The sequence below is a fragment of the Nyctibius grandis genome, chromosome 16, assembly GCF_013368605.1.
Source record: "Nyctibius grandis isolate bNycGra1 chromosome 16, bNycGra1.pri, whole genome shotgun sequence".
Lineage (NCBI taxonomy): Eukaryota > Metazoa > Chordata > Aves > Nyctibiiformes > Nyctibiidae > Nyctibius > Nyctibius grandis.
The window spans coordinates 11,886,893-11,958,279 of NC_090673.1; the positions used below are offsets into that span (position 1 = coordinate 11,886,893).

General features: G+C 48.9%; 1 protein-coding gene and 1 long non-coding RNA gene across 2 annotated transcripts in view; both read left to right on the top strand.

Annotated features, from left to right (window-relative positions):
• The first annotated feature begins 1,606 nt into the window (after window positions 1-1,606).
• LOC137670972 (uncharacterized) lies at window positions 1,607-7,022 on the top strand. The gene is made up of 5 exons (XR_011049375.1): window positions 1,607-1,670; window positions 2,895-2,959; window positions 3,514-3,597; window positions 3,908-4,002; window positions 6,573-7,022. It is a non-coding gene; the product is annotated as an uncharacterized lncRNA (long non-coding RNA).
• Window positions 7,023-66,678: 59,656 nt separating this feature from the next.
• Window positions 66,679-71,387, top strand: part of LOC137671018 (uncharacterized protein C16orf96 homolog) — a 12,595-nt gene continuing 7,886 nt past the window's right edge. Inside the window, exon 1 of the mRNA XM_068414237.1 lies at window positions 66,679-66,883. Within this exon, the coding sequence (XP_068270338.1) occupies window positions 66,679-66,883 (205 nt within the window). The remainder of the gene's footprint in view (window positions 66,884-71,387) is intronic.

Sequence of the window (71,387 nt, forward strand, 5' to 3'; positions counted from 1 at the left end):
ACCCGCGTGTGCATCCCATCAGGGCCCATGGATTTATGGACGTCCAGATTGCTTAATTGGTCCCTGACCCAGCCCTCATCTACCAAGACAGATTCCTCCTTTATCCTGACTTCTTCTGGGGCCTCAGGGGTCCGGGGCTCCTCAGGACAGCCTCCAGCAGTATAGACAGAGGCAAAGAAGGCATTCAGCAACTCTGCCTTCTTTTTATCCTCTGTCTCCAGGGCCCCCACCTCATTCATCAGTGGGCCTACATTGCCTCTAGTGTTGGCTTTACCTGCAATGTATTTGAAGAAGCCCTTTCTGTTGTCCTTGACCTCTCTTGCAAGGTTTAATTCCAAGGAGGCCTTAGCTTTCCTAGTTGCCTCCCTACATCCTCTGACAACAGACTTATATTCCTCCCAATCAACAGGGGGAGGTGCGTTTAAATCGCCCGCGGTGCCTCTGGCTACGCCCTCTCCTCTCCTGATTCGTTGCCGGGAACCTCCGGGTCCGGGGTGGGGGGAAGCAGCTCGGGGCTGCTGCTCCAGGGGCTGCTGCTCCAGGGGGGTCAAGAGTACGAAAACCAGCCGGTTACAGCGCGATGCCGCCCTCGCCCCCACACTAACCTCAAGTCGCTGTCGCTGCTGCCGCCGCTGTCAGTGTTACTAAATCCTGGAGGAAGCTCTGTCTTTAATAGCCATGGAATGTCTCGGTGTTGTACGTGTGAATGTCTGCCAGCAAGAACCTTGAATTGTTGATAACGCGAGTTCAGTTCAGGGTGACGCTGGGAACCTGTTACTTCCCATTCCACAAGGACAAAGTGTTTGTCGGGGCTGGAGTTAGAGGGTGCGTCTTCCCGCACAGCTGGTACCGTGGAGCTATGGATGGTCCTCACGGCGTGGGCTTGTCTGAGCTTGGCCTTTTGCCTCTTTCAGGTGTCCCTCCTGCAGACGCAGCTGGCACAAGAAGGAAAATACAAGCAGGACTATGTTGAGTGCTGTGCAGAGACCAGCCAGGAGCTGTCGGATTGTCGCCAAGAGCTGTCTTAGTCCTTAGCAGCTGTGGTCTGGGAGCCCAGAGCTGCTGTTCTGGAATTTCCCTTATTATTTATTATTTCCCTTATTATTTTATTGCTGCTTCCTTTCTTTCTCTTTCGCTGCTTTAAACTAAAGTAAAAGTAAGCTTATCTTTTAAACCCGGTGTCTGTGTGCTTTGTGCTGAGCCCGTCCGCTGGCAGAACAGAGGGACAGCTCGGGTGTTCTCCAAAGGGCGTCAGCCCCAAACCGCAGAGCGGCCAAAGCCGGAGGCACCGGCTGGGCTGGGGGGGATGTGAAAGCGAGAGCCAGGGGCTCCGTGCAGCAGCTTCGCCCTTCGCAGCTCCCCGGCCTCGGCACGGGCAGCGTCTCTCCGGTGTCCTTCAGGGGCGCGGGGGCCGTTGGCAGAGGGCGAGGCGGCAGCGAGGACCGTCCCGTCCCGCCCCGGGGGAGAGCGGAAGCCCCAGCCCCGCCCCGCCAGCCGCCTCGGCCGGCTCCGGGCCGCGCTGCCCGGCGGGGCGGTGCCGGGGCGGTGCCGGGGCGGTACGTTCCCCGCAGCCCCCCAGGGCGGGTTTGGTTCCCGGCGGCTGAGGCGGGCCGGTGCCTTCCCCGAGGCCCTGGAAGACTTTCGGGTCAAGGCGTGCGGGGCCGCGCTGGGTGAGCGGGCGGGGGCCGGCGGGCGGCCGGGGAGACCTTGCGGGCCGGCGCTGGGCGGCGGCGGCTCGGGGCGGCGGCGGGCGGGCTGAGGCGGGGCTGAGGCGGGCGGGCGGCCGCGGCCGGCGGGGCTGACGGCGGGTCTCGTCTCCCCGGCAGTGACGGTCTCAGCGCGCTCGGCCGGGGCAGCTTTTCTTCCCGGAGCTGCAGCACCGCCTCGGCGGCCAGGGAGGGACGGGTCCTGCTCAGCGCTGCCCTTGGGTGGGACAATGAGCCCCGGCCTCTGGCTGCTCTCGGGGGATTGTGTGACTGCGGATAAACCTGGGAGGAGCGATACTGAAACCGAGCTATAGGTTATATTTTCGTGCTGAGACTGATGCGTCTGGCATTTCATGAAGTTGCCAACCAAAAGATACCCGTTGCCCCCCTTTGCCCGTATCTACGCTATCGCGATCGCGATGTTGTAGTTTTTCTGTGGGGTAACAAACCCTCTGAGAGGGGCCCCGAGCTGGCTGGTAAAATTCTCTCTGTAGGCTGAAGGTTTCCGTCCTGGGCCTCGGAGAACCGGCTGGCAAATTCTTGAGGAATTAGGACTGAAGATGTGCTCCAGAAAAGAAGTGGGAGAAGTAGACTGCAGGTCAGGTTTATGTTTATTGCAGACCAGCTAAAGATATTCTAGATGAGAATAACTTCTTCTGTGGAAATGGATGAATAATCTTCTCCTCCAGGGAATTTCATAGAAAATAGGTTTTCAAAGCGACTCCTGCCTTCCGTTATCCTTAAGAGATGGTCTGAGGCAGCAGCAGGAGTTCTCCTCCTATTTTTTCCTTCACTGATCCAGATCTTCCTTTTCATCTCCTGATAGGGTCGAAACCATGCTTCTACAGCAATGAACCGTAGCGGTACTTGAAATTGATATAGGATACTCATTTAGAGCTGAGTATGTTTTCTTAGGGCTATGCTGTTAAATGGAAAGGTTTTCCTGTGCTAGAATAAGAATTTTGAAGAAGTAGTTTGGTTTTGGTTGCAACAGGAGTGAGATTCACTTTGGCAAAAGGAAAACTCAGGTCAGACATGAACTTCACTGTCCCCCAAAACCTCCAGTAGCTGTTGTGCAGGAAGATGTTCCTTGACAAGTTGAAAAAAAGCAATCTGTGTCTGCCTAACCTGTCAGTTGAGCTTTCCAGCTCTTTGCCAGTTATTAATAGTGTCTGTCTTTGCTTGTAGCTTCCATGGTGTTTCAGTATTTTGCCAAAGTGGTCCCCACGGCGTAGATGAAGGTAGATGGTGAAGTAAGTACCTTTTGTCCCTATTGCTTTGGCAAGTGAAAGCCTTCAGACTTTCTCCTCGTATTCTGACGCTGACCATATCTGACCTCTGGTGTAATGTAAATCACGGGCAGATTATTAGTTATGTCAGAGGCTGCGTAGGAGCCACAAAGCTGAGGAGCCACAGGGCCACAGTAGATACAATGCAGACATTCAAGCGAAGCTGTCCTCGAGCAGTGTGGGCAGAGCAATCTGGCAGAATCCATTGGGAAGTGTGGGAATATAAGGGAAGACTGGGGGGGAGGATTGTAAACACGCTCAAGTGACTTGCACCTGGGGTGTCGAAAAACACATCTATCACACTACTAACTGTTGTTTAGGCTTGTGTGCTGGACAAGTAGAACATCTGCGTTCAGATAACATAGGTCTGTGGTAAGACTCAGGGGCACCCAATTGTTCATGGCTGAGATTCCAGCCCTGCTGTGAGGAGATCAAAGCACAGTGGAAAACTGCCGCCTGCAAGAAACCCCCAATATCCAGGCGAAGGCAGCAGGCCCGAGATCTCGCGCTCTCTCTAGCAGGAACCGAGCTCCGCGGTGCCTGTGTCCCCGCTTGCGTGCCTTTGCCCCGGGTGCTGCTTCGGAGATCCCCCGGTTTGCGAGGTAACGGGGATAAATTTGCTCTTTGCATTTTATCCGTGGTTTTGTGGCTGTTCCTGCGTCCTGCCTGTGTCAGCTTTCATAGTGTATATCAATTTTACAATATATATTTTTAATATATGTACACGTATAATAGAATAAATATTTTGTAAGGTGAAGGAATCGGTCTTAAAATCACTTGGGAGGTAATAATACGTTTCTGGAATTGAGTTCACTGTGCGATTATTGAAATGTTTAGTCAAAGTAAGCGATAGAACTCTGCACCCCAAACACAACTCCTGCAAGTCTGATCACTGTGTTTGAATTCTTGCAGCTGCACTGCAGCGTCCACCACCTGCCCACACAGGTCCTCTGACTGGCTGTGCTGGTCCTACAGCTTCGACACACACCCACTGCAGCTTTTTCCAGGTGAGTGTAGCATACTGAAACCAGGTGAAAGCGGAGGAGGCTCCATGAATGAACTGTAGGTTTATGGACTTGTGGAGTGAAGGATATACATTTGCAAAGTGATCTGCTTGAGAAAGTGAAAGTGATGTGGTTTACAAATACCTATTTCAAAGACCCACTGAACATTAAACGGGTACTTTTGTAATTCAAGTTAGGTTTCAGGGCAGCAGCACAGTGGCTGTCCTCATCCGTGGAGTGGTTTTTTCTGTATAAGTTTTTTGCTTGACTTCACCAGAATTCATTTTAGTTAACAAGGCTGCATTTATCTTTGAAGACTGTCCTTGCCTGGGCAAAAAGAGGTTCTTTAATATTACGAAAATACTGGGAAATAGCTCCACTGTGTTGTTCCAGACAGCTTTCTGCAGTCCTGAGTTTCATTTGGTAAATGAGAAAAACTAAGGTGGCTTTTGGAATTGGCCCCACCTCAGAGGTGTCTTATTAAAGATAACTACAGTACTTACTGTAAATGCTTTATATACTTCCAGTGGAAACTGCACCTCATTTGGAGGGTCTGGCTTATCAAATGTCGAAAGATCTGAAGTAAAAATGCAAGGGCTTCCTTTTCTGTTACAGCGTAAAGCATAACTTGTTTTTTTTTTTCCTCCCAGAGGACAAGCAAAGCCAGTTATGCTCATGTATGTTGAAAAAGGGTTGACCTACCCAAGCTTGTTTCCTGTCTTACAAATATCAGCCTTTGTCTTTTATATGATTTTTTTTTTTAATATAAGCTTATCCAAGGTGGCCAGGTTATGGCCAGGATAACACGTTGGTGTAAGGATATAAATATCCAACGGCCAGTCATGCCATTGATATTCTAGTAGTTATTTTTCACACGGTGCATCTTTGTCCTCTCACTTTCATCATGAGCTGCTTTTTCATCCAGGACAGGAGGGTCAGTCTAACTATTGGGAAGTCACAACGAAATAACTTATCTCAGAAGGCTGAGATCAATGTTTGGCATAGCAAATCATTCCAAAGGAGTCGTCAAGGGTGGTGGTGTGGGTAGACTGAAATAGAAATACGCTGTCCAAAGGGTCTAGTAAAAGTCAGTTGTTTGGAGAAGCAAGTCCATGGGCAGTGTGTGGAGTCAAGAGCGATTTATGCCACTTACTAGTGGCTGCTTCGATAACGCAGCACTAACCAGGGAGCTCCCAGTCAAAAGCTGCTGGTGCGCCTGGGCAGAGATTGCTGGAAGGCAATCGTCTGTGGGAGCAGCCCAGAGGCAAGCAGTGGCGTCAGTCAGTTCTACCAAGGTCAGGAACTGGCTGTCTCTGAGCAGGATAACACAAATACCATCCAGAGTGGATCAACAGGACTTCTTGAGATTTCTGAGTCTTAGTGTAGCATGGATCATTTCTCCTGCAACATGATGACAAGGACTGTGCAGATGGTGCAGAAGACAACGGTTGCCTGTGGTTCTCACTGAGCTGTGGAGAATAATGCTAGAGAAAAAGCTACAGAGAATTACCGCATGGAATGGCATGAGCATGTCCGTGGTTATACCCAGCCATAGTGGCTGATTAGGGTATATCTCTGGTCAGGTTTCTGAAATCAAGGTTTCAGAGATTTGTATTACACTCTCGGCACAACTGGTTACAGAACTGGGAGCTCAGGTACAGCTTCCTCCTCTTTTTCATTCGGGTTCTCTGGAAGTGGGATGTGGATCAGTGTGATGAACTGGTGTCCTTGGATAGGAATGAGTCTTGTGAGAGAAAACTCCTGCTATCATCTGCAAGAGCAGTTCTGGCAACTCACAGCCATTAGTCCAGCATTTCCCTGCTGCTTTATCACAGGTGTAAACCAAGGCTACATGTTGGATTTTAGTGTTTTTTTTTTCTTTTTTCCTTTTTTTTTTCCCAACTAGCAGCCCTGCTGTTTGATTGTTGCTGTTAACATTGTTATTAAGCTGTCAGTACTTCCTTGTGGAACTGAAGCAAGAGGTAACTGCAAATGGAAGAAATAAATGTGGGAGAAGAAAGGAGAAGAGAAACTTTCCTGACTTGAAAAGCAGTTCTAAGTGGTTTGCTTTTATTTGTAATAAGAGTGATTAGCCGTATTATTTCAGAATGAAATTGAACCTCAACGACTTCTCAATGATTGCCCAAGCACTCAAGCCAGACTGTTTTGGTCCCAGCAGCCCCTGAAAAGATGTGGTTGTGTTTTACTACCTGTGTACGCTGTGCTGATCTTGTAAGTGAAATGCTCATCTTCCCTTTCGCTGCTTTTGCTAAATTCGGCCATTTTTCCTCTTGAGCTCAAATGACCAGCAAACTGTTAGTCTTTTGAGTCCTGACTTCTCCATCTTTCATCACTTTTCATTGTTTCATTGCTGCCTCCTTCCCATCCTTGTCTGTCTTATCTTCTCTAGAATTGCATCTTTGTGTGGGCACTTTCTCCTATTGGAAATGCGTACGAGATCCCGTAGCGCATCCAAGAAGGGGATATGTGTTACAACAGCTTCAAGCTGAGGTCCCCTAGGAAGAGGCAGAAGAAGTTGCAGTGTGGGTTTGTTTGTATGTTGTTTTTGACAGGGATGATCTCTTCCCTGGACAGTTGACTTGGTAACCCAGATCTTACTGAAAATCCTGGCTACTTAAGGCAACAACTGACAAGTGAAGCAACCGGGTGTGATACACCGAGCGGCACGTGTGCATCCCTGAAGTTCACCAAAAGGACACAGGAGTGATGGCCACCAGAGGGGCCTGACGACCCCCAAAGACCACCAGGGTACAAGACTACCCATGGCCAGTGGGTGTTAACTTACGTAAATAGTTCCAAGAAATGATTTAAATATGTATGAGATTCCCGGGAAATACGATGCAGATGCATGATGATATGACAACATAAGGAGCGCCGGCTGGAACTGAGGTTGAGCACGATCGGTGGAAATACCCCCGTGCTCCTGGCGCTGCAATAAAGAATGCCTGCTTTCTAAAACTTAAAAATAAGTCTTAGAGAGTTTATTTTCCGACTTTTTCGGTATCACAGTCTTGTTAAAGTTCAGCTGCTTTTTTAGCTCCCTTTCCATTTTGCCTTAATGAACCCCGTTAGCACTCTGAAAAAGAACTACGCTATTTAACATTAAAAACAAAAGCATTTAAATTCTAGGAGTTTTCTTTGGCTGATACACGTGTAAAGATGGAAACTGGTTAAGTTTAAGTTGTTCTGCCATATGGTTGACCCGTATGGTATTTTCTTTCCAGGGCAGTATTTATGCACTGTAATCAGATCATTTCTAAATGTACTTTTTCAAATGAGCTGTTAAGATCTCTCTCGTCTGGTAAAGGATTTTCTCCAACTCTCAAATAGTTTTTGTAGTCCCTCTGTCTTCCCAATGCCTTTAGAGAACTTTGATCCCAGAAGTGTGTCACCGAAATTGGGAATAAAACCTCTTAACACCAATGTAGCATTAAGAAGCAGGCACACCTTTATTGCAGCGCTGGGCAGCATGGGGGGGTAGCCCCTCCAAAGCCGTGTGCCCCTCCCTTGAGAAATCATTCTGTATTTACGTAGTAAAATGTTACATATTCATTATAATTCTAAGAATTCCTATACATACGCATAACTTTTCCCTGAAAAGGTGGTCTTTATTATAATGAGTTCCAAGAAATCATTTCCATAGTCTCCACCTTTAACTCCTCCTAGTTGCGCATGCGTATTTTCTTCTGGTGGTCGTGGGCCGGGGTCTCCGCGATGAAGGCCGTATGTCTTCCTCGCTGTGCACTTTTCACCTCTCCTTCTTGCGCAGGCGTATTAGCACCTTGGCTCTTGGTCAAACCTCAAAACCAGTTCTAGCTGGTTCCAAAGCAAGAAGTCCAGGTAACCCTATTGTATTCAACTAGTGTCCATGACGGTCTCTTAACAGCACAAAAGGTCCAGTAACTCACCTAATGGGGTTTCCACGGTAACCTGTTAAAATTTAACAACCTCTGGCTAACTCTACAGACTCTATAGCAAACACAGTACCCCTTTTCCCAGTATACCTATCTTATTAAACTTATCATTTTACGATTGAATTTTATTTGATTTTTGAGTATTGGTAACAAGTAGACACATCATTCCAGCACTGATCTCTATCAATATCTCTATCGTTTTTTCTCACAAAAAAATTAAACACCTATTCAAGTTCTACAATCAAAACACAGCAATAGTTAACCTCGACTGTAGTCTGAAAGTCTGCACTATATCGTCGGAGTGTCACTGAAAGAGGCACAGCCTCAAGCTGCGCCAGGGGAGGTTCAGGTTAGACATAGGGAAAAATTTCTTCACAGAAAGGGTTATTGGGCATTGGAATGGGCTACCCAGGGAGGTGGTGGAGTCACCATCCCTGGAGGTGTTTAAGAAAAGACGAGATGTGGCACTTAGTGCCATGGTCTACTTGACACAGTGGTGTTAGGTCAAAGGTGGGACTCGATGATCCCAGAGGTCTCCTCCAACCTAGTTGACTCAGTGATTTCCAACCCAGTGTCATTTGTGTTTGTTCCAAACAAAGCCCAACCCTATGGCAGCTTAGGAGCGCCTGTGTGGTTAATGAGAAGAAACTAAGCCAACCAAACCCGCCTGAGATCAACTTATTGCTCCAGAATAGCTCAGGGAAGGACCCTTGTCAAATGCTCCCAACTGCTTTGAAGTCAAATGGGTAAGGAAGCTGTCAGTTTTCAGCTAAAAAGGATTTTTAAAAAGTTTCCGTTTATTTGAGAAGGAAGCATCACTACAGGAAACTTATTTTCAGTGTAGTTTGTAAATCAAACAGTTCATGTCTCATCATTTCTAAATGCACACGGTTGTGCTTTTGTGAACACAGTAGTTGCCTGTCCAAATAAAGCACAGGCACATCAGCCCTGAAACACCAACTCTGCCCCTCCTGTCAGTAACTTTAAAAATGCCAAACTCCCCATACCCCACAAAACCCAAATCAAAACACCAATCCAAAGCACCAGCCATAAAAGGAACCCACCACTTTGTCTAGAAAAAATAAACTGCTCAAATTAGTGAAATAAAGGTGTTTCTCATGACAGAGTAGCCTATAAAAATGGAGAAAACCCATTTCTTGTATTTTATTAGACCACAGGCCATACTATGCAAAGTAGTGTGAGAAGGGTGAGAATTTAATACTATTCTCCTTGCTGTCAGTCCAAAACCAATTTCTAATGATGATGAAAACATGGCTGCAGAGCACAATGCTGTGACTTTTTTTCTCCATTGCAGCCACACTCCTCCCTCCCAGCTCCCCCTGGAAGAGCTGCAGGAATGAAGTCCTCAGGCCACCGGTCAGTGATGGGCTGCAGTGGTCAGTGAGAGCTGAAGGGCAGGTTTTCCACACATGAAAACAGTAACTCTCATCTTCTCCCTTTTCCAGTATATTGAATTATATTGTGCCACCAGCAGCAGATAAGCCGACACTAGTAAAACATGATCAGAAAGAACCTCCAATCACTGCTTCTTGTGTCTTGGGTTGCTCAAAAATGTAAATAAAATTTCACAATGTAAACTGAACAGCTCTCCTCAAGAGGTCACTACATTGATCAGAAAAGAGATTAAAACCCTGCCTTGGGAAAAGCTCTTGTCCTTTATTACCTAATGGAGTGGAAGAATTCGAGGGAGCAGCTTTACCAGACTCTGGAGAAAAAAAAATCTACATGCCCAAGAGGATTCCTCACTCCATTTACTCATTCCTTCTCTCTGTGTTTAGGAAAGCACATACAACATCACTGTATTGCTAACGGAAAAGTTCTTGAAAATGTGCCTTTGGAGAGGAACACCCAGATCTGGAAAAAGAGACCTTCCTTCCCTTGCAAGTCTTACCAGAAGATTCAACTTCCCTTCTTTTCAGAATGTTTTCTACCGAGCTCTGTTAAAAAGGAAGCCTGATGGAGTATTCTGAAGCTTCGTGCCCCATGCGCCGCTCTTTTTCACACGTGGGAAAACAGGCCTGTGCTCTCTCATGGCAGGCACAGCCACGATCATTCTGTGGTTTTTCAGAAGCAAACAAGAAATTAGGAAAGCTCTCTACTGGAGTCTGGCATTGAACAGTCCAATATGACCAGTAACTGAAACATAACAGTACATAAACTATTAACTAGTTCTCCTATTGTGTTAGGAAGCAGTTATTCTAGGGCCTGTGGGCCATGTAAAGAAGGTGACAGCACTCCTTTCTACTGAACACTTATCAAAAGCAGCAAATAGGTAATTAACGTACTATTTAGTACCTTTGCCCAAGGGCCATCTTCCAATGACCCTACGTTCTTGTGTTTTTCCTTTAAATTTCTACTGAACTATTTCCTGCCAGTCCCTCCAATCAGTCAAGTAGAAACAACATCTCCGTGGAACTTAGGTACAGCCCTAAGACAATACTGCAGGAGAATGGGGCTGGGGGGGGTGGGGGGGTAAAAAAAACCAAACCAAAACAAAAAACTAAACCCAAACCCCAGAATCGACAGTCAATGTATTAACTCCCATTTCAAACAGAAGACTAAACAGAAACTAACACAAAGCAGGTGGGAAAGGGGACAGAGAATAGGGGGAAAAGGCTCATCTCACTGCTGGAGTGCTACATTGAAATTACAGTGGATTCCCAAAAGCCGGGAGCTTGGCTAAACTAAAAATTCAGCCAGGAAGGATCACAGTTGTGCTTGACGGCGCAAAAGCAATGGCCATGGCTCTGTATTTCTGCAGCCTCTATGGACAAATACCAACCACTGATCCTTGCAGTTACCGAAATACTAATAATAACCCAGAAAGGATCCACCTCCTTGCTTGGGCTGCAGTAGCAGCAGGACAGCAGCACAGGTTTGCACGTGTAGAACGACACCTAACATAAGAGCAAGAGCATGAAGAAATATTCCAAGTATAAGCTTTTGTGCATCCTCTCACAAAAAATCTTAGCTCATTTTAATTTTGCTGCTTTCCTGTTCAGCAATAACTGGCAAGCTTTCCAGGGATTTATTTATGATCCATCATAAATGGATCATAAATTATTTATGTCTTTCATTGCTTTTTTAAGTTCTTTATGTTCAGTCTTGAGTTCCGTTTCCATCTCTTCCGTTCTCACTTTCAAAGCTCGGTTTTCACCAACCGTATTGTCTAAACTCACATGCCGCTCTTGTGTGCTTTTAAGGAGCATCTCCTTCTGGGAGTGCAGACCCTGACTTGTCTGCCACTAACCGTCTGCTTCGTTTTTAAGGCTCTATGTGTATTTGTGAGATCCCAGTGTTTGCCTAGGGCTGAATCTCTCTCTGCAGCTGGAGCTGACCCTTCTTGCAGTAGCTCTCTCTGATCTCTGGCCAGGCCCTCACAAGAACTTCCGACAGAGCCAAGCCCCGTTCGCTCTCCTCTTGCCGTGTCCCGCAGGAGCAAGGGGCGTGGGAGGACAGGGGCTGCTGGGGCCACCCTCCGCACTCTTTCCTCCAAGGGCTTGCGGACAGCCCTGCCTCCTTCCCGGGCATCCTGCCCACAGCTCTTGCAGTACCTGCACACGGAAGGTCTGAGCGATCTCCTTGTGCACCTCGTAGGGGAATGTCCCCAGGAGAGTTTCTGCCGTTGCCTCACCCCCTCCCTCAAGGACAAGAGACACAGGGAGTGGGTCAGGCTCGAGCAGGGCGCCAGGAAAAGGGTGCGCTGAGGCTGACCCCGGGAACCCTTCCCCACCTCCCCGAGATCCTTGGAAAGGCCAGCAGTTGCCAGGGGCAGGACGGGGCTGAAGCCAGAAAGCCATGACCATCAGTGGCAGGGCAGCCAAAGAGCCAACAGAGCTGCCTGTCTGGCCAGCAGCAGAGCCCTCGCCGTGCCTGTGGGCTGCGATCCTGCTCGGGAACGAACGTGAGCCCACGGGCAGCAGGGCGAGGTGCAAGTGTTTGTACAAACCCTCTGGGCTCCACCGCCTTTCCCAAACCGACAAATAAACACCGAACTCGTTCGTTTTGATGAGAACGCCTTTAAAAGATTACACTTGAGGCACAAGATCAGCTGGGGACCTAAACCAACTTCTCTGGGGAACTTTTAAGCTTGCTTTGTGCCAGGAGAGCCCCAGGCTGCAAGCGTGGCATCCCAGTGTGCGCTGGCAGGGAGGGGGAGTCCTCCCCACCTCCCGGGCTCTAAATGATCCCTGAGTCAGTTTTTGTTCTGGGAACACATCACTTAACGCTGACATTTCCCTCTCTCCCCCTTAATCCCTTTTAAAACCCGATTCTAGTTAACCAGATGCTTCTCCCACTAACAGATGCCCACCAAAGGCAGCAAGAAAAAAGCCATCAAGAACTTAAGGTAACTTATCTACTGTCACATGGGGGATCTCCACCCTGCGAGTGGGGGAAGGTCAAGGCGTACCCGTGCACTAAACACGTCAGAAAACAGTTGCGTATCAGCTCATCCCATCCCCAGCACGGTCAGCAATACCGCACCGCAGGCGCGCGCCCCACAGACCGCAGCACCGGGCGTGTTCACGTCGATGCCCCTTCTTGTTGGCTCCACAGGAAGGCTGAAAAGTTTCCTATTTCCAACAGGATAATCACACACCCCCCCCGCCCCGGGTTTGTGTCTCGATTGGAGAGAGGATTTAGCTTTGTGTGCTCGCTCTCCTGAGATCCTCCGCAGAGGGAGGGCTTAAAATGGGGGGATTTGGTTAAATCCCCCTGTTGATCCCCGTTCTGAGTGATCCCAGCATGATCCCAGCTTTCTGGTCTCCATTTTGGCCCCCGGACGGTGCCTTTCACGCAGGTTTAGCCAGACTCCACAGCACAAACCCAAGAGCAGCGGATCACAGATCCGCTCTCCCAGGAGATCAGGGCCATCTTTCCCCATCGGGGCCACCACGGCAGCAAACCCACCCCGAAGGGCGAGGACCTGCAACGCCAACGCACGCGAGCACGAGCAGTGCCGATCATGAACACCACAGTGGGGAAAACCTTCTGTGATGGGAGTTTGCTGTGGACGAGGTGGGAAGGGGATGCTTAATCCTGCGGTTCTAAAAGTCAGGTGGGGACAACAGCGGGTTCGGGCATCGGCGTGGTGCCCCTCGGTCTGTGCCGTGGCATTTGAGCCGGTTTCTGGCGCAGGGGGCGAGCGGGTGAGCCCCTGGGCACGCCTGAGCGGGGAGGCAGGCGGGCTGCTGCTCCCCATCCTTTCCTTACTGGGCCCGGGCGGCTTTTCGTTCCCGCTGGCAGCAGGAGATAAAAGGTTCGAGGGAAGGAGAGCCCCGGGACGGACACCTCTGCCAGCCTCGGAGGGCAGCCGGGAGGTGCCGTCCCTCCCCGTGAGCAGCTTTGGCGGCTCTCAGGAAATTCAGGAAGGGGTTTTCTTCTCGAGTACAGCCCCCTGAGCCATTTTCTCATCATTTCCCTCCCCCCAGAGCTCCCTTCCCCAGAAGGGCGGTTCATTACTGCGGGCCGAGCCCTGCGCGCACGCCAGTACCTGCATTTGGGGGGTGTTTGCCCCCGCCCCGCGGCTTCCCAGCGAAGATCGCGAAGATCGCGGCTTTCGGTTCTCATCCCCCCGCTTTGCTGCCGCGGGTGCCTTTGTGTCTGTCTCAGTGACGGGGAATAAATAAACTGCATTCAAAAGCCCCCCAGGGCGTTTCCAGCCTTCTCCGCCGATTTACTTTCACGGCCCCTGGGTCCCCTGTGCTGGGGGAGGGGTCTGGGGGGGTCCCCGCCCTATACATGGGGTCAGTGGGGGGGGCCCGTGCCCACACGTCCGGGTCCCCTGTGGTGGGTGGGCTTGGGGGGGTCCCTCCTCCATAACTGGGTTGGTGGCGGGGTGCAGCACCCGGACACTTGGGTTCCCTGTGGGGGGGCTGGAGGGTCCCTGCCCGACATCCAGTGTCAGTGGGGGATGCAGGACCCAGGCGCCTGGGTCCCCTGCCCCCCCTTACTCCCCTTCCCCCATGCCCCCCCGGCCCTGGCCGCCCTCCCCCGGCCGCCCTACGGGGGGCAGCCCCCCCTTCCCCTCCCGCCTCCTCACCGCCCCCCCGCCGCCCGCCCCGCCGTCTGCCGCTGAGCCGGGGGCTGGCGGCCGTTCCCGAGGGTCTCCCCCCGTCCCCCGGCGCTACCACCCTCTTCCCCCGACGTGGCCGGACCGGCGCCGCCGGGACCCGGCGCGCTCGGGGCGTTGATCGGCCTGAGCAGTTCGGTGCCGCCGCGCACCGCCCCGGAGCAGCCGCCGCCGGACCCGCCCCCGCGGGAGAGCAGCGCCGGGGGCACCGGGACGGCGACTCGGCCTCGGTCGCCGGCACCGAGGAAGACGCCTTCGCCGGGACCCGCCGCCCGCGGCCGCTGTCCCTGTGCCGCAGCCGCCCCGGCCCGTCCCGCCGGGCTCGGCGCTGGGGGGCCGCTGCCGGGCGGCACCGGGGAGGCCCTGAGGGTCCGGCGGCCCCGGCCCCGCCCGGCGCATCCTTACGGCTGAGCTGGGTACGGCGGGGGAGGGGGGCGGGGGCGGGGGCGGAGACGCCGGTGCGGGGAGCGCGTGCTGACGGCGGTACCGCCGCGCTCCGCTCCCCGCGTCTGTCTGTCCGCCCGCGGCCCCCCCGGCGCCGCCACGCCCCGCCCTGCGCCCGGGCTCGGCCGGCGGCGGGACCCCCTCCGTGTCACCGGGACCCTCGCCAAGGGACGCCCCCCGGTGTCACCGGGACCTCCCGCCAAGGGACGCCCCCCCGGCGCTACCCCCGGCAGCGGCGGCCGTTGCGATCTTGGGCGTCCTCGATGGTGGTGGAGGAGGAAGGGGGGGGCTCCACACTCACTCCCCAAAAGTGGTGGGGCGGGGGCTGCCCCTGAGACCCCTGCGGCCCCCCGAGGAGTGCGCCATCCGCACCGTCTTCCCCCTCCCCCCTCCCGCTGTCCCCCCTCGGCACTCGGGGGTACCGGGGGGGCGCGGGTGCTCCACGGCGGCGGTGGGGGAGCGGGGTCCTGAGGAGGGGGGGGACCTCTTTCTGCGACCCCCCCACGTTGGGGACCCCCCCGGGGATATGCGGGGAAGGCCCCCCGTTTTGAGGACACTTGGGGGGATCCCCCTGGGGTTTGGGAGAGGAGGGGTTCCCCCCGCTCCTCCCCCACCTCCCTTTTTGGGGCATTTTGGCTTTTTTTAAGGTGTTTTTTCGGTGCCGCTGCTTTTCGGGGGGAGAAAAGGCGGATTTGGGGCAGGAACAGTTTGGGGGGAGAGGCTCCTGGCGGCCAGGACCCCCACGACCCCCACGAGGACCCCGGCGGACGGGCCTGGACAAGAGACCGTGGGGGGTGGGAGAGGGGGGGGGAGGGGTGCGGGGGGTCCCAGCTGTCCGCCCGCCCCCGCGGCGCGGCTTCGGGACAGGGCTGCGCGTATCCAAGTGCCCCTCCCCCCACCCCCGAGCTGCCTTCACCCCTCCCCCAGCCCCCACCCGCTGGAATCGGGGGAAAAGGACCAAAATCAGGAAAAATCGACCCAAAAGGGCTGAGGGGCGGCCCCCCCCTCCTCATATACCCAGCGGCTCCTTGTCCCACCGGCGCCTCTTTCCCGGGCGCCCGGGCCCCCCCAGCGGCGAGCGGGGGCGTGTGGGCACACGCGTGTGCAATGGGGGGGGCTGTCGCGCGGGGCCCCTCACCCGAACCCCCGCGGGACGGGGTGGGGGTGGGGTCACGGGGGGGCACAACGTCCTCGCACGAGAAAGAGGATAGAGACTATGAGAGAGAGGAAAAGAGAGATCACCGCCCTTGGATCCAGCCATGTGAGTTGTCTGTAGAGTTGGTAAATCGCTTGCAGGGCTGCTCCTCCGGTAAATCGGGGGGCAGGAGTGTGCACCAGCACCCCAAGGGAGAAGGTCTAAATACTTGAGGTCATTTGCATGCGAGATAGGAGAGGGTGGTAACATCCCTCTTGTCTCCCCCCTCCACTTGCTTCTCACTGGGAATGCCTGCACTTTGTAGTCCTAGATTGTTCTCAAAATGAGTCGGTAGTCCCCCAAGGGGTGTCTGGTGGTCGTGATCCCTCCTAGTTGTGGTGTCCGCTGTATGACCCCGCTCTGTACAAGCGTGGTTCACGCCTTGCAAAGTTGTTGCACATGTAGGCTGGCCCCAAGGAAAAGGTACCATCTGGCCTCCGCAGGACTTCTCTCTTCCTCCAGCCAAAGCAGTAAATCACACCAATTAAGGCACAGCAAAGGTATTGTTCTCTTCCCAAGGCCCTTACCTCTTGCCAGACTTGCAGGCCTCTGTAGCACCCATCCCCTCCTCCAGCCAGAGTTGTCAAACAAGTTGTTTAAGGTGTACAAAGACCCAGTGACTTAAACACTTGTTTGTATGTCCCCTAAGTCACCTGGGCTGGTTGGTAGTTCCAGGTCCTCGTCAATAGTGGTGATTTTTACAGAGCGGATAGAGGGAGAGGAAAGAGAAGAGATAGAAGACAGTAATCGAGTGATCATGCATGGCACAATAGCCATGCCTAGCATCATCAATACAATCTCAATCAACAAAGTGATTCCAATGTCTGTCTCCATTTTCCCCACCCTATGAGTCCCAGAGATTTTAATCTGGATGTGATCCTGGACCCAGGAGCCAGTCCATCAAACCAGTCTTTTGGTTGCATTGATTGGAATAATTCAGCCATTTGGTCCGCAGTCTCCTTCATCTTTGCACGAGCTTCATCTATAGAGGTGGAGGTGTTGTGGATTGTAACACATCATTCTCCTTTGCTGAGATTTAACATTCCACATGCTCCTTCAACAACAGCATGTTTAGTGCTAACCTATTTTGAAGGGTCATTTTAGAGACTTGTACTTGCTGATTCATATCTCCAAAAGCATATCTGGTCCAATTGCTTAGGACATGCATCTGCTGGGTTATGTTTTCCAAAACAAATTGATGCCTCTTAAGGGTCTGTAAAATTTAAAATGGTTATTTGAGGTATAGGAGACATGTTGCAGGTAGGGTCCTGGTTTCTCCAGCCCTTGGAGGGGTATCCCAGCAAGTACACATGCCTTGAATTAAGGTCCTTGATCTTGCCCCCCCCACACACACATTCTGACAAAACCTTGTCTTAAGCATTAAAATTGTTTTCTCCACAATCTACATAACTGATTAATTAGATTAACAAGATACATAAGTTCCCTCCCCAAAACACCTTGTGCGATAACGATAAGTGCATGTTATAAAGATACATAAACAAATGATTGCGCAAGTGATTAATAGGTCTAGTATCAGCATTCATTCAGCATTCTGTCGTCCGGTCCTTTTCCTCTGGGTAGTTCCTGAAAGAGAGAAGAGAACAGGACTCGGCCCAACACAGAGCCGGTTGTTAAAAAGGAGGAACAATCCACCGAGTGTCGATCTTGTGCTCTTTGCCATGGGCATCGGTGGCCCGGATTAGCTTCTTACCTGGGAAAATGCCATTACGGGCGGCAACCTCTGGAGTGCTGACATTTGTGCCCCAGTGTCCACAACAAAGGTAACAGGAGTTTTAAAAGGGCCAAGGGGAAAGGTGATCATCATATCTCCTTGCTTATTCTCGGTGAGCCCTCTTACGTGTATCCATTGGCCGTCCCCCGGCCCACTCACTGGGGACGGTGCCACAGGTTTCCGACTCTGAAACGGTTAAATCAGTAGGTCTTGGTTCGGGAGGGGCTGAAGGGGTCAGGCCACTGGGTCCCTCAGGGGGATTACCTTCTGGGGGTGGCTCTGGTCCCTTAACCCTATCCCAGTTCCGTATTAAGCTTTCCAAACGGCTGGTAGGTAACGCGTCCATTATTTCTCTAGGAATTCCCTTAGAGATCCCCCCTGCCCACAAGCTGTATTCAGTTTCTGTTTCTTGGGGTCCCCGGGAATATTTTTGCTGAACTTTTGCCAAATCTGTAAAGGAGTGGGGGATTGTATGAGTGGTGACTCATGCTCCCCCCGCCCATCATTCATTGTCTCATTTTTAATCAAGGGGCGCAATAGTACTTCCCTTTTGTCCGGGTAAAGCCTCCCCCTTAGTTCATCCAACTCCCCGGAGGGATAGAGAGGGTATTTTTCTCTTAGGGCATCAGTTTGAGTCAGTTGTGTAAACTCTGGCTCCCTCCGGGAGGATGATTCCCGGTCTTTAAGTTCTAACTCCTCCGGGAGAAGTTTTTCTCCTTCAAAGGATTCCGCTAAGGCGGTGTGAAGCCGGCGCTTAATTGCCCTTTCGGCAGCTAATCGCTCTCTTCACTTTCTAGCTGTTCCTGTATGCCTTTGATCAGGTCTTGTCCAGATTTAACTGTTTCATGCTCTTTTTGCTGATTTGTTTGCCTTTGCTTTTGGGCAGCCAGCAGAGCGGCACCCAAAACACCACAGACCAGCGCTTTCCCTTTTCCAAGCTTGAATTTTCGTTCCTTCGTCAAGACCGTAATCCGGTCCACTACAGCTTAGGGGTCATGGCAATTATTATGTGCCCAGGTCATAGCGGGACAGGAAGGACGAGCGTTGTAGCTCTCCAGTTTCTCTAGGAGAGGACTACAATCCACATCAGACTCCCCCCAGGGGGGTCCTGTTTTTTGAATTCATCATTGTCCCTCAGAGGGATAATATCTTCCTCCCCGGCAGACTCCCTTCTGAAGAGAACTTGCTCTTACTTGAGTCTGGGCGCCACCGGTTACTTTACTCTTAGCAAGGGATCCTGCCGACTATGCCAATTTAATGTTATGACCTGGTCGCAAATAGTTCATAAATCCCTTGGAGTAAATTAAGGTAAAATGACACCAAATAACTGGTATGAAATTAAGAACAATTTATTAATACAGGGAAAGTGGCATGGTGGTTAAGTGTCTTGGGTTTCTAAAGGCATTGAGAAAAGAGAGAAAAGGAGAAGGAAAAAGAGAAAGAGGATAGAGAGTATGAGAGAGAGGAAAAGAGAGATCACCACCCTTGCACCCCAAAAAAACAAACACTGAAGGATTCCCAAAACCAAACCATGATGCACTCTGCTCCAGGGCAGCATGGCGAAGCGCTCTGGAAACAAGTCCCCGGGGTGGGACTCTTTTTCTTTTTCCCCAAGACCCTGCTGTGTCCATCTGCATGTGCCCTGACAATAGCCCAGGTTCTTAAAAACATGACAAAACTTGGCTAGTTTTGGCCACATGCCCAACACCCATGAGACCATCTTCCTGAGCAAAAAACATGCAACATTACGCTGCTGCTGCTGCAACTTCTCAGTGAACTTGGTACGCACATAAATTTGTGGACTGTGCATAACGTGTGTCCAGATAAAACACTGACATAGATGTGGCGTTTACCTGAGTCTTACTATTTGGTACCTGGGTTGTCCCTGTCTTTCTGTAAAAGGTTCTTACCAGATGTGCATGCTGAGAAAATCATGTATGAAACTGAAAACCCAACAGAGATGGTTTTGGTTTGGGGGTGTTGTGCAGCGGTTTTGAAGTTAAAGAGGGAAGGTGAGAAAGACATCAAGACGTAAGAGAATGTTGGTAACACGTTTGACAGCTTTTTTAATTAATTTTTTTTTGAAGAAATACATGTCAAGTGCTCTTTAGCAGTTCAGTATCTTACACTGGGGCTCCTCTGAAATTTCTGGAGTCATAACGGCAAATTATAGCTAGTCTGGTATGTTATTTCTAAAGCAGTTCTTCTGAAGTTCCTTTAGTTTCTAGACACACACAGCTGAACGAAAACAACTCCCTCTTACTAACCTCAAGGACTTCACAGGGAAAAGAAGCCTGAAGGCCTAAAATAACCAGTTAACTTCATGAACAACTTAAGAGACTCTCTAAGCAAGTTGAAAAACCAGGAAAATTCAAAGTGTGTCAAAACTCTCCTCTCAGTGTACTGCTGAGGCACACTTCAGCATAGCTCCAAAGAGCTTTTAGACAATAGCTTTGGCTTCTGGTTTAAGAAGTTGAGTACAGACACTAAGCTCGTATTTATCAATTGTCACAACCCAAAAATCACTTCTCAAATATGGCAGTTCGTAAATTTCAAATGTAACACAACAATTCCAACAGAACTGGCCAAGCCGTTACCTAAGAAAATATGTTCTCAGTTTCTCCCAATACATCTACATTCTGGTGACCTAACCATTTGGTACATTTAACCAGAAATCCGATATTCACGTGTTTTTTATTTAACCGAAAGCAAATTTCAAACCACAAGCTGCCAGTTAACATCACAACAGACCGTCTACTCTCTGTGGCTAGACCTTTAAACATGTGAACACTGAAGAGCAAACAAGAAATTATTTTCTCATGCAGACAGGTACCTTGTGAAAGGGCACGATTCCTCCAGTGTTTGACCAGTATTTTCATTGCATCCAAAATATTAGTGGCATATGAGTAAGTGCCTAAACACTATGAACCCTTAGCCTTCACACTCTCCCCCAGTCTGCAAAACCTGCAAAGAAAGCCAGTGCCATGGTTCTGGAACGTGGACGCTGCCCGTCTGAAGCTGAGGGCCAAGCCTCTACCGCAACTGGAAGCGACAACTACAGAGAGAAACTGAGCTCGCTGAGCAAACAGAGGGTAGCTAAAGCGCATTCTATGGGCACCACTCAGGTATCCAAAGGCTGCCAAAAATACCTGATTCAGCTGCAAGATGCCAGTTGTTCTCCCCATCAGCACAGCATGAGGGCAAGTTACCCCAGCTGCAGCACATCCCAGGCTCTGTCCACAGCTCAGAGAACGCACACAGCACAATTCTCTGAGTCCTGCTAAAGTACGACCTATTTTAAAGGCTGACATCATCTGCCAAGGCATTTGTCCCGTGCTTTCAGGATACTTCTGTGTCCCCGCACCCAGCCATGGGGAGGGGGCAGCAAAGCTGCACCCCAGCGCCGAAGCAGCAGCTCCTGAAGGATGCTCAGCTACAGCCTCTCCTCTCCCCGGCGGAGTCTTGGTACCCGGAGCTGCACTGAATGCCGTGCCTTCTCTACCCCCTACACAGGGCACAGAAGGTGAGACCAGTCCTGCTTTTGATGTTTCCCCCATCCACTTTCTCATCAAAAAAAGCCAGAATTACAGATTTAATGGCACAGATAGGTGCCCATCTTTACAGTGGCTAATGGTCTCATTTAAGTCACCTTAGGAGCTCAAGGGCTCACACCTTTTACTGACTGGCCAATGAGACTCACCAAATACTTCAAGGTATCGATTCTTAGCATGGCAGCTTCATAGCTGGTTGTGGAACCACAAGTGGAGGGGAAAATAAACCCCTAAGACTACAAAAATAGCCAGCAATAAAGTCTGGAAATAAACACAGTGTGTATTGCTGTGTTTAGAGATCTTCCCAGGTCGTTCCTAGCACAGCCGATCTCAAACCTCTCACTGCTCCTTGGTGTGGCAAGGCTCTTCTGCAATGCTGGGGGTACTGGCATTTGCACATAATTTGCAGGCAGATGGTTATGGATAGATCCTGGGACCAGTGGGAAGCCTGTAAAAGTCAAGGAGTAGTCCAAACTTAATAGACAGATTGTGGAAAGAACAGTTAAAAAATACATTTTCTCTGGCAGCCTTCCCTGTAAGTCATTATTTGCCCGCCTCACCAATGGCAACAGATCTCTGTGTGGTGGAACAAAGATGCAAAGACATTAAGAACAGCAAAAATAGGAGTTCCTTTTATCTGTGACAGAGAATGAAGGCAACACATGAGAAAGTGGCACCACTCAAGCATGAGCTAAGATTTTTGGTCCTTATTTCTTTTCCCAACGCATTCTTTTCATAGCAAGAAACAAAGACATCAAAGTCAGCATTTTTTTAAACCTCTGAGATTAACAAGAAAAATTACTTAAGCTTTAATGAAGACCTGAGATCATCAGGGAGTCTTGTTAATACTTACAGACCTGTTCTGGGGTAACTTGTACTGGTAGGGTAATCAATGAGACACGACTGTAGGGGATACAAGCAAGGAGATCCTGAAGTTACGTATCCTGCATTCAGCTGGGATGTACCAGCCAAGCTGGAAAAATTTCACAGGCTTCAGGGACATTGCTAGTCTGGCAAAAAAAGGCTGGTAAATTGTTTTTATTTTATTTATATTTAACAATATTGTGTCCAGCTGTCAGGAATTTGTTTCTCTGACTATGGCTCTGTAGAGGGGTTTTTGGAGCAGAATGGTCATGTAATGAGCCAGAAGTATGAGAGTATGGAGTGAAGGCCTAGCTGCGTGAGAAGATTCATGTAGCTAGTGTCAACAAGCCGACCTTCGAGAGATGAGGAAAAACAGCAGCTGAGCAAACAAGAATTGAGGGAGTAGCCGGTGGGAGCCGAACACAGAGGAGAAGAAACAAGAACTGATGGAGCCAATTAAGGAAGGACCAGTGGCAGAGCAGTGACCAATCAACACATCAAAGAAGAGTATGTTTAGTAATATTAACGGATAGCAATGCACATGCCAGGGAAAGTACAAAATGTATAAAAGGGACAGTTTATGCTTAATAAACGTCTTCACTTTGATTCACATTGGATTTTGTGGAGGTGTGTTCCTTCTCCTCAGATGGTGACCCTGATGAGACACTGATCGACGGCAAGTTCAGGGAATAGCCCAGAAGGAGGTACACCGGCTGGAGTACGGCTCAGCATGTCCGAAGACCGGGGCGAGACGGAGGACGACTCGCAAGAAAAGAAAAGAACATTGCAACGGGACACTTAGTGAGGTGAGCAGCCGGGGGAAAAAGGAGATGGGCCAAAATATTTCTAAAGAAGAAAGTGCTATAGTAAGGCTTCTCCTACATATCCTCTCTAAGAGAGGAGTGAAACATGATGAGCATTTGCTCCGGAGACTGTTAGTTTGGTGTCGAGAGCATGGGTTCCCTTCGGACCCCCAGAGTGCTTTTAAGGTGGACACTTGGGAAGATATTGGAAAGGGTTTATGGGACGCGATAAGCAGTGGGGAAAAGGAGGCAATAGAACTGGCAACTGCATGGAGGGCTGTTCTTACTGCTCTTCAAGAAATGAAAGCAGAGAGGGCTGTTGCAGCAGGGGCTTTTACGGCTCTGCGTCCAACAGAGGTTAACACTGGGGCGAGAGGTCTTCATGTTTTTGGTCAGCCGCCAATACCGGTTTTTTCAAACCCCTCCGCACCACCAGAAGAGCAGGAGAAAATTGAAATACCCCCTAAACCAACAGGGGAGCCCCCTAAACCGAGGGAAATGGAGGTTGATGAGCATCAGCCCGAGCCCACCCCCCCACCCTTCAAGCCTCCGCGAGCCGCCAATCTCGCAAATAGCGCCTAATATGAATATCCCCCTCTGCCCCCGTAGTCTCCCCCATCGCCTGCTGGCGGTCCAGGGAAATTTAAGGATCCGGTGGCTTGGGCGGAAAAATTGTTAGCAAAATTACAAGACCTGGAAAGACAGACGACCTTAACTGAGCGACAACATAAGGAGGAGCAGAGGAGAGAAGAAGAAAGGGAACGCCTACACGGGGGGGCCAGGGGGGCCGGGGGGGGATGCTGAGGTGGCTGGGACTAGCCGCATGAGAAATATGGATGGGAATGTTGGTATGCACTCTGTCATGGGGGACGGGGGAGGAGACGATCCGTGATTACGGTGGCGAGGAGTTATACAGAATGCGCTAGTGGAGGGGGAGATTCTGCCCACAGCTTTCCCAGTTATTTTGGGAAATCAGAGAGAATCACCGTGCTGGGTAGGATTACAGTGGGAGGTTGTTAAGGAGGCACGGAAAGCGGTACAACAAAATGGGTTGCATGCACCTTATACCCAAGCATTTATAAATAGTATCTTTATGTCTACGCTTTTAACACCTTTTGATTTTAAGCAATTGATGGCGATGATTTTAACCCCGATGCAGGAACTCTTGTGGTGGACGAGGTGGCATGACGCAGCACAGGCTGCAGCGGTGGAAAACCTGGGGAGGGGAGATAATGATCCTCTTTTAGGGATAACATTTGACCAACTGGTGGGAGAAGGGCAGTTTAGTGATCCACAATGACAGGCACGACTTAGACCAGAAGCCTTGGCACTTACTGCCACCTTAGCCCGAGAGGCTTTTAAAACCCTCCCAGAAGATGGGAAAGTAATTCCTGCCTATACAAAAATAAGGCAAGGTCCATCTGAGCCTTATATGACATTTTTAGAAAGATTGCGTGAAGCATTGGAAAGGGCATTGCTGACCGATGTAGCTCAAGAGGCGTTGCTAATGTCGTTGGCAGTTGACAATGCTAATCCTACTTGTAAGCGCATTTTACAGACATTACCCAAAAATTCTAGCCTGGCAGAAATGATGGATGCGTGTGAGCGCGTAGGAACAACGGAAGAAACAGCAGGATACATGGCGTCAGCCTTTGCGGCTGCGGTGAAACCTCTAGTACGATCAGGGAGAGGCGATCAGGGACCAAAATGTTACAACTGTGGTAAACCGGGACACCTTAAGGCTCAATGCCAAGTAAAAAGTCACGAGTTTGCAGGGACCTGCAATCGCTGCCGGAAATACGGTCACCGTGCAGATGAATGCCGATCTAGATTCACTAAGCAGGGAACTCGGCTGGGAAACGGGGGGGGGGGGGCGAGCGCGAGGAGACCCAGCGCGATGACACAAAACAGGTCTTCCACCCGGGCTGCCTGGATGGCGTCGCCACCGCCACAAGAGGGAGTGCTGGGGTGGACGTTGCCACAGCAGTAGAGGTGACTCTGATAGACCCGCAAGTACAATGTATACCCACCGATATGAAAGGCCCACTGGGTCATGGGTTGAGTGCCTTACTTAACGGGCGATCCTCTACGACCCGAAAAGGTCTTTTCGTTTTACCCCGTATAATCGATGCCGATTTTACAGGGGTCATATCTATTATGGTATGGACCCCCCTGCCACCAATTCATATACCCAAAGGAGAAAAAATTGGACAACTGGTCCCCTTTAAATCAGCTGTGCCCACAGCTGGGAATCAGATAAGAGGGGCTGGGGGTTTTGGATCAACAGGCCAGGCTGACGTTTATCTGGCAATGGATATCAGCAAGACAAAACCAACAGAACGGGTAACACTAAAAGAACCTGGTGGGAAAACTTGCGTGGTAATTATGCTGATTGATACTGGAGCAGACATTACAATAATCAGTCAAGCAGCGTGGCCTCATTCATGGCCATTGGAGATCCCCCCTACGCCCATTTTAGGGGTCGGGGGAATACAGACCACTAAAATCAGTACAAATGTGATTTGTTGCAAATTGCAGGATGGGAGTACCTGTACAGTAAGACCATATGTGATGCCTGTCCCCATTTGTTTACTGGGGAGAGATGCATTAAGTCAATTAGGGGCACGTTTGGTAACTAACAGTGAGGTTTTTTAGAGGCGGCCATTGATGAAGGGCGACCAATCCTAAAACTAACCTGGAAAACAGAAACCCCAGTTTGGGTTGATCAATGGTCGCTGTCTGCAGAAAAAATCGCCCACCTTGAAAGCTTGGTACAGGAGCAACTGGAAAAAGGTCATATTGAGCCCACAACAAGCCCATGGAACACCCCAATATTTACTATTCCAAAAAAAAGTGGCAAATGGCATTTGTTACATGACCTTCGAAAAATCAATGAGGTCATGGATGATATGGGAACCCTACAACCAGGGCTCCCATCCCCCAATATGATCCCTAAAGATTGGGACATTTTAATCATTGACTTAAAAGATTGTTTCTTCACCATCCCTTTGCACCCTGATGACTATCAGAAATTTGCTTTTTCGGTGCCATCAGTGAACAAAGCTGTACCTATGAAACGCTATCATTGGGTTGTGTTACCACAGGGAATGAAAAATTCACTGACAATGTGTCAAATGTATGTGGCCTGGGCACTTGCTCTTGTGCGAAGGAATTTTCCAAATTTGATTATATACCATTATATGGATGACATTCTAATAGCAGGGAAACAATTGGATAAAAAACAATTGATTAATACACTGCAGACTGAACTAGCAATAGGTGGATTGCAAATAGCCCCAGAAAAGGTGCAACAGGAGGAAAATTGGAAGTACCTTGGGTGGGAAATTACCAAAACAACTGTTAGACCCCAAAAACTAGAAATTCGTGTGAATATCAGTACTTTAAATGATGTACAAAAACTGTTGGGAGACCTCAATTGGGTGCGAACCCTGTGTGGTCTCACCAATGCTGAATTGGCACCTTTGATGCAATTGCTAAAGGGAGGAGGCGGTGCAGATGCCCCCCGCACATTGACACAGGAAGCTGAGCAGGCATTGAAACACCTGAGTACCAAAATAGCTATGGCATACACTCACTGTTGGGACCCAGATTACAGTATTGGAGTATTGGTTATCAATCACAATCGCCACCCCCTGGCATTAATTATGCAGTGGGTGACTGACAAGGATCCTCTACATGTGCTGGAATGGATCTTTTTGCCTATGCAACCAAAACGTACCATCACTATGAAAGTAGAGGCCATAGCACAACTTGTAATGAAAGGAAGGCAGAGGGTTGTAGAGATAGCAGGCGTCGAACCTGCTTTTTTGGTTATTCCACTGGTTGCAGAGTATCTACAATGGGCATTACAAAATTCCATACCATTACAAGTTGCGTTATTGGATTATAGGGGCGAGTTGAAGGTACATCTACCCCCTCACAAATACTTCTCTGTGCTGCAATTGGGTCAATGGGAAGAATTACCAAAAAGGTCAGAACGTCCGGTCAGTGGTGTCACCGTTTTTACAGATGCTGGAGGCAAAGCTCAAAAAGCAGCACTAACATGGTTAGATAATGGGAAGTGGCATGATGTAATTTTATCTGACATTCAAGGGTCTACACAACAATTAGAATTGCGAGCTGTGGTGGAGGTCTTCCGGCGATGGAACACAGCACCTGTTAATGTGGTATGTGACTCTTTATATGTCGTAGGGATTGTCCAGAGGATGGAGCATGCTCTGCTCAAAGAGATAGCTAATGAACAACTATACCAACTTTTTCATGAATTATGGCTTTTGCTGACAGAGCGACTGCATCCATATTTCATCACACATATCCGTAGTCACACAGGACTCCTGGAAGGCTTAGCTGAAGGCAATGCTCGGGCAGACAAACTTGTCGCACCTGCCTGGGCTGCGCCTTCAATTGATCGCTTCGCTCAAGCACAACGATCCCATGCCTTTTTCCATCAATCTGCTAAGGTACTGCGGTGTCAGTTTGGGCTACGCAGTGCAGATGCACGTGGGATAGTCCAGTCCTGTCCAGACTGTCAACATCTTGGGGGTGGTTTAGCACCTGGTGTCAACCCCTGCGGTACTGGACCGTTGGAGATATGGCAAATGGATGTAACACACATCCCCAAATTTGGACGGCTGAAATATGTCCACGTGAGTGTTGACTGTTTCTCCCTTGCTACCTGGGCTACAGCACAAACAGGCGAATCCAGCAAACACGTTCAACGACACATGTGTTCTGCTATTGCAGCCCTGGGCATTCCACAGACGATTAAAACGGACAATGGCCCAGGCTATGTGGCACGTGCCACACAGGACTTTTTCCAGCTGTGGGGTATAACACATGTAACGGGCGTCCCACATTCACCAACGGGACAAGCTATTGTGGAGCGCATGAATCAAACTCTGGACACCTTTTACAAAAACAAAAAGGGGGAGAGCCAGGGCTATCTCCTCCTGACAGGTTGTGTAAAGCGCTTTATGTACTAAACTTTTTACGCTTGCCACAGGACTACTCTGTACCTCCAGCAGTAAAACATGGTGCAGGGTTAAAGGGAGGTATGGAGGCTTTTCAGAAAGAACAGGAACAAGCCAAAGTGATGGTAAAAAATGGGGTGACTGGTGTGTGGGAAGGTCCAATGAAATTAATAATGTTGGGTCGAGGGTATGCATGTGTCGTTACAGAGACAGGAGCCAAATGGGTACCAGCTAAGTGGGTGAAGCCATGGCTACAAAACCAACCTGAACTACAGGAGCCAACTCAGGATCTGCCTCGGAACACTGACCTCTCGAGAGATCCAGTGCCCTGACTGCAGGAAGTGTGAAAAAAGTTTTGCGTGGGAGGTATAGAAAAGGGAGCAAAAGGCGCAGTCATGATGAAGCAAGGGGTTGTTTTTTCTGTGTTAAGCCTGCTTTGGATCCTGGACCTGACAAAAGGTCATCAACCGATAGTCCTTCCACCGACACCATGGAAGGGGAGTCACAACGTTTGGGTGACTGATGCGGAGCTTGAACCAGACGCAGTTTTGTGCCTCCTTAGCTCAGCCTGAACAACCCTTTCATACATTTCTAGTGGGGGTCCCCTTAAACAGATCTGAAAGTAAGGAGATAGTGGCAGGGTTGAATGTGCTGAAACAGAGCCTCTGTGAGAATGCAATGAAATGTGGCAAACATTGGGATTTATGGGACGATAGCTTGCCTGTCAGTCCCTTAGAGCCCCAAGAACTTGACATCCTAGGAACTTTAGAGGCAGAATCCTGTGTGTTTTTCAATTACACAGAGGGATCAAACATTTATCAGAACGACATAAAGAGATTACAAAATGTCACACCCAGTAATCCATTGTGGCAAAATGAATCTATCTGGTGTGCAAAGGTAGGGCGCAGTCGAACAGAGACAGCACTGGATTTGGCCATGCCTAGAAAATTACCAGAAGGTTTATTCCTAATTTGTGGAGATAGGGCTTGGCCAGGGCTGCCCAGTAAAAAACTGGGAGGTCCGTGTACCATAGGTAAATTAAGCTTACTAATGCCTACACGAAAGGTCATATTAAACCACACTAACCTACACAAGATTAAAAGAAGTGTCACTACCTTAGGGAAAGAATGTAAAGATGAGGTAGAGCTATGGTCTAGGACCAAAGTAGTTCTTTCTTCTATTTTTGCACCGGGTGTTGCTGCTGCACAAGGACTAACACAATTGTGAAATTTAGCTTGCTGTGTTGCAAAAAGAGCTGATCAAACTTCTAGAATTTTAGGAACATTAGCCAATGATGTAGATAGCATCCGACATGCTACCTTACAAAATAGAGCTGCTATAGATTGCTTATTATTAGTGCACGGTCACGGATGTCAGGAGTTTGATGGGATGTGTTGCATGGATCTGAACGATCATTCCAGGTCAATTCATAAGCAGATCAAAGAGCTCATGGATGCCACACAGAAAATACGGGAACAGCATGGGTTCCTGGATGACTGGTTGGGTAATTTGGGAATTGGAGGGTGGCTGGTCGGATTGATTAAAATGCTATTGATGGGATTGTTTGTGATTTGTATTATCATCCTTGTATTACCGTGTTTATTCTTCTGCTTGCAAAGGGCCCTGCAGCGGACGATAAACACGGCCTTTCTGGCTCAAGAAAAGAAAGGGGGAATTGTAGAGGGGTTTTTGGAGCAGAATGGTCATGTAATGAGCCAGAAGTATGAGAGTATGGAGTGAAGGCCTAGCTGCGTGAGAAGATTCATGTAGCTAGTGTCAACAAGCCGACCTTCGAGAGATGAGGAAAAACAGCAGCTGAGCAAACAAGAATTGAGGGAGTAGCCAGTGGGAGCCGAACACAGAGGAGAAGAAACAAGAACTGATGGAGCCAATTAAGGAAGGACCAGTGGCAGAGCAGTGACCAATCAACACATCAAAGAAGAGTATGTTTAGTAATATTAACGAATAACAATGCACATGCTTACAGCCAGGGAAAGTACAAAATGTATAAAAGGGACAGCTTATGCTTAATAAACATCTTCACTTTGATTCACATTGGATTTTTTGGAGGCGTGTTCCTTCTCCTCATGGCTCCACAGGTCACTACACTCTGCAAAGTGCTATGGCAACTAAAACAAGACAGAAGGTGGGTAGGAACTAGTGACAATTTCGGAACAAATCTGATTAAAACATATGAGGATACTCATCACAAAGTCTTATGTGGTGGTGATGCCAAAAAAGCTACTCATAGTAGACAGAAAAATCTATAGATACACCTGGAGCAGGACATGCAAAATCCCCGCCAAAGGAGCACAGTCTGAGCAGCAGGCAGCCTTGCCAAACCTGTGCTCCCCACACCTCATGCCTGATTCGGCCCCCTCCCATCACAAAGGGATTCCTTCGTTTGAGAACAGGGCGTTGAAGAACTGTTGAAAATCTTGGGCAGGAAAGAACTGATGTTGTGTCTTTTCACCTGCAGCTTAGGCATTGCTTCCTTTCTTCAACACCAGCAGCAGTGGGACTCTTTGGCCAGCTGGCCATTCTCTGGGCCAGTATCAGCCGGGGCTCACGAAAGGCAGAAAGGAGGAACAAAATCTGATTTAATGCAGGTCGCCAATGCCTTCAGGAACAGCAGGCTACCAACGGCTTAAGGGCATGAACTGTTACTTAAGGAAACATAACTTGAAGTCAACAACCTGAATAAGTTATCACTTTGCAACCTGTAGGTAGATTAGGGTACGGCGACCGGAAAATCTCGGGCTGTAACGGAAGGTAGGCGTGGCGAAAGGAGCAGGATGTGTCATTATCGTGTGAGTTCGTAAGGGACAAGACGACTATATAAGGCTGTTGTGCAGTTAAATAAACGCCATTTGCTGCATCCTCACATTGGTGTCTCTGCTCAATGGCCCTGGGGTGCGGATAGCCTCAGGCCAGCCAGCAACCGAACGGAGCTTGCTGCAGACAAGTGGCAACAAGTGGTGACCCCGACGTGATTGCTGGGCTGGCGGACCGCAGGCGGTCGGAGTGGGTTCGCGAACCATGGAAACCTTGATAAAGGTGATTTCGTTACTGGGCGGGGAATTTAAGATTTCTGTGAAATCGAAAGACGTAGCCCAGTGTGTGGACCGTCTCATTAAAGGGGGGGGGCGGTGGCAGGACCGGCTGATTGTTTACAGCCGAATACCTGGGAGCGGTGCTCGATGCAGCTCGCTGAGCGAGCTATGGCAGCGGGTTCTGCCAAAGAATTAAAAACATGGGGAGTTATCTTGTGGCTGCTATGGACTGCGCGGGAGGACTGGGCGACATGGGACGCGGCTCGGACGTGTTTACATGGGGTCTACCCTGACCAAGACAGAAGTGGCAGTGGTGAAACTCCTCCAACATATACTCTCTGAGAGAGGAATTAAATATGACGAAGCTGTGTTAAAGCAGTTACTGTTTTGGGCAAAAGATAAAGGACATTTTACAACCTTTAATGATGTCTTTGAAGTGCCTTTATGGGAGAAGATTGGTGACTCTCTCTGGAATGCGGTGTCAAGTGGTGATAAGGAAGCCTTTAAATTGTCTGCTATATGGAGGCTGGTTAGTGAAGCGTTAAAAGGAATAAAAGCAGAGAGAGAAGTCACACATACAGCTTTTATGGCTTTAGGACTACAGGCGCCTACTACCCCCTCACTGTTTGCGGGACCAACACCTCCCACGGCCCCGGTGGCTGTACCGGTGGCAGCTCCTTTATCACCGTGGGTACGGACGGCTCCGAAAAAAGCTGAGGAGCGGGGAGTGAGAAAAATAGATACAGATCCATCAGAACCGGTAGTGCGCCCTAAAACACGAACTCGATTTGGACTAATTGATTCAGATGCTGAACAGGAGACTTGGCCGAAACCCCCTTCGAAACCCCCTCCCTCTCATTGATCTCTCTACGGATGAGGCTGAGCAGGAGGACAAGAAGGAGGGTAAACATGCTTTGTACCCACCTTTACCGGATTCGCCATTTACGGAGTCAGCAGTACCAGAGTCACAAGGACTTAAAGGACTGTTACCATCACGAAATGGACACGAACTTGACATGACAGAGCTTGGTAGACGACTGGAAGAATTAAAGACGGAATTGCAGCAGCATCGTTCAGCCAATGCCTCGGGACATGTGACTATATCTCCCCCAAAACCCCCCTCTGTGTTCGGGACAAGTATTAGGGCCACCTCAACCTCCTTTACAGCTCCCTACTCCACCTTTAGATCAGGGCGGGGGGGGAGGTTTGCGTCCATCTGGTAATGTGGGAGGTGAGGGAGAGGGTCAGCGTCCGCCCGCGTATACAGGGGAAGGGGGGGGAGGTGAGGGAGGAGTGAAATGGAAAGGGGTCATTCGAGATGCATTATTAGAAGGAGTTATAATTCCACAAGCATATCCGGTGATTGTGGGTGCGGGTCCTGAGGGAAGAAATATTTGGCAACTGTTAGATTGGAAAATTGTAAAAGAAGCATTACCACTATAGTTAGCGAAAGACAACACAGGTGAGGACTGCAGAAAAGTTGTTGCAGGGATGGCAAATAGTAATGCCACCTTAACTGAGCTAATGGATGCTTGTGAGAAAGTAGGAACCACCACATTTCAGATGGAGCATTTAGCAAAAACTTTTGCGGCGGCAATTAAGGTAGTTCATCGTTGTTATACATGCGAACAGGAAGGTCACTTTAAGAAAAACTGCCTTAAGCAGTTGAAGTTGAGTGGGAGAGATAACTCTGTTTTGATGTGTCATTGCTGTGGGAAGCTAGGGCATTTTGTGAAGCTGTGCAGGTCTCAGTATAATGCTCAAGGTCAGCTGATAACAACCAGCTGCAGAATACAGGGAAACTGGAGAAAGAACGCCGGGGGGGGAACTGTATGCTGACACAAATGAATCTTCCCAACCAGTTCCAGGCCTATGCAGTTAACTCGCAGCCCGAACCGCAGGGAGCGCAGGACTGGTGTTTCCACGCAGGGTTAACCTGCGCAGCTGCCAAGCCTTGGACCTGTGACAAACAGGGATAATGCTAATGCTGATTGTCAAAAGCTCATTGAAGCTTTACCTGGAAAAACAGATTTGAATGCTATGATAAAGGCATGTGCAAAAGTGGTTACTGTGGAACATAAGGCTCAAGTTATGGCTGCAGCCGTACTTGGGGCTTACGTCGTCACAATTGCAGTCTCTATTCCAATTGTTAGCAGGGGACACAACTTTAACAGCGCCACAACACACTACTTCAGAGATACAGCAACTGATTACAGAAATAGAAAGCAGGCTACATTCCAAATTTGTACATCGTATTGATTTGAATCGGGAAATACAAATTATCACTTTGTTTGATAGGCAAATTCCGTATGCAATAATTGGTCAATGGAATTCAGAATGATCAGATTCGTTACAGAGCTATTGGCACAGATTATTCATCAAAGGACGGATGCGATGTCGGGAGCTTGTGGCCAGAGATCCCTGCATCACTAACCGTTCCTATTTTGCAGCTCAATATTTTGAGTGGTGTATAGCTAATAGGTTTGCTTTGCAAACAGCTATGGAGAATTTCTCGGGACAGGTTGTTTACCACTTGCCCTCCCATCCTGTTATAAAATTGAGTGTGGAACTTCCAATTGCCACAGGAGTGTGGTGCGCAGACACTCCTGTGGATGGAACTACCATTTTTACGGATGGATCTGGGAACAGAGGCAAGGCGGGCCTTGTCTGGTATTCTGATGGCAAGTGGGAATCTATGGTAGTACAACAAAAGGGTTCACCTCAGGTGGTAGAATTACGAGCTGTATTAAAAATATTTCAGAATTTTCCCATTCCCTTTAATTTGATTGCTGATTCAGCATATGTAGTTGGCATTATAAAGCAATTGGATAGATCTGTTATAGAGCATATATGTAATCAGTGTGTTTTTGAATTGCTGCGAGCTCTGTGGCAAGAAATTCAAATCCAAACTGCATTGTTTTATGTTTTACATGTAAGAAATCATACTAATTTGCCTGGGTTTATTGCAGAAGGCAATGCTCGAGTGGACTCTTTGGTTTTTCATCCTAAAACAACAATTTGTACCAGAGTGGAAGCAATAGCACAATTGCTTGTCAAAGTGCATAAAAGAATTACAGACATTACCGGACTAGACTCAGATGCTATCTATTTACCTATCAGAAAGGAATATCTACAGTGGTTAACAAATCAGTCAACTCTTTTTCAAATGGCCTTACAGGACTTTACTGGACAATTGTTAACACATTTGCCAAAAGATAAAAAGCTACAGTTTATTTGCAAACAGGATTGGGAAGAAAAAACCTATCAGATCAGAGATACCTGTGACTGGACTAACTGTTTTTACTGATGCAGGAAAGCGATCACATTCAGCAGTTATTACCTGACAAAAGGATGGACAATGGAAACATTGTAAATTCTCAGGAATTTACTGAGGACTCATTGCAGACACTTGAATTTTTTGCCATATATCAGGTTTTTGTAAAATTGAAGGATTTACCTGTAAATATTGTAACAGACTCTCTTTATGCAGCAGGCATTGTAAATCGAATTGAAAGAGCTTTTATACGACCAGTGAAAAATATGCGACTTTACACCATTTTGCTACAGTTGCATCAAGCAATAAACCTCAGAGAGATACCTTATTTTGTCACCCACATTCGTAGTCATCAATTTGATCAAGGTTTGAGCATTGGAAATAATAAAGCAGACACACTTGTGTCCTATACGCAAATATCACCAAATTTATTTGAACAAGTACACCTATCCCATCAATTCTTTCATCAATCAGCGAAAATGTTAGCGAAACAATTTCACCTCACCATGGCACAAGCACGTGAATTAGTTAGTGTTTGTCCTAGTTGTCAGAAAATTGGCATGGGAATTGGAATAGGGGTAAATCCTCAAGGGTTGAGTGCGTTGCAACTGTGGCAAATGGACGTTACTCACATTGCAGAATTTGGAAGACTCAAATATGTTCATGTATCTGTTAATACGTTTTCACATGTAATATGGGCAACAGCACAAACTGGTGAAACAGGTCGTCATGTCAAACGACATTTACTTGCTTGCTTTACAAGTCTTGGGGTTCCACAACAACTTAAGACTGATAATGGACCAGCATACTGTTCACAGATTTTTCGTCAATTTTGTCAACTATGGGGTATTACACATGTCACCGGGATTCCTCATTCGCCTACAGGTCAGGCGATTGTGGAACGTGCTCATAGTACATTGAAACAGCTTCTGCAAAAACAAAAAGGGGGAGAGGTGACTGAACCTTCTGAGAGACTTGCAAAAGCTGTTTATGTACTTAACCATTTAACTTTAGCAGGAGATAAGGAGCGACCCCCAATTGTAATACATTGGGAGGCAGTTTGACAGGGAGCAAGCTATGTGAAAAACAAAGGCAAAGTGTGGTATAGGGAACCAGGTACTAACGAGTGGTTGGGACCAGGGGAACTATTACTAATGGGTCAAGGTTATGCTTCTGTCTCTACAGGTGCAGGAGTACGGTGGATTGTCTCTAAAAGGATGGTTAGCCACATTATTAGAGGGAATAGTTTATGTAGTTGTGATTATAGTTATCATAGGGATCTGCGTGGGTTGTGTTAAGACAATCATTGAGAATAGTATATGGAAGTAGTGAGATAATAAATCTAACTACTTCCAAAGGGGGAAATTGATACCGGATGGTTTAGCAACGGTTTAGCAAGAGTAGGCCTCAGAGTAGGCTCTAAAAGGCCTGATCTGTGTTACCTTTAAACAGAATCAGCTTTCCTGTCAGTAATTTTCCTTTCAGCTAGAATAATAGAGAATAACAGTATGTTCTGAAGTAAACTGCATGTTTTGTAGATAGAGTCTGCTTATGGGAATGTTTATAATAGGCATTATCCTACTTGTGTTGCCCTGTTTGTTTGCATGTTTGCAGAAAACTGTGCAACGAATGGTCAATACAACCTTTGTGGCTCAACAACAGAGAGCAGGATTTATGGGTAACCAAGGCTGGGATTCTCTGACTGGGCTCTGTGAGACACAGGGAACCAGGTTTGAGTAAGAAACAAAAACACAGAATTAAGATTCTTGGGGAGGGGGAAGGATTCCCAGACGTAATTCCTGTCAACTACCAATCTCACATTTTACATCGCGCTCTTTATTCTTTAAATCATTTTGCCCGGGGAGACCAAGAGCGTGCCCCAATTGAGCGACATTGGGGTCCAGGGGTGCCAGAAGTGGGCCCCCCAGTCAAGGTTCGGTTCCCTGGGACAGTGGAGTGGGAAACAGGTTGGGAGCTGCTACATCACGGGAGGGGGGTATGCCGCCATCAAACGGGATGATATTATACAGTGGGTCCCTACACGCTGTTTGCACCCTGATTTAAAACAAAATCCTAACCCGAAGTAATATGTACGCTGTCTGAGCTTTACGATTTGCAGGAGTACCTGTGGGGGAAGCCGAAACAGCACCAGCCTCGACCTTCAGACGTGAGGAGTCATGACAGTACAGAGAGCCTGGTAAAGCGGCGGGGCGCCAAGAAAGATGACGAATGGCGACCGTTGCTGAGTGAAACAAAAGCTTTGAACAATGCGCTCATTAGCTTGCTTTTGCTTTGCATCTCAGGAGCTGCAGGGGAATCTTACTGGAGAACCTGGGCTCGGGATGTTATATCCGCCAGCTACGCTTACGCTTTGACGCAAGGCTCCAGAATCAGCGATATGCTTTACTTCGCATGACTTGAAGCATGGGGAGGGGGAAATGTAGGTAGATTAGGGTACGGCGACCGGAAAATCTCGGGCTGTAACGGAAGGTAGGCGTGGCGAAAGGAGCAGGATGTGCAAGTATCGTGCGAGTTCGTACGGGACAAGACGACTATATAAGGCTGTTGCGCAGTTAAATAAACGCCATTTGCTGCATCCTCACATTGGTGTCTCTGCTCAATGGCCCTGGGGTGCGGATAGCCTCAGGCCAGCCAGCAACCGAACGGAGCTTGCCGCAGACAAGCGGCAACAGCAACCTATTCCATTTGGGTTATTAGCATTGAAGGTGTTGTCACAGGTAAGAATATGGATTGCCTTTGTTAATCTGCGCATTAAAAAAAAGAGAAAAAAAAAAGAAGAGATCATCCTGATTGTACTGACACAAGGGTTCCTTGCAAAGGATGAAGATTAGGTACCCCTGAGAGGTTCTCCCAGATCTCATCACATACCTCTGAAATCATCACTTGTGAAGCAATTCCTTGCCTAAGCTCACAGGAATGAGACACTGAAAACCATACGGCACTTCAGTCTTTCTCAACACGTGTTGGAGCTGGCCCCGACTCTTTGAGGGTGCGTGCATACATACCATACAATAGCTCAGTATGTTGAGGACGCTGCCTTATGCTTTCATTTAGCATAATCACACTGAAGTTGCCAATTACTTACGGGGTTTGAGATCGGAGCATTAATAAGGACCATTAATAAGGGCTGAAGAAATATTTCAAACAAGTACTTTTGAGTTGGCAAAGGCAACCAAAAATTTCAGAGAGGCTCATGTAAGAAAGCACACCTTCAGGTTTTGTTTCCGCTTGCCCTGTAAGTGCTCTAACTCCCAGTGTTTCTGATGATGAGGGTAACAGCAAAAGCCAAGAGGTTTTCCTCCCATCCCACCCCTGTTTCCATGAGCACGAGCCTGTAACTAATTCCTTCACGTGCAGATTCCACTATGGCAATGGGAATGCATTACACAGGCTTACCAGAAGCAAAGATCGGCCTACATTGCCTGCATCTACGTGCAGTCACGTTATCAAATGTGTACAGCATGTATACAATGTCTGCTCTGAAAAACCATTTAAGGATGCTCGTTCTACCAGTGGCTAAAAGAACGATACTCTTCCAGAGATCTAGATTGCCATATCTCGGGAGGAGTTTTAAAAAAACCCACCAACTGCTAAGTCAAGCTGCAGAAGCACTACCTAATTAAACAGGAAATTATTGCTACCGTCTCTGTGACAACAGTAGGATATCAGATCAAAATGTTATATAAAAAACTGCCATCAACTAGAAACAAAAGCTAGAAAAATCCAGGTTTTGCTGTTATTCCGTTATACAAAAATTTATTAACCAAAATGCCTCACAATTGGAAGGGCCTTATTACTCTGAAATAGAGGAGGAAAGAGCAATGCAGTGGGGCAGAACTTGGATGGGCTCTATTGGGAAACACCGGCCAGGCATGAGATGTGCATGGTGTGGGTCTGAAAAGAAAAGGAGGTGGAAGAAGAAAAGGAGGGGGAAGGCTAGTATTTTGTACTGCCCATAACATATATCACAACAGCAGACTCATGAGAAGGAGAGGTCTGTGCATCTAAATCAGTATAGACGTAAAATCCAAGGTTCAAGGAGGCAAATCTCTTGCCAAGTTTGTATTTGTCCTTCAGATGGAAGCTGGTAATACAAAGCATATAATGCTGCAACAAAAACCAGGCCAAACAGCAAAGTCTAAGACAGTAACAACAGGGCACTTGTGTTTTGGACTCCTTCCTGCGTGAATTGTCGAACAGAATGCAGATGAGTCATCTCTAAACAAGTTGCTACTTCACGGGATAACTGGTCCCAGGGCACAGACAGGCTTCCTGACCCGGATTAGCTCTGCCCTTCAGGAAAACGCACCTGAGCAACTTCCCAACCCCCTTGCTTCCAGCCCTACAGTCCCTCCCCTTCAGCCTCTCTCAAACCCACACCACTCCCCCAGGAGCTGATTGAACTCCCCAAGACAGCAGAAACTCACCTGCCTCCCTTTTTTTGGTCTCTTTCCTGCCAGGTGAGCTAACCACGCCAGCCCAAGCATCACGCTGAATGCCAGAGCTAACGCAAGGTAAGCGGCAAGACAGCCAGGAGCAGGGGAGGGAATCGCCCTCTCGGGCAACAGTGAGCTGTTACCTCAGTTCAGCCCATCCTGCGAAGTCACAGCTGTAATTAACATGAATTGAATGACTAAGAATGACGCTAAAAATAATTGGGTTCCACATTCTGGTAGGAGTCATGATACCAAAACGCGACAGAGCTACAGTTTTAGAAAGCAATGCTTTGATAAAGGTGATGGTAAACAAAAAGATCTGAAACAAAGGCAAACAAAAATCTCTAAGCAAGGCATGGATTATTGGTTAAGGAAACCACAGTCACAGAAACTAAACCCAGTAGTACTTCCTCAGAACAGTAAAAATGAGATGGCAAAAACATCCACCCCTCTCTGCCTGCCTGACAAGCTTCAAAAGACAAAGCTGAAATAGAGAGCCTTCAAAACATAGACATCTATTCCTAGCAAAGTCAAAAGGAGCTTCAAAAGCTGCAAGGTCAATCAAGAAGGGAAGACTAAAATGCCTATCAAAAAGCACACAACTAAAAGGTCCAGTTTCAGCATTTCAGAAGCAGCAGAGCTGTAGAAGAACTGATGCCTTACTGGATCACCCCAGGGAAGAGGAGCAAGGGCGCACACATGGAAAGAAGAGATCTGTGTGTAGGACTCTGCAAACTGGGAGTTCATCAAAATTCAGGTTCATCTGTTCTGGACACGTTCTCTTGCAGCAACACACAGGAGCACTATCAGAAACCAGAGACTCCGAAAGACAGCTGAGAGCACAAAGCAGTAACAGTCACCAGGTGTGCCCTAGAGATACCCACAGAATCCAAGAGTTTCAGCATGAGGCAGCTGAGCTGGGAGATACAGGACTTCCCTCAGCAAGACCAACTCCCATGCCAAAGGGCTGGGGAGCAGAAAATCAGGCTTTTTCTTTTTTTAAATGAGACCTCAAGCAAAGCGCAGCCTACCGAGTTCTGTGTCTTCATTTGTTAATTGGCTGAAGTCATAAATGATGAAAAGAACTGAAATAAGGCAGACATGGTATAACAGATACCTTTGCAGGAACGATAATCTCACTAATTCTCACAACTAGCTGACGATGTCTGTGACCGTAACGTTCCTCAGGCAGAAACACTCTGTATCCTGTGGTGGTACCCGGTGAATCACAGAATCACAGACTCACAGAATGTTAGAGATTGGAAGGGACCTCGAAAGATCATCTAGTCCAATCCCCCTGCCGGAGCAGGATTACCTAGACCATATCACACAGGAATGCGTCCAGGCAGGTTTTGAATGTCTCCAGAGAAGGAGACTCCACAACCTCTCTGGGCAGCCTGTTCCAGTGTTCGGTCACCCTCACCGTAAAGAAGTTTTTCCTCATATTTATGTGGAACCTCCTGTGTTCCAGCTTGCACCCATTGCCCCTTGTCCTGTCAAGGGATGTCACTGAGAAGAGCCTGGCTCCATCCTCCTCATGACACTTGCCCTTTACATATTTATAAACATTAATGAGGTCACCCCTCAGTCTCCTCTTCTCTAAGCTAAAGAGACCCAGCTCCCTCAGCCTCTCCTCATAAGGGAGATGTTCCACTCCCTTAATCATCTTCGTGGCTCTGCGCTGGACTCTCTCTAGCAGTTCCCTGTCCTTCTTGAACTGAGGGGCCCAGAACTGGACACAATATTCCAGATGCGGCCTCACCAGGGCAGAGTAGAGGGGGAGGAGAACCTCTCTCGACCTGCTAACCACACCCCTTCTAATACACCCCAGGATGCCATTGGCCTTCTTGGCCACAAGGGCACACTGCTGGCTCATGGTCATCCTGCTGTCCACTAGGACCCCCAGGTCCCTTTCCCCTACGCTCTTTAAGCTGCTCTCAGGAGCTACTCGCCTTTACTCTGAAAGCAGAAATAGCTTTTCATCATGGGGGGCTCCCACTCAGATACACAACCACGAGAGCAAACTTAGAAGGAATCTAAGTGCCCTTGGCACCTACAATGTCTGCAGTCCGTTCCGCAGCTTGACTGCATGAGGTGTGAAGAACCACGTCCCTTTGTTTCCTTTCTATCTGCCAAGGGAGAATTTCAGTTAAAGCTCTCTGTTCCTTGCATTATGAGCTGCAAACCATAATGCCGCCTTCCCTCCTGACACAAGGGCTCCTTGCAAAGGAATCTTCTCTCCTTCTCTTCACTCATGATACCACAGTTCTCTTTCAAGCTGCCTCTGAATTCTCCTTCCATATCACCTCAACTGCATTTCCTTTGCTTCATTTACAGCCCATTCCTCCTTGTCCTCAACACGGTGCATGGGGAGAAGTCAAGTGCCCTTGACAAGCTGTTACACTGTCAGAGAACGAAACTGATTTGTTGCTCCTTTCGCACAGTCCCCTCTTTGTTGTCTCGTTTTTGTTGTGATTGCCTGAATACAGGTGAACTATTGGATAATTGCTTGCTTTGAGTATTTCTGTGTGTGGGAATGGAAATTTAACTCATTAGTTAAAATAACATGGTTTAATTTCTAAATGAAAGTAATGAATTTTGAATTTGATGGAATTTTGCTTTGCTCCCCCTCCCTCTTCTTATCAAATCTTCACCATCCTGCCTTGACAAACCATGTTGCTCTGGGGACACGGTTGAACCGTGCGGGGCCGGAGGGGCTGGTGCACGTTCTTGGACCACAGACACACTTTCCTTTTTGGAAACCAGCCTGACCGCGTTCAGCATGAGCAGTTGTTTTCATGATTCCTGCTGCTTTTGTTGTGCCTGTTCTTGTCTGTGTCCAGTGAGGGCCAGAGTTAGCAAACTGGGGTCCCTCTCCTGTTGTGGTGGTCAGGCAAGAAACCAATGCCTGACATCAGAGACAGCCATTCATGAATCAGGTGGCCTCACATTTGAGTGCCTGGCCTCACTGCTGTCCTCATGAGGCACCTCCAGCAGTCGGGAGGAGGGGAGAGAGGTGGGTGGTACGTTCCGTGTCTTCCCGCTGGGATGCTGATGTCCTAAACCCCTCCGCCATGGAGCCAGACCCACGTCTCTCTCAGGAGGCTGGAAGTTTTAACCCGTCCTGCCCAGCTCTGCCAGGTACGATAGCCTCGATTTTAGCAAGATTCAGCACAAGTTATGGTTTGGCCCTCAAAGGAAGAGAATACCCATGATTTCCACTCTGTTGTATGTCCTTTCCAGTTTGGCAGAAGCCCTTCTGGCCACACTTGCCTACCAACCCGTGCCTGGAGGAACTACTGGCCAAACTGCCATAAAGTCACCCCGTTAAGTTCAGCCCCGACAAAGGGTGTGCTCTTTGCGGCAACCCCTCGGACAGACGGGGTTTGCTCCCAGGTTTTCCTCAGGGCTCTTCTACACTGGGCACTGCCAGAGGACTTGTCTGTGGTGTGAAGGATCAAAAACTGGGAAACACCAGAATGTGGGAGCTTTCCAGAGCCGTTTCCGGAAGTACTGAAGATCCAGTTCTGCAAGAAGCTGAAGCGAACCCTGCACGTCAGTGGGAGTTTTGAGTAGTATTTTCACTGTGTCAGTGTTGGAACGAGTCCGAGAAGGGCAATGAAGCTGATGAAGGGTCTAGAGCACAGGTGGTATGAGGAGCTGCTGAGGGAACTGGGCCTGGTTATTCTGGAGAAAAGAAAGCTCAGGGGAGACCTTATTGCTTTCTACAGCTACCTGAAAGGACGTTGTAATGAAGTGGGGGTTGGTCTCTTCTCCCAAGTAACAAGTGATAGGATGAAACGGCCTCAAGTTGCGCCAGGGAAGGTTTAGATCGGATATGAGGAAAAATTTCTTCACTGAAAGGGCTGTCAAATACGGGAACAGGCTGCCCAAGGAAGTGGTAGAGTCACCATCCCCGGAGGCATTTAAAAGACACATAAATATGGCGCTTAGGAACATGGTTCAGTGGTGGGCTTGGCAGTGCTGGGTTAATGGTTGGACTTGATGATCTTAAAGGTCCTTTCCAACCAAAACGATTCTATGATTCTGTGATCCTATGACTCAGATTAGTTGCTGAAGCGGTGAAATGCTGAACTGTCGCATTGCGCTTGTAATGGGTAGATCTCAAAGTGCTCAACAAAGTTCATTATGTATATACGTGGGGTGGTTCAGAGGTTAACAGAAGGCTTCTGGACATGTATGTCTTCCTCTCACACTGTAACTGGTTCTTAACGTGTCTCTTAAATAAGGCATCCACGAGACACTGTCTTTGTGGATCTCAAAAGATGTGTTTTTCCTGGCTGAACCGCAGTTGTGTGTGGACAGCAAGGGAAGAAGGGATTTGCGCACGCTCAGCTATGGAGTTTTACCAAGTTTATTCCTTGATGGTTTTGCTCCAGGGAGCCAACATAAACGTTATTGATGCTGATGTGGAAGAGCTCTTCTCGGCAGGGGAAAAGCCGAGGGAGAACCAAACCCGGCGCAGACTAGGCCTCGCCACTCCTGCGCTGAGCTGTGTGCGGCCTCAGCCCTCCCTGCGGCCCCGAGCCCTCCCGCTCCCCCCGTGTTGGGGCTGTGTCGGGACGGGCAGTGCCGGGCAGCTCGGCCTGGCCCGGCCTGGGCCGGGGCTGCTGAAGGGCCGGGACAGGCAGGAGGCCCAGGGCCCAGCTGGGGCTGCGGGCCCTGTCGCCTGGCAATGAGTGCCAGGGTGCCCAGAGCCGGGCTGTGTGAGGGCAGAGCCGCCTCAGCGAGCCCTCCCCAGGAGGGGCCGGAGCGGGTCTGTAGCGCGGGGCTGGGGCTTGGCCCGGGGTTGGCTGCAGGGGGGGTTTGGCCGGGGCCAGGGCTGAGGCGAGGGGCCATCGGGGCCGGGCAAGGCTGGGCAAGGCTTGCCTGCCCTGGGCTGCCCTTCCCTGCCCTGCCCTGTCAGGCTTTGCCCCCGGGGCCTGTCCCTGGGGCGGGCTCTGCCCTGGGCGCCCCTTTCTCTCCCCTCTCCCTGCTGCTGCCAGAGCTGCGGGAGGCGCTGCCCGGCGGGAAGCTCTGCCGGGCTGCTCTCGCCTCTGGCCGGGGCTGTCGGCGCCCCCCCGCTTCCCCCGGGGCTCCCTCCGCTCCCCTCTCCCGGCGGCGGCTGCACGCGCGGCTCCGGGCGGCGTGGGCAAACTCCGGGCGGCTCCGGGCAGGTTCGGGCGGTAACGGCCGGCGCGAGGCGCGGGCGGGCGTTGAGGGCAACGGCCGCCGCCGGGGAGCGCCGCGGAGCTGCCCGCGGGCCGGAGCGGCGCTGCCCGGAGGAGGAGGAGAAGGAGGGCGTGTTCGGGGAGGACGGCCCGGGGAGCGCACACCGAGTGCCGAGGTACTGGCGAGGGGATAAGGCCGCTTTGCTGCGGGGAGCAGGCGGCGGGCAGCCTGCCTGGAGGCGCGGAGCCTGTGCCCGGCGCTGCCGTCAGGAGCCGGCGCTGCCCCAGGCCCCGAGTGTGCTCCGGGCCGTGGCACACGGGTGTCCCCGTGGGTGTGCGAAGGCTGAGGGCCCGCAGGTCAGAGGCTGGGCACTGGAGTGGGAGGCTGGGCACCTCGGGTGCTGCCTGTTTCCACCTCAGCAGGGATCGTTACAGCCCCCCACCCCACCCTGGGCACTGGGAAACTACCAGAGGTAGTTATGGTTGTAGTATTGGCACAAAGGGCAGGTAGGAAGGTTCATAAAGGCCAGCGTGTTCAAACCCTGTCTGTCAGACAGAATTATTGGGGTGGAATAAATGAAGCCTGGCCCAGGTGCTGAGCTACACCTGGGGGGTGGGGGGCAGAACCCAGCCAAGGGCTTTGTGCTGAGGGAGCTCCAGTCCTCCTGTGCTGGGCGTGGGGGGAAGGGTCCTGGCCTGGGAAGTACCCGTGGCCATGTGCATCACCCCCGGGCCAAGCAGGAGCTGCCTGAGCAGGCTTCATTGTGGCGCTGCCCAGCTTTGCGGTGCTTGACTGAAAAGGTGCTGGGGAGTCACCTTGTGAGAGCAGTGTCACAAATGTGCCTTTGCTCCTGGTGTTGCTCTTCCATCCCAGCTGCTCAAGGTGGGGGAGGAGGGGACTCGCTTTCAGAGAGGCCCCCCTGCTCTCATGCTCGTGAAAGTCTTGGAGGGTCTAGGCTAAAGTGTGCTGGCTTGCATGTTGCTTTCCCTGCTGAGTGCTTGTTTGTGGAATTTGCTGCGTTCTGGTGTTTGGCAGCCCAGAAATGAGTCCCTCTCCTTTTTTTTTTCCTGCTGTATCGCAGTGTAGTAATGCTGCTTGTCTCTTGCAGCGTCCTCTGACAAGCTTGAAAGTAGGACGAGGAGACTAGAGCACACTAGTCACCAAGTCTGGTTTCTCTGCGATACAGTGGGGACCTGTTGTTAGATGACTTTCAGGCTTGATGGTAAGAGAGTCAAGTTGCAAAGAAAGAGTATTCTGAAGGTGCAAAGTCGAACGGAAGCAAAAGTTGGTAGAAACGAATGCCCCGCTTAGCTGACACCTAGTCCCGATTTCACCAGCTAGTGCGGCGGTAGCTCGTGTTCATGCTCACGCTCAGTGATGGTGCGGGATGCTTTGACCTGACTGAAAGCCGAGTGTAGCCTGTTCTCCCTTCTCCCAGCTTTTCCTATATGCGCCCCCTCCAAGTACCGGTACCTGACACCTCCTGTCTGCCTGTCTGACAGGTCTGTTTGTACCCAGCCACACGAAATGGGGACATTTAGCAGCAGCACCTGAGATTATTCTAGAATAGCCTTTGCTTTGAAATGCATTTCTTCTTGCTAAAAAGTGGGAAACAGCCAAGGCCAAAATACCGTCCACTTGACGCATTTCATACAAATTCCTTTCTGTTCTTAGGGCAGCTCATTCTGTCCAGGGCTGATTGCATTCCTGAAGGGCAGTCTCCTTGGTTCCTTCCTCTGCCTTCCCAAGGTGAATTCACTTGCTAGGGTGGAGGGATTCCCCTTTCTGCTTGGTACACACAGTGTCATATGTGGTGCTTGTGGTAGCATCTTGCCTTGGGGAAAAGCAAGCGAGGAACATGTGTTCCCTGTGGGGAGGCCAGTAGCAAGGTTTGCAGTTGTCGTGGACCCTCGCAGAGCAATATCGCGCCCGAGTCGTCCTGAGATAGCTGTCCTGGGTAAACATGCTTTCCCTTTGCTGTATGTGGCGCCCTGTGCTTGAAGCCTAGTCCTGCCCGCGGTCATGTTTAAATGGGCATGTTTTTATGAATTATGTTTCTATTCAAGTACTGATATTTTATAAGTCTGTAAATATTGATATCTGTGTGGAGAATTCTATAAAACACACATAAAGACTTTTCCATTGAGCCTGGAAGGGGGATGTCTGTGTATCAGGTACTGCCCAAGAGTCTGACCGGTTCGTTGAGGTCCTGGGTGCCCTCAGCAACAGGGTGAAGGCAAGTTTAGCCAAATGTGGTTCCTCGTGGGGGAGAGAAAGGCAGGGGGAGGAACTTGAGCTGCACATGGCCAGCCTCCCCAGGAGGAGCTGTCCTGTGTCTTCTCACATGCCTGCCAGTCCTGTGCTTTCTGGAACTGTTTTACTTGCCCCCATCTGGCCTCAGATGGGAAGACCTAGCCTTTAAACTCTGCCTTCATTTCTGTTACCTGTCTGAAATGGCTTTAGTGTGCCCTCGGCTTGCCATGTTTCAGCTCTGTACAAGTGATGGAAGGTAAGGGTTGTGGCCTCCAGCAACTCCCCTGATGTCCTAGGAGCACGTGCAGTGCTCCGCCAACACTTTTGTAGAGGTCTTAACATGAGCAGTGATGAATCGGGAGAATAGGGGTGTGAAATGAGAAATCTCCGGGGATTTGTAGAATGGGGCAGGTGGGGCAGGTCCTCCCGATGCCATGTGGTCTGGTGTCCTGCTGAGAGCAGGTCCAGTCAGATGATGTTGCTGGGGGCTGTGTCCAGTCACATTTGGGGTATCTCCAAGGATGCAGAATCAGCATCATCTCTGAGCAACCTGTTCCAGTGCTTGGGCACCCTCGTGGTGAGCAACTTTCTTTGTCTTGAGTCAGAATCTGCAACTTGTCTGGTGCCCCTTGTGCGTCCAGTGTGCCCCTCAAGAAGAGTCTGGCTTTGTTTTGTCCAGTGAGGGAGAGAAGTAGGAGTGAGAAGGGAAGCAAACACCCCCCCCCGCCTCAGAACACACCCCCACCCGCCCCTCCACCCACACACCCCCACCCCACGTAGTATCTTCTCTAGCTTTTCTCCTGTCCTTTGCTGGTAGGTTCCCTTCCTGTTGAGCACTGGCTTGCATTTCCCTTAGCCTTCCTTCTGCTGCCTCGCCTTCCAGAAGCCCTTCCTGTTGTCCTTCATCTCTTCCTAGTTTGCCTCCAGCTAAGCTGTGGCTTTCCAAAACCCATCCCTGCATGCTTGCGCAATGTGTCTCTGTTCCTCCTGGGTGTCCCATCTCTGCCTGCACCTTGTGTGTTCTTCCTTTTTTGCATTTGGGCTGTGTCAGGACTTTCCTGTCCGTCAGTGCTGGCCTTGTGCTGCTTGTGACCAGCTCTGTGTTTTGGCATGGACCCTTGTGGTGTCTGGAGAGGGGGGGGGCTGTTATCCTTGAAGTTCAGCCAGTTGCCCTGGGCCCCTTTGCCCTCCAGGCCAGTCTCCTGTTGGCTCCTGCCTGGAAGCTCTTGAGGAAGCAGCAGTGTGCTCTGCTGAAGCCCAGTGTTGTGATTCTGCTGGTTTGCTCACTTCCCTCAGGTTTTTAAATTGTACAACCAAATGGTGGCTGCAGCCAAGCATGCCCTTGACCTTTGCATCCTTAGTCAGTTTTTCCTTGTCTGTGGACAGGGAGTCCAGCAGAGGGTAGAGGCAGGTGCCCAGTTGTTCTGCTTTCACCCATGGGCTGTGAGATGGTGTTGCTCCAAGTCTGCTGTCCCCTGGACACCTCCTCCCTGACCCCCGCACCCTGCCTGCAGAGCCTGAGAAGCCTGTGCTGGTGTATGTGGTTGCAGACCTTCCTCACTGGGTTAGTGTCCTGCTTTGTGGGGATAAAATTACAGAATCAGTTTTCTGTTACATTTTGGTTTAGTTTGTGGCCAGCCATGGTATGGTGATCAAGGCCATTAGCAGTAAGCCAGGGCAGCTGACCCAGGCTGGCCCACAGGTGTGTTCTATAGCATTAACATCAGGTTCACTGTAAATTGGAAACCTTGCTGGGGAGGGCAAAGAGCCCCCAGCCCTTCTTCCATTTCTTCTCGCTTCTTTCTTCTCGCTTCCTTTCTCCCCTCAACGGTTACTATCCCTGGAGGGACTTGCCACCACTCTATGGGCAAAGCATAATTTTGTGTCTTTTGTATTAGTATCGATATTGGTTTTCTTATCTTATTACATCTGTTTAAATTTCAACCCACGAGTCTCCCTCCTTTTCCTTCCCTTTCTTCGTCGAGGAGGAGAGATTGGGTGATAGAACAACTGGTTATTGTTTAGCCCTGGGTGTGAGCTAAATGGAGACAGTTAGCCAGCCTGCTAGCAGAGGCTCTCTTGTCCAATCAGTCAAGGAGGTCCTGTCTCTGGGCCAGTGGTCCTTTTGTTCTTCGGTGGAGGGTCCTAGAAGCCGAAGCCCTGACTGTGCCACCAGCCCGACGGTGCTCAGCAGCAGGATGTGTTTGCTCCTATTTGAGCCTTTGTGAGGAGGAGAATCCTGCCAGGGCCCCGGGATCTTCCCCCTGGATGGTGCTTGATGCTTCCTTGGAGCATCGTGGACCTGAGCACCCAGTGAGCCACAAGGCACTTGAGACTTGAGGTCAGGTTGACAGAAGGGTGCCTCAACCTAGCTGCAAGAGGGGGGCTCTGATACCTGCCAGCCTCCTGGCAGCCTTGCCTTGCCTCACCTTTCTGCCTGTGCTCTACAGAGAGGGTGTTGCCTGTGTACAGGCAGGAGCACCCACCTTGCCCTGCCTCTCTGGGTCTGTTGTGCAGATGAGCCATGTATGTTCTAAGCACAGAGACATCTCTGCTCTACTGACAGCCTGTATTCCACATGGAGGCAGAAGAGCCCCATACTTACGGCCTGTGTGCACCAAGTCTTTGCTCTGCAAAGAGAAAAGCCTCCCCTCCCCTCTCTCTGTGCTTCCACAGGCAGAGTGTGCCTGATGTACAGACAGACACCCCCCTTACCCCCAGCATCCCTAGATTTCATGTGTGGGTGTGTGGAAAAGCCCTGCCTCACCTGGCCCACCTCTGCTCTGTAACCAGAATATGTGCTGCGTCCCGACAGGAAAGTGGTGTGCGGTGCTCTCCGTATCTATGCTCCGTACAGCCATTTTATAGTCTGTGTGGTGACAGAAAGGTGTTGCCCTGCCTCAGCCTCTCTTGTCAGCGTACACTGTATAAGCTGACCTAAAAGCCCTGCCTTGGCGGTACCTAGTCTATGACTAGACGGAAGACACGTGCTTTGCCTGCATACAGTCTATCTACAGACGAAATGTAGTCTCCATCCGGAGAGGAAAGCCTCACCGCCTCTTTTCTGATAAGCAGAGCATATCCTGATGTACGCTACGTGCTGAGAAAGCAAGGCTGGCTTTGCCTGTCCGTGCGTAGGCTTGAGGAAGACAGGATGTTGTCTGTCTAGCGACAGAAAAGCCTCCCCTTGTTGTTGGCATGGCGTGTGTACGCAGATGGCGGCTATTAGATGTAGAGGTAGGTGAGGCACTGCTTTTCTGTGTACGTGTTTTAGATTTAGCCCCTGGATTGTCTGTGCAGACAGAAAAGCCTCTCAGCACCTTGCCCGTGTATATTCTGCATATGCATAGGCTGTATCCTAAAGTAAAGACTAAAAAGCCTTCCTCTCCTATTGAATATATTCTACAGAGATAAACCAAATCCTCTCTTCAGGATCTCTTGTGTGTACAGACAGAAGAACATGACTGTATGGGTCTTGTATAGTCTCCTGTGGAAAGAGACTGTCTTCTGTAAGCAGAGAAGACCTGCCTCATCTCCTTGTATCTCCTCTACAGACAGATCGTACATATTCATTGTACCGGCAGTATGTGAGCTCTCTACAGACAGAAAACCGTGCCTTGCCTCTGTGTGTGTGCGTGTCTGCGTGTAAAGTATGTGTATTCCTGTGCATGTGTTCCAAGTGAGGACAGCATACGCTCCACACACACAGAGAAATGCCCTTCCTCCCTTGGCCTTGAAAACGTCTGTGCTCCAAGTAGAGACGGTGTGTTGTCAACGTAATGACATCGACATTCCTATTCCACATAAAGCCATAAAGTGTAGCTTCCCCTGCCCTGTCTGTCCGTGTTGTGTAGTATGTACGCAACTGACAAATGGTCTGTCTGTTCTGTATGTTCTGTGTGTGTGTTCTGTGGAGAGAGTGCGTGTACAGAGAGAAACACATGGTTGTGCTTCCTGTGCCTGTGAACGTTTTTCTGTGTGGATGATGTGTCTTGTGAGTAGAGAGTGGAAACAAGCATCAGCAAGATGAGATCAGCCGAGGCTTCTCCTGGCAATAGAGTATATAGTGTCTGTGGATGTTCTGTATAGACCGTGCGTGGGGGGGTGAGTATCTGTGTTTGCAAAAGACATACATTGACAGGTATCTTTGTCCATATATATTCTGTTTGTACTTGCTGCATGTTTTCTGTGTACATTCTATGCGTATAAAGGGATCTAGATGGTGTCCTCACTTGTATATTTTATATCCGGACAGAAATTGACTCACTCGGGCAATGCAGGACTTGTTCTGTATGTAGAATATACACAACCCCCAGGTCATGTAAATGAAATGGAGAAAGCTTCAGCTAAGCAAGGTGAGGCTTTTTTGTTTCCATGTAGAATACATAGTCTCTTGTTTATGCCCTGTTCACAGATGCAGAAACCTCAGCCAGACTCTTCCGAATGTAGGCAGTAACCATACCATGGAGCTCTAGTCAACCTCTGGATGGAAAGCAAGGTCATAGTCCAAACGCTTTTGTCCGTCCGCTGAGTCTCTGCTGTCTGAATGTCTTCTAGCTTCATCCTGGGGAGCTTGGCTGAGTCTTCTGCATTGACACAGATGTGGACTTTGTGCTCCTTGTGTATCTCTTGGGTAGCAGGCGAACAGTGAGGGCGAGCTGGGAGTGAGCAGAGGAGCAGAGAAGTGGCTCCTGGGTGAAATAGGAGCTCTCCAGGTGGTCGTTTGAAGGGGCTAAGGGGAATGTTTTGGGGGCCACCTTGTACCTTGGCCAGAAAGGGCCTTCTGTGAGTTGCGGGTTTCTTCAAAGGCAGCGGAGTGGGTTGTGCCCCTGCGCAGGTGCCACCTGTGAAGGATGAAAGCTCTCTAGGAAGCCTTAAGAGCAGTTGGCTGCAGAGTTGAGTAATCCCTGTGCAGCAGCAGGGGTCTGGGAAGAGGTGCAGCATTTGTGTCCCCAACAGGTGTTGTCCGGGTACGTGCAGGCAGCGTTTCCGTTGTGGGAATGTGCTGTGTGGTTCTCTGGCACAGGAAGACAAGGGAGAACTGAGGAATTACCCAGAAGCCCCTAGAAGATGATGAATTGGGATGCATTCAAGGACTTTGACAGGACTTGCTAGGAACAACTGTCTGTAGGAGATTGACAGAAATGTTGTACAGTTGTTGGCTAGGAATCACCAAATGGGAATAAAAGTAACTGTTCCACTGCTGTTTGTTGGGGTTACCCACAATGTAGGATTGCCCATGTTTTGAAGCGTGTGAGGAGCACATCAGCGTATGGCCCTGGAGAAGCTTTTGTTTTGGAGAGCTTCGTTGTTTGGCGTTTCTGGAGTGTTTCACTACGTGGCTTTTCTTTGGAGTGCTAAAGTGCCGAGTTCTTATTGGAGTGCACCTCCGCGCTGCCCTGGGGAGTGCATCAGCGTTTGGTAGTTTGGGAGCTGTTCACTGTGTCATTTATGGGAGCACTTTAAGGTGGTTTTTTTTTTCTTTCCGGGAATTCTACAAGGCCTGGCTTTTTTGGAGTGCTTCACCACGTGGTCCTGGAGAACAGCATCATGGCCACGGCCTTGGAAGAGTGCAGCACCGCGGCCATCCCAGAGGAGACCCCCAGTTCACCGTGCCGTCCCAGAGGAGACCTCCAGCTCACCGCGCCGTCCTGGAGGAAACCTCCAGCTCACCGCGCCGTCCCAGTGAGACCTCCAGCTCACCGCGCCATGCCAGAGGAGACCTCCAGCTCACCACGCCATCCCAGAGGAGACCTCCATGTCTCTGCGCCATCCCAGAGGAGACCTCGATCTCTCTGCGCCGGTCGGAGGAGACCTCCATCTCTCTGCGCCGTCCCAGAGGAGACCTCCAGCTCACACGCCGTCCCGGAGGAGCCTCTGTTTTCTTTGGCTTTATTGGAGTCCTTCACCATTCGATTTTATGGGTCTCCTGCACCCTTTGGTTTTATGGGAGTCTTGCACCCTGGGGCTTTTGGGAGATCTTTTCCCTGGGGTTTAAGAGAGCTCTACAGTGTCGGTCTATTGTTAAATGTTTTACCATTTTGTTTTTCACAAGCTCTTTGTGACTTTCCTGTTATCTGGAATGCTACGAGACCTGGCGTTTCTGGAAGGCTTCACCATATTTTTTTCTCAAGCCTTTTATGCTTTCGCTATTTCCTGGAAATCTACAACAACCAGCATTCTTGGAATAATTCACTGTTTTGTTTTGGGATCCGTTTATCATTTTCCTGTCCTCTGGAATGCTCCAACAACTGCCTTACTGGAATGCTTCTCTTTTTTGTTTTTGAAGCCTTTTATGGTTTTGCTATTTTCTGGAATTTTACAACACCCATCAGTTTTGGAATGTTTCACCAGTTTGGATTAGGGAGCCCTGTAGGCTTTCGCTTCTTCCTGGAATACTACAACACACAGCATTTTTGAAGGGCTTCACCGCGCCGTCCCAGAGGAGACCCCCCGGCCACCGCGCTGTCCCGGAGGAGTCCTCCAGCTCACTGTGCCGTCCCAGAGGAGATCTCCAGCTCACCACGGCGTCCCGGAGGAGACCTCCAGCTCTCTGCGCCATGCCGGAGTAGTCTCTGTTTTCTTTGGTTTTACGGGTGTCCTTCACCATTCGATTTTTATGGGTGTCCTGCACCCTTTGGTTTTATGGGAGTCTTGCACCCTGGGGCTTTTGGGAGATCTTTTCCCTGGGGTTTAAGAGAGCTCTACAATGTCAGTCTATTGTTAAATGTTTAACCATTTTGTTTTTCACAAGCTCTTTGTGACTTTCCTGTTATCTGGAATGCTACGAGACCTGGCGTTTCTGGAAGGCTTCACCATTTTGCTTTTCTGAAGCCTTTTATGCTTTCGATATTTCCTGGAATTCTACAACAACCGGAATTTTTGGAATTATTAAATATTTTGCTTTTGGATCTGTTTATCATTTTCCTGTCCTCTGGAATATCCAACAACTGCCTTTCTGGAATGCTTCTCTTTTTGGTTTTTGAAGCCTTTTATAGATTCACTATTTTCTGGAATTCTGCAACACCCGTCAGTTTTGGAATGCTTCACCAGTTTGGAATTGGGAGCCCTGTATGCTTTCGCTTTTTTTCTGGAATACTACAACACACAACATTTTTGGAGGGCTTCACCGCACTGTCCCAGAGGAGACCTCCAGGTGACTGCGCTGTCCTGTAGGAGACTTCCAGCTCACCACGCCGTCCCAGTGGAGAACTCCAGTTCACCGCACCGTCCCGGAGGAGACCTCCAGTTCACCGCGCTGTCCCAGTGGAGAACTCCAGCTCACCGCGCCGTCCCAGTGGAGACCTCCAGCTCACCGCGCCGTCCCACAGGAGACCTCCAGCTCACCGCGCCGTCCCACAGGAGACCTCCAGCTCAGCGCGCCATCCCACAGGAGACCTCCAGCTCACCGCGCCGTCCCAGAGGATTCTCTGTTTTCTTTGGTCTTATGGGAGTCTTGCACCCTGGGGCTTTTGGGAGATCTTTTCCCTGGGGTTTAAGGGAGCTCTACAGTGTCGGTCTATTGTTAAATGTTTAACCATTTTGTTTTTCACAAGCTCTTTGTGACTTTCCTGTTTTCTGGAATGCTACGAGACCTGGCGTTTCTGGAATGCTTCACCATTTTTTTTTCTCAAGCCTTTTATGCTTTCGCTATTTCCTGGAATTCTACAACAAGCAGCATTTTTGGAATGATTCACTATTTTGCTTTTGGATATGTTTATCATTTTCCTGTCCTCTGGAATGCTCCAACAACTGCCCTTCTGGAATGCTTCTCTTTTTTGTTTTTGAAACCTTTTATGGTTTTGCTATTTTCTGGCATTATACAACACCCATCAGTTTTCGAATGTTTCACCAGTTTGGATTTGGGAGCCCTGTAGGCTTTCGCTTTTTTCTGGAATACTACAACACACAGCATTTTTGAAGGGCTTCACCGCGCCATCCCAGAGGAGACCCCCAGCTCACCGCGCTGTCCCGGAGGAGTCCTCCAGCTCACCGCGCCGTCCCGGAGGAGACCTGCAGCTCACCGCACCGTCCCAAAGGAGTCGTCCAGCTCACCGCACCATCCTGCAGGAGACCTCCAGCTCACTGCTCCAGCCCTGAGTTGTCTCTGTTCTCTGTGGTTTTATGGGAGTCCTTCACCATTCAGTTTTACGGGAGTCCTGCACCCTGTGGTTTTAGGGCAGTCTTGCACCCTGGGGCTTTGGCAAGCTCTCTGTCCCTGGGCTTTAGGGAGATCTGCATTGTCGGTATTTTTTTCAATGTTTAACCGTTTTGTTTTCCTGGGGCCATTTTTGATTTTCCTGTCCTCTGGAATGCTACAAGACCTGGCGTTTCTGGAATGCTTCACCATTTTGCTTTTTGAAGCCTTTTATGCTTTCGATATTTCCTGGAATTCTACAACAACCGGAATTTTTGGAATTATTAAATATTTTGCTTTTGGATCTGTTTATCATTTTCCTGTCCTCTGGAATATCCAACAACTGCCTTTCTGGAATGCTTCTCTTTTTTGTTTTTGAAGCCTTTTATGGTTTTGCTATTTTCTGGAATTTTACAACACCCATCAGTTTTCGAATGTTTCACCAGTTTGGATTAGGGAGCCCTGTAGGCTTTCGCTTCTTCCTGGAATACTACAACACACAGCATTTTTGAAGGGCTTCACCGCGCCGTCCCAGAGGAGACCCCCCAGCTCACCGCGCTGTCCCGGAGGAGTCCTCCAGCTCACTGTGCCGTCCCGGAGGAGATCTCCAGCTCACCACGGCGTCCCGGAGGAGACCTCCAGCTCTCTGCGCCATGCTGGAGTAGTCTCTGTTTTCTTTGGTTTTACGGGTGTCCTTCACCATTCGATTTTATGGGTGTCCTGCACCCTTTGGTTTTATGGGAGTCTTGCACCCTGGGACTTTTGGGAGATCTTTTCCCTGGGGTTTAAGAGAGCTCTACAATGTCGGTCTATTGTTAAATGTTTAACCATTTTGTTTTTCACAAGCTCTTTGTGACTTTACTGTTATCTGGAATGCTACGAGACCTGGCGTTTCTGGAAGGCTTCACCATTTTGCTTTTTGAAGCCTTTTATGCTTTCGATATTTCCTGGAATTCTACAACAACCGGAATTTTTGGAATTATTAAATATTTTGCTTTTGGATCTGTTTATCATTTTCCTGTCCTCTGGAATATCCAACAACTGCCTTTCTGGAATGCTTCTCTTTTTGGTTTTTGAAGCCTTTTATAGATTCACTATTTTCTGGAATTCTGCAACACCCGTCAGTTTTGGAATGCTTCACCAGTTTGGAATTGGGAGCCCTGTATGCTTTCGCTTTTTTCTGGAATACTACAACACACAACATTTTTGGAGGGCTTCACCGCACTGTCCCAGAGGAGACCTCCAGGTGACTGCGCTGTCCTGTAGGAGACTTCCAGCTCACCACGCCGTCCCAGAGGAGACCTCCAGTTCACCGCACCGTCCCGGAGGAGACCTCCAGTTCACCGCGCCGTCCCAGTGGAGAACTCCAGCTCGCTGCACTGTCTCAGAGAAGACCTCCAGCTCACCGCGCCGTCCCACAGGAGACCTCCAGCTCAGCGCGCCATCCCACAGGAGACCTCCAGCTCACCGCACCATCCCAGAGGATTCTCTGTTTTCTTTGGTCTTATGGGAGTCTTGCACCCTGGGGCTTTTGGGAGATCTTTTCCCTGGGGTTTAAGGGAGCTCTACAGTGTCGGTCTATTGTTAAATGTTTAACCATTTTGTTTTTCACAAGCTCTTTGTGACTTTCCTGTTTTCTGGAATGCTACGAGACCTGGCGTTTCTGGAATGCTTCACCATTTTTTTTTCTCAAGCCTTTTATGCTTTCGCTATTTCCTGGAATTCTACAACAAGCAGCATTTTTGGAATGATTCACTATTTTGCTTTTGGATATGTTTATCATTTTCCTGTCCTCTGGAATGCTCCAACAACTGCCCTTCTGGAATGCTTCTCTTTTTTGTTTTTGAAACCTTTTATGGTTTTGCTATTTTCTGGCATTATACAACACCCATCAGTTTTCGAATGTTTCACCAGTTTGGATTTGGGAGCCCTGTAGGCTTTCGCTTTTTCCTGGAATACTACAACACACAGCATTTTTGAAGGGCTTCACAGTGCCATCCCGGAGGAGTCCTCCAGCTCACCGCGCTGTCCCGGAGGAGTCCTCCAGCTCACCGCACTGTCCCGGAGGAGTCCTCCAGCTCACCGCGCCGTCCCGGAGGAGACCTGCAGCTCACCGCACCGTCCCAAAGGAGTCGTCCAGCTCACCGCACCATCCTGCAGGAGACCTCCAGCTCACTGCTCCAGCCCTGAGTTGTCTCTGTTCTCTGTGGTTTTATGGGAGTCCTTCACCATTCAGTTTTACGGGAGTCCTGCACCCTGTGGTTTTAGGGCAGTCTTGCACCCTGGGGCTTTGGCAAGCTCTCTGTCCCTGGGCTTTAGGGAGATCTGCATTGTCGGTATTTTTTTCAATGTTTAACCGTTTTGTTTTCCTGGGGCCATTTTTGATTTTCCTGTCCTCTGGAATGCTACAAGACCTGGCGTTTCTGGAATGCTTCACCATTTTGTTTTTTGAAGCCTTTTATGCTTTCGATATTTCCTGGAATTCTACAACAAGCGGCATTTTTGGAATTATTCACTATTTTGTTTGGGGATTTGTTTATCATTTTCCTGTCCTCTGGAATATCCAACAACTGCCTTTCTGGAATGCTTCTCTTTTTGGTTTTTGAAGCCTTTTATGGATTCGCTATTTTCTGGAATTCTACAACACCCGTCAGTTTTGGAATGCTTCACCAGTTTGGAATTGGGAGCCCTGTATGCTTTCGCTTTTTTCTGGAATACTACAACACACAGCATTTTTGGAGGGCTTCACCACGCCGTCCCGGAGGGGTCATGCAGCTCATCGCGCCGTCCCAGGGGAGACCTCCAGCTCACTGTGCCGTCCCGGAGGAGACCTCCAGCTCACCGTGCAGTCCCAGAGGAGTCCTCCAGCTCACCACACCATCCTGGAGGAGACCTCCAGCTCACTGCGCCAGCCGTGAGTCGTCTTTGTTGTCTTTGGTTTTATGGGAGTCCTTCACCATTCGATTTTATGGGTGTCCTGCACCCTTTGGGTTTATGGGAGTCTTGTACCCTAGGACTTTTGGGAGCTCTCTATCCCTGTGCTTTATGGAGCTCTGCGTTGTCCATATTTTTTTGAATATTTAACTGTTTTTTTTTTTTCTGGGGCCATTTATGATTTTCCTGTCCTCTGGAATGCTCCAACAACTGGCCTTTCTGGAATTCTTCACTATTTTGTTTTTTAAAGCCTTTTATGCTTTTGCTATTTCCTGGAATTCTACAACACCCGTCAGTTTTGGAATGCTTCACCAGTTTGGATGTGTGAGTCCTGTTTGCTTTCTCTTTTATTCTGGACTACAAGAACACCCATGATTTTTGGAGGGCTTCACTGTGCTGCCCTGGACGAGTGTTTCACCATGCTTTTCCGGAGAAATTCTTCACTACGCTACCTTGTAGGAATTCATCATTTTTTGGGGCTTTTTTGGGAGCCATGCACAGTTTGGTATTTTTGGTAGCCTGCAGCATTTGTTTTTTTAGGAGCTCCCCACCTTTGGGCTTTTTGGGAGCTCTCTGCTCTGGGACTATTTCAGAGCGGTTCACACTTTTGTTTTTAGGAGTGCTCCATCCCAGGGCTTTTCCAGAGCCCTCCATCACTTGCGTTTGTAGAGGTCTCCCCCATACGGCTCATTTTGGAGCTCTTCACCGTTTGGCTCTTTTGTGGAATGCTGCAATGCCCAGCCTTTTTTGAGTGCTTCACAGCGCGGCTCTGGAGAAGAGCTTCGCCCTTTGGTTCTCTGGGATCCCTTCACCCATCTGCTTTTTTGGGGAGCTGTGCACCATTTAGATCTTTTGGATCACTTCATTCCCTGGCTTTTATTGGAGGTCATCACTGTGTGGCCCTCGAGGTGTACATCACTACTTTGGGGTTCTTTTGGCTCTTTTCAGTCAGTTTCAGTAAAATGTCTCTTAGATTTGCAAATCTTTAGGAAGTCTAAATAGTGCATACTACAGCTGGACTTCTCAGAAACGTTCTGACTTAAGTGGTGTTGACATGTAAAACTGTCTGAGAACTCAAAATTGAACGTTACAGGGAAATAAGGAGGAAAAGAATTGTTGGGGTTTTCCTTACTTAAGTGTAGTAGTGCTGTGTTAAGTTTTAGGGACAATTTCATAGTGAGGTGCCTAGGATTGTAAACTGTGCAGCCTCAAGAAGCCCACTGGTGGCTTGTGGTTTGCATCTGTGTTTTTGCTTTTTTTCTCTTGAGCTGCAGAGTTGTTCAGGACACTTAACGGAGTAAGTGTAAATTGTTCTGGCTCCTTATTCCTTTTGTAAGGTATTATGCTTACTTGTTACAGGTACAGTAAACTCATACTCCATACAAAGTCTCAGTATTGAGGAAATTTCTAATACCATTGGCTGTTATAATTCTTTTGAATGCATCCTGACAAATGTTTTATCCTCGATATAGCAATTGCTTGATCCTCAGGGACTAGGCTTTTTGATGCTGGATTTTGTGAACCTAATGTTGTCATCATTTTAGGCATATCATGCCATGTAATAAAAAGCTTTTAAAAGGCTCTGACCTGTCGTGATGTTCTTTATGGCAGAGGCTTTTTGTTCCTTTCGGGTATCCCCATATGTTCTGTCTGCTTGGGGACAAGAGAGGTGGGACAGTCTGTGTGGTGTGAAGGTTGCTAGACCCTAGTCATAATGGCAAGATGCCAAGTTGAGTTACTGATACGTGTACTAGACTTCAGCAGCTCCAGCTGCAATCCCCCGTGATGGCTACCTGCTGCAGCCAAAAGCTTTTCAGCAATATCGGCCAAGTGCTTTAGGATTTGTTTCAGGAGCTGAACTCCCCATCACCTCTCCAGTTTCCTCTCCTCTGACCTTCAGCCTCCTATATTTCAGCCCATTTATTTCCTCACACACACCGCGCACCCCACCATGGGCTTCACACATTATTTGTGCAAGTGGGCAATGGGACAGGCTGGGACTGTTTTGGCAGCAGAGGGAAGAAAATCCTTCTGCTCTGCGATCCTGTGCAGTAGCCCCAGTAGGCAGAAGGGGCAGCTCCAAAGGGCTGCTGCTTCTGAGGCCCTGGCCCGTGGCATTGCTGTTGGTGCTGGGGCTGTGCTGCAGAACACACAACAGCTGGAGCAGGTATTCCCTGAAGGGCCCCTGCAGGGAGCATTCTGCCACCCGACTGAGAAGCTTGAGTGTATCTGGATGCCCCTTTTCCACCATGATTGGGCAGATGGTCACTGGCAAGCCAGAGCCCCATGAGAATTTCGGGACTGTGTCCACAAGAAGTGCCAAATTCACATGGCTCCAGTCACCTGCACGCAAACATACTAAAACATCTTAACTCAAAGCAGACCAAATTTCTTTCTAGTGTCACACTACGGGTTTACCCACAGCATGTCCCTTCCAAATGAGGGAAGTTGTGAACCGAGTTTCGATCCCCAAACACTCGTGCGATAATGGAAGGTTATTAAGCAATTTATTTCTCTAATACGAGCAATACACAATTATTCCAAGTTAACGATCTCAAGGTACATTCATCATGCAAACTCTATAATTCTAGCGTTCCACTTTTAACACTGCCTTCAATTCTAACAAAAGTTAGTGCACGTAAATTCTAACACAGAGTTAGTTCGCTTAACCCCTGGGGAGTAGCTATGTTAGGCGTCCCTGAACATAGGGGAGGAAAGAGCCAAGCAAGAATCAATACTGACGGTGCCCAGCCAGAGAGGATTCGAGTCGAGGTGTTGTGGGAATATAAGGGAAGACTGCGGAGGAGGATTGTAAACATGCTCAAGTGACTTGCACCTGGGGTGTCAAAAAACACATCTATCACACTACTAACTGTTGTTTAGGCTTGTGTGCTGGACAAGTAGAACATCCGCGTTCAGATAACATAGGCCTGTGATAAGACTCAGGGGCACCCAATCGTTCATGGCTGAGATTCCAGCCCTGCTGTGAGGAGATCAAAGCACAGTGGAAAACTGCCACCTGCAAGAAACCCCCAATATCCAGGCGAAGGCAGCAGGCCTGAGATCTCGCGCTCTCTCTAGCAGGAACCGAGCTCCACGGTGCCTGCATCCCCGCTTGCGTGCCTTTGCCCCGGGTGCTGCTTCGGAGATCCCCTGGTTTGCGAGGTAACGGGGATAAATTTGCTCTTTGCATTTTATCCGTGGTTTTATGGCTGTTCCTGCATCCTGCCTGTGTCGGCTCACACATTTTGGCGTAGTCGGCAGGATCCAGTCTGGCTCTGCCAGAGCACGGCCTGAAATAGATGACAGGGTGGTGGTTACCCCCCAGGCAATTGACACGGCTGTGCACAGTGGCCATGGAAAACGGCTTCAGATTCTTCTCGCAAATTAGCAGGAGATTGGGATGGTTGTTAGCTCCTGGTCTTAGAGCTTTTCACTGTGAAAATGTTACGGAGCAGAGTGAGAGGATTAGAGAAGGAAGCCGGGACTTTACAGGATGCAAAGGTGATCGCACAAGAAGTAATTACTATTCAAGCAGAGCGGTGCTGTGGGTTGCAAGATAATGTAGAGCGGTTGGTAGCGCGTATTGCTAATAGATGAAGGGATAAATATGGAAAAAGTAAGGTTTTGATTTCCCAAGTTTGTGCTCTCACCACAAAACGGTCATGGGATCCTGAGGAATGTGATGGAAATATTCAGAGTGAATCCTCGGACCCTGAGATTGAGTCTGAATTTGATCTGGACTTAAAAGGCAGGGAGGTGGTGGAAGCCCGACCCCTCATACAAATGATGGGGCAGCAGGAACGAGAGGACAGGGGAGTGCAGGTCACACGTACTTACACTCCAAAAGAGTTAAGAGAATTTTTAGAGATCTATCAGCAGAAGAGCGGGGAAGGCATACTGGCATGGATTTTGCGAGCTTGGGACAGAGGAGCTGCCTCCATTTATTAGCAGGTGAAAAAGATTTATTAAGCCCTATAGCCCGTGATGATCAGATGCAGCGGGGATGTGCTCAGTTGCAAAGCCTCAGGGGTCCCGATGGGCGAGCCATTGTTGCACCTCCGCTGTATCAGTGGTTGTGTGCAGCAGTTTTAACAGCATATGCAGAACCTGTTGAATTAGTGTTGTCCCTTGTAAGCTGGTGCACATGGGAAGAAGGTATTAATGTGGTGCGGCAGATGGGGATGGCTCAGGCGTTAGTGGCGGGATCTAATCCAGACAGTGCACCTGTAGCGAGAAGTGTCAAGCTGCAGTTTTTGAGAGGAGCGCCTGCCTCACTAAAGCCCCTCGTTATACCAGCAGTGACAAGTGCTACAGGTAATACAGGCGCCCCAGCAAATACCTTAAGGGAAATTGGGGCTGTAGTGTCAGGGCCGTCTGTTTGGGTGGTGAATAAAGCAAAGCCAGCAGAAGCAAAGGGGGTTACAGCACGGGTGACAAGAAAACAAATGGGGAATGATCTTATACAAGCTGGTATCCCACGATGAGAAACAGATGGGATCACAACATCAGAAATGTTTCGCAGATGGCAAAAGTTAGCGTTTACACGTGAAAAAGCCGATCACCCCCAGACCCACCACCGACCCTGCGCCCACCCTCCGCCCCGCCTGCCACCGCCAGCGCACGACACTACTTGGCAAATGCCCAAACAGCAGAACAGAAGGTTTGGCCCCAAAATTGCCGCCACTGCAGCCTCTTGTCGTGGGGGGACCGGCGCCCTTCTGTTCCTTTGACTATGACGTGGCGGTCTGGGGTGGGGGTTTACATGTATTAGCTCTGGTGGATACTGGAGCTGAAGTTACTGTACTGCACAGTAATATTAATAATAAAGACACCACATCACAGGTCTCTGGATTGGGGGAAATCTGAAAAAAGCACGAAAAGCCTTACCTCTGAGATGGCTGGGGACATGTACCCTAGGAGCCCTGGTCCCCAATCTGACAATAATTAATAGACTGGATGAACAAAATGGATGGATAGGAGCAAGGACCTTCTTTGAACGAGTTGAAAGGACTCACAATGCCATTGCAGACTGTCCTTATAAATTCCACAGTTTCATCAGATGGTTCCTCCGTTGGCTCGAAGTGAGTGATTTAGAAAAGACAATCGTAAATATATCCGCTGTAACTGAAAATATTGAAAATAGAACTATGGATGCCATACAGGCCTCACAGATTGAAGTGTCTAGTTTGTCCAGAGTAGTACTACAAAATCGAATGGCCCTTGATTTACTGCTGGCTTTACAAGGGGGTGTTTGCTCTGTGATCAATACCAGTTGTTGTGTGTATGTGGATCAGACTGGCAGAATATCCACAGATTTAACAGAGATTTGGACACAAACTGAAGTTCTACATGAGGTAACTAAAGATAACACCTCGTGGGGATTTGAGGAAATTTGGAACAAACTTACATCATGGTTACCAGACTTAACATGGTTGAAAAGTTTGTTCATCATCTTTATCGTTTGTTCATCATCTTTATCGCAATCCTTGTCATTCAGATACTTGCTTGTATCATGATTCAATGTTGTAATTGGTATAGCCAATTATGTTTGAAATGGCAATATAACAGGGTGATATAAGTCTTTTTGATGAAATTCAAAAACCCTTAAGAGAAGGGGGGATTTGATACCTCAAACAGTGGGACCCTAGAAAATCATTTATAGAATAGGAGCTTCTGTAATTGCTGAGACATGGCCAAATGACAAACCGGATCTTAGACAATGGACAGGGAGGAAACCTATACCACGGTTAAGGAACCATACCAGCTTAGACAGGTTAAGAAGAAAAATGAACTGACAAGTGAAGCAACTGGGTGTGATACACCGAGCAGCATGTGTGCATCCCTGAAGTTCACCAAAAGGACACAGGAGAGACGGCCACCAGAGGGGCCTGACGACCCCCAAAGACCACCAGGGTACAAGACTACCCATGGCCAGTGGGTGTTAACTTATGTAAATAGTTCCAAGAAATGATTTAAATATGTATGAGATTCCTGGGAAATACGATGCAGATGCATGATGATATGACAACATAAGGAGCGCCGGCTGGAACTGAGGTTGAGCACGATCGGTGGAAATATCCCCGTGCTCCCAGTGCTGCAATAAAGAATGCCTGCTTTCTAAAACTTAAAAATAAGTCTTAGAGAGTTTATTTTCCGACTTTCAGTATCACAGTCTTGTTAAAGTTCAGCTGCTTTTTTAGCCCCCTTTCCATTTTGCCTTAATGAACCCCATTAGCACAGTGAAAAAGAACTATGCTATTTAACATTAAAAACAAAAGCATTTAAATTGTAGGAGTTTTCTTTGGCTGATACACGTGTAAAGATGGAAATTGGTTAAGTTTAAGTTATTCTGCCGTATGGTTGACCCTTCACCACCAAAGGTACTGAGAACCGCTCGTTTAAATTGAAAGTGTTAGTTTCTGTATTTGAGAATTGAAGACAGTGGGTTTAAATGAGGAAAGCGGAACACAATGGAGAATATCTGTCATTAATTATGAGGTGACATAAATACAAACCTGCATTTCCAGCATTTCATTTGCCATTTCCCGCCACTCTGTTTCTCATCAAAAGCCTCAAGTGTTAAATCTGGGGTTTGTGAAGTGAATGTTCATGGTGCATCTTGTCATATGTGGGCAAAACTATCTATTTACATTTCCTCCTTCGGTTCCTGGGGTTTCAGAAAGACTCAGATCCCATTTAAAGTACTTTTTCATTCCTGTGTGCATCATTCCATCAGGATCCTTCAGCCCAGACGCATCAATCCATTGAAAGCACTTTAAGAGCCAAGTTACTTAAGTTTTTTACGTGTTATTCTGAAGATGAGCACCGCAAAGTATCTGGGAACTTGTTTACATTTTCTTCAAGCACCAAGAAAACCAAAGCACTTTTCCTGGCTCTTCTTTGAGTTGCATTACTACAGCAGATTGCCCTCTAGGCTGTGACTGGCTCTGGAGTGCTGTGGTGCTCCAACAGCAGCACTTGCATTCGGTGAGAGTGGATTCCATCAAGTCTGCAGAGCAGCTCTTTACCACATTTTCCAGCTTCCTAAATTTTGATTCATGTTATTTTCTGCTGATTTTAAGACCAGAATTGACTATGCGAGCCGCATGAAGTTCAACAAGGCCAAGTGCAAGATCCTGCACGTGGGTCAGGGCAATCCCAAGCACGAATACAGGCTGGGCGGAGAATGGATTGAGAGCAGCCCTGAGAAGGACTTGGGGGTGATGGGTGACGAGAAGCTCACTATGAGCCAGCAATGTGCACTGGCAGCCCAGAAAGCCAACGTTATCCTGGTCTGCATCACAAGCAGCGTGGCCAGCAGGTCGAGGGAGGGGATTCTGCCCCTCTGCTCCGCTCTCGTGAGACCCCCCCTGCAGTGCTGCGTCCAGCTCTGGGGCCCCCAACACAAGAAGGACATGGAGCTGTTGGAGCGAGTCCAGAGGAGGCCACGGAGATGCTCAGAGGGCTGGAGCACCTTTGCTCTGGAGACAGGCTGAGAGAGTTGGGGCTCTTCAGCCAGGAGAAGAGAAGGCTCCGGGGAGACCTTCTAGCACCTTCCAGTACCTGAAGGGGCTACAGGAAAGCGGGAGAGGGACTTTTTACAAGGGCATGGAGTGACAGGACGAGGGGGAACGGTTTTAAACTGAAAGAGGGGAGATTGGTTACCCAGAGAATTTGTGGCTGCCCCCTCCCTGGCAGTGTTCAAGGCCAGGTTGGATGGGGCTGGGAACAACCTGGTCTAGTAGAAGGTGTCCCTGCCCGTGGCAGGGGGCTTGGAACTAGATGATCTTTAAGGTCCCTGCCAACCCAAACCATCTATGATTCTATTAAGACTAGTCTTATCTCCTTGTTACCATAGGTCCTTCAACTTCATCCAGTTAGCCTGTTATGAGGCCAACATCTTGGCTTTAGAAGCAGCATGTTGTTCAAAGGATATCCAGAGATGGAGAATGCTCAGATTCTTTTCATAGCTTTTTCCAGTAATTAACCTCTTTTCCCATAATTAAGCAGTGATGACTAATTTTGAATTTAAACTAGTTTTGCTTAGGATTCAGCTCTTGATCCTTATAATCCTTCTTCTGCATGATTACACAGCCTTTCCTGTCTGAAATTTTCTTTCCAGGGCAGTATTTATGCACTGTAATCAGATCTTTTCTAAATTTACTTTTTCAAATGAGCCGTTAAGATCTCTCTTGTCTGGTCTCTCACAGGAAAGGATTTTCTCCAACTCTCAAATAGTTTTTGTAGTCCCTCTGTCTTCCCAATGCCTTTAGAGAACTTTGATCCCAGAAGTGGACACATCATTCCAGCACTGATCTCTATCAATATCTCTATCGTTTTTTCTCACAAAAAAATTAAACACCTATTCAAGTTCTACAATCAAAACACAGCAATAGTTAACCTCGACTGTAGTCTGAAAGTCTGCACTATATCGTCGGAGTGTCACTGAAAGAGGCACAGCCTCAAGCTGCGCCAGGGGAGGTTCAGGTTAGACATAGGGAAAAATTTCTTCACAGAAAGGGTTATTGGGCATTGGAATGGGCTACCCAGGGAGGTGGTGGAGTCACCATCCCTGGAGGTGTTTAAGAAAAGACGAGATGTGGCACTTAGTGCCATGGTCTACTTGACACAGTGGTGTTAGGTCAAAGGTGGGACTCGATGATCCCAGAGGTCTCCTCCAACCTAGTTGACTCAGTGATTTCCAACCCAGTGTCATTTGTGTTTGTTCCAAACAAAGCCCAACCCTATGGCAGCTTAGGAGCGCCTGTGTGGTTAATGAGAAGAAACTAAGCCAACCAAACCCGCCTGAGATCAACTTATTGCTCCAGAATAGCTCAGGGAAGGACCCTTGTCAAACGCTCCCAACTGCTTTGAAGTCAAATGGGTAAGGAAGCTGTCAGTTTTCAGCTAAAAAGGATTTTTAAAAAGTTTCTGTTTATTTGAGAAGGAAGCATCACTACAGGAAACTTATTTTCAGTGTAGTTTGTAAATCAAACAGTTCATGTCTCATCATTTCTAAATGCACACGGTTGTGCTTTTGTGAACACAGTAGTTGCCTGTCCAAATAAAGCACAGGCACATCAGCCCTGAAACACCAACTCTGCCCCTCCTGTCAGTAACTTTAAAAATGCCAAACTCCCCATACCCCACAAAACCCAAATCAAAACACCAATCCAAAGCACCAGCCATAAAAGGAAACCACCACTTTGTCTAGAAAAAATAAACTGCTCAAATTAGTGAAATAAAGGTGTTTCTCATGACAGAGTAGCCTATAAAAACGGAGAAAACCCATTTCTTGTATTTTATTAGACCACAGGCCATACTATGCAAAGTAGTGTGGGAAGGGTGAGAATTTAATACTATTCTCCTTGCTGTCAGTCCAAAACCAATTTCTAATGATGATGAAAACATGGCTGCAGAGCACAATGCTGTGACTTTTTTTCTCCATTGCAGCCACACTCCTCCCTCCCAGCTCCCCCTGGAAGAGCTGCAGGAATGAAGTCCTCAGGCCACCGGTCAGTGATGGGCTGCAGTGGTCAGTGAGAGCTGAAGGGCAGGTTTTCCACTCGTGAAAACGGCAACTCTCATCCTCCTGTGCCATGTATCAGTGGCGTCGGTGCCTCCGCAGGCGAGAGGCGAGCACAAACAGACGCGGCGCCGGTAAAAGTGCAGACGCCTGTACCTACCGCTCCCCGTGCAGTAGCCGAATACTACAAGAATTTAGAGCAACCATCCCCTTCTAATCCGCCGCAACTGCTCAGCGAAATAATATCAGAAGCTGTCGACGATGGTCGCCCTCCCTCCCTCCGCTTCCGACTTCTTCTCATCCGACACGGGCTGCGCCTCAGCCCGGCAGCGCTTCGCCTTCCCCCACCCCTCTGCACCTCCGCTCTCCGCAGAAGGCTCCTCGGCTAGAGAAGAAGCTGCACATCCTTCTCCTTCTGCGCCACCTGCTGACGATGAAGAACTGCCTCAGGCACTCAATCGGCTAAGTATCACAGAGGGCCCCTCTTGTAGACCTAAGATTAACGCCCCTCCAGATAAACTCTTTAGCGTGCCGGGAATTCCTGTGTTCCCTCGGGACCCTGGGAAATTTTGGGAGGCTGTAAAATCATCGGCAGCTCAGGAGGGGGAGTGGGAGGTGGTAGAGAAACTGGGAGGCACGGGAGGTGATGCGGGTGGATCTGCATCTGGTCCTTCTGTTTATCCTGTGATTTTTAATGATCCTGCTGCGGGTCAGCCTCATATGCATGCTCCTTTTTCGTGGAAAGTTGTACAGGATTTGCAAAAGAGTGTAGCTCAATATGGTATAAATTCTCCTCCAAGTATGCAGATGTTAATGTTGTTGACAATGGAGACCTTGACTCCTTGGGGTTTTAAGCAGCTGGGAAGGATAATTTTCCAGCCTGTGCAATTTGCGGTGTTTATGTCAAATTGGAGAAGCGCTTGTGAAGCTCAGGCGCTGGTAAATTTGCGATACAGTCAAGATGATCCTCGGTATGGTAATGGAGTAGATGTCTTAATGGGAGAGGGTCAGTTTGCTAATCCTAATCATCAGGCGCAATGGCATCCTCTTCTTTTAGATCAGATTAAGATGTTGGGTATGCAGGCGATTGTAAAAACTGCACAACTGGCATCTCCAGTGCGCAGATACACCACCGTGAGACAGGGACCAAAAGAGCCATTTTTACCTTTTGACGAGAGGTTACAAGAGGTGGTTGAGAAACAAGTTTTTGATGTGGATTTGCGAGAGACATTGATAACGCAGCTAGCTAGGGATAATGCTAATGCTGATTGTCAAAAGATCGTTGAAGCTTTACCTGGGGAACCAGATATGAATGCTATGATAAAGGCATGTGCAAAAGTGGGTACTGTGGAACATAAGGCTCAGGTTATGGCTGCGATGAGAACGGTATAACTTGAGAGTTTTCAGAAATTAATGAAAGATGAGCAAACATACTGTGCTTTCTTTTCTCACCATCCAGCAGCTCTACCTTTCTCCAGCATGTGGTAGTGCAAGCTCAGGTTCAATTTTTGTTTTACTGGTTTTCTTGTATGATTTTTTCTAATGTTTTTATGTGGCATGAAGGTTTATTGCATTCAGAGCACTGCTTATCATCAAAGGACGGATGCGATGTCGGGAGCTTGTGGCCAGAGATCCTGCATCACTGACCGTTCCTATTGCAGCTCAGTACTTTGAGTGGTGTATGGCCAATAGCTTTGCTTTGCAAACAGCCATGGAGAATTTCTCGGGACAGGTTGTTTACCACTTGCCCTCCCATCCTGTTATAAAATTGAGTGCGGAACTTCCAATTGCCACGAGAGTGTTGTGCGCAGACACTCCTGTGGAGGGAATTACCATTTTTACGGATGGATCTGGCAAAACAGGCAAGGTGGGCCTTGTCTGGTATTCTGACAGCAAGTGGGAATCTATGGTAGTACAACAAGAGGGTTCACCTCAGGTGGTAGAATTACGAGCTGTATTACAAGTGTTTCAGAATTTCCCCACTCCCTTTAATTTGGTTACTGATTCAGCATATGTAGCTGGCATTGTAAAACATTTGGACAGATCTGTTAATAGAGCATACACGTAATCAGTGTGTTTTTGAATTGCTGCGAGCTCTGTGGCAAGAAATTCAAATCCAAACTGCATTGTTTTATGTTTTACATGTAAGAAGTCATACTAATTTGCCTGGGTTTATTGCAGAAGGCAATGCTCGAGTGGACTCTTTGGTTTCTGACCCTACAAATTCTACTGCAATGACTGTACAGGTGCCGGACATTAAACAGCAGGCACGTATGTCACATGAGTTTTTTCATCAAGGACGTTGGGCACTGCGACGACAATTTCATTTGGCACACAGTGATGCTCAGAATATCGTGGCCATGTGTCCCGATTGTCAGCAACTGCCGCAACCTATGCAGATACAAGGAGCCAATCCTCGAGGACTGCAGGCCTTGGACATTTGGCAAACAGATGTAACTCACATTGCTGAATTCGGCAGGTTAAAATATGTTCATGTAACGGTTGACACTTTTTTTTCTTTGATTATAGCTACAGCGCAAACAGGTGAAAATGCTGGTCACGTCATTCGACACTGGCGAAAAGCTTTTGCAACTGCGGGCATCCCTAAACAGATAGACTGATAATGGGCCTGCCTACCGTTCTGCTAAGGTGCAAGCTTTCTTACAGGTTTGGGGTGTTACTCACGTTACTGGCATCCCTCATTCTCCCACAGGACAAGCAATCATCGAGCGAGCACATCAGACTCTGAAACGTATGCTTTTAAAACAAAAAGGGGGAAGGAGTGGTGAGACACCTGAAGCTAGACTGGATAAAGCAGTATATGTACTGAACTTCCTTCAAATTCGAACTGATAAAACTGATCCTCCTGTTGTAATGCATTTTGGGTCAATGAAGGGACGATCGCAGGTGGAACCTGATGTAAAAGTTCTCATTCGAGACCTGCCCAGGCAGTGGACGGGACCACATGATCTACTAACCTGGGGACAGGGTTATGCTTGTGTTCCCACAGATGTAGGACCTCGTTGGATGCCAGCCAGGTGTGTGCGTCCCACCGTGGGAAAGGAAAAAGAAGTAACTCAGAATCAGGAGACAGTCACTTGAAGATGGGAGGGTTGTATATAGCTGTTTTTCTATATACTCTCATAGCAAACCTTACAGCATGGATACCATCTCAACCGAAAACCAATGTCTGGGTTACATTAAAAATTTTTGCAGCTTCTTTACTAGTGCCTGGAGCAGCTGCTGCTAGAGCATGAAGTACCTTGAATAAGTTGGGATGCTGGCTTTCAAAACAGACCAATGCTACTTTTGCGGCCTTAAGTAATTTGCTGTTAGATGTAGACTCAGTTAGACACGCTACACTGCAAAACAGGGCTGCTACTGATTGTCTTCTATTAGCACAAGGCCATGGTTGTGAAGAGTTTGAGGGAATGTGCTGCTTTAACTTATCCGACCACTCAGAGAGTATACACAAACAATTGGCCCAAATGAAAGAAAACATGAAACACATCACAAAGGAGACAGATCCACTATCCGAGCGGTTAGAGGGCCTGGGACTAGGAGGGTGGCTCGCTAGATTGATTAAAATACTATTGATGGGCTTGCTTATGCTTTGCGTTATCGCGCTTGTATTACCATGTATCCTTAAGTGTGTACCGAGCATGACAGAATCTGCTATAAAAAAGGTGTGGATGGTTCAAGAACTTACGGGATCTGCTGATCCTATGATGCCTGAAGAAATGGTGGAAATACGGATGTATCCATGATCTTTTTAAACCAAAAAGGGGGAATTGTTGGGGAATATTGTTACAATATTGTTATAGCTAGCGGGAAAAATCAAGGGCAAGAGTAAATTGCAATGTGACAAAGAAGGGATTGAGAAATGCTGAATCTACAATGAGGATTGCCAAACAGGTGCTAGGCTAGCATGAGAAAGAGGAAGAAAGTTGCCGCTTGCTGATAGGAGTAAGGAGCGCTTGAAACTGCTGAATTGGTCTGTGGCTTCGCTTGTAGTTGCAAAATGAATAGATAAAGTGTATCAAGAAATAGAATGAAACATTAAACAAAGCCCTGCTTCAGAATAATCATGAAAGTAGAAACATGCACTATATAAAAAGAGCTATGCTGCTTGCAATAAAGGTTCATCAATGATCTGAAACTCATCTACGCGTGCTGTCGCTACTGCCACACTTAGTCCAGTGGTTTCAGCCTCTATGGGAGCCTGCTCAGAGGTTACCATCTCTACGAAGCAAAGCCATCGCTTTGACACTGGCCCGGAAGTGAAGAGATTTGGATAATCTGTAAAATCAAGTAATTCTGAATTTCCACACGCAATGTCCATTTCTCTCCCTTTAGTTCCCACTGCCATAGCCCTCCCTGTCCCCAGCTGCACAGGAACTCTTCTCCCTCTCCCCCCATTCCCCCGGCCATATCGCTCTCTGTCCTCCCCTTCCAACATCCCTCCCTCTCTACCAGCTCCTGAGCCATATCCCACCCTCTCCCCAAGCTCCCACAGCCATGGCCTTCCCTCTCCCCCAGTTCCCAGCGCCACATCACTCCCACTCCCCAGTTGTGCAGCAATGAGCAAAGTGGCAGGGAAGAAACCAGCCGTGGTCCCTCTCAGCATCCCCCATGGGTTTATTTCAGCCAGCTGCAGGTGACGGATGGCCATGATGGGCCCCCGGCAGAGCGGGCAGGTGGCAGTGACGGCGGCGCCAGCCCAGCGCGGGATGCAGGCACGGCAGAACGTGTGCCAGCAGGAGCTGATGGCAGTGGGGTGTTGGAGGGGTCCCAAGCAGATGGGGCAGGTGTCCCCTGGCCGGGACTGCCTGGCAGCTCCCGGCGCCGCAGCCTCATGCCCAGACGCCTCCATCGCTGCTGGCGGGACCTGGTGTGCTGTCAGCCGCTGGCAGGACTTGGTGGGTGCCGCTGGTGGGACTCGACGTCTCGGGTGCCGCTGGCAGCGTGCC